General features: G+C 38.8%; 4 protein-coding genes across 7 annotated transcripts; 1 reads left to right on the forward strand and 3 right to left on the reverse strand.

Moving 5' to 3' along the window:
• Positions 1–11,071: 11,071 nt before the first annotated feature.
• Positions 11,072–32,295, reverse strand: LOC114874751 (beta-1,4-glucuronyltransferase 1). Of its 2 annotated transcripts, none has more exons than XM_029184334.2 (4): positions 32,068–32,295; positions 21,795–22,765; positions 21,536–21,716; positions 11,072–14,449 (listed from the first exon to the last, which is right to left on the reverse strand). In XM_029184334.2, the coding sequence occupies exons 1-4, from the start codon at positions 32,176–32,178 to the stop codon at positions 14,243–14,245; spliced, it is 1,470 nt and encodes a 489-aa protein (XP_029040167.1). In that variant the 5' UTR covers positions 32,179–32,295; the 3' UTR covers positions 11,072–14,242. The 2 variants fall into 2 exon arrangements, with proteins under 2 accessions (XP_029040167.1, XP_029040168.1); XM_029184335.2 differs by lacking the exon at positions 32,068–32,295 and adding an exon at positions 23,723–23,818.
• Positions 32,296–34,232: 1,937 nt separating this feature from the next.
• Positions 34,233–41,498, reverse strand: LOC114874732. Its single transcript, XM_029184300.2, has 7 exons — positions 41,318–41,498; positions 40,942–41,105; positions 40,558–40,780; positions 39,223–39,620; positions 36,774–36,863; positions 34,588–34,653; positions 34,233–34,526 (listed from the first exon to the last, which is right to left on the reverse strand). Exons 1-7 carry the CDS (start codon positions 41,496–41,498, stop codon positions 34,233–34,235), a joined length of 1,416 nt encoding a protein of 471 aa, XP_029040133.2.
• A 1,051-nt stretch (positions 41,499–42,549) lies between these two features.
• Positions 42,550–43,897, reverse strand: LOC114874734 (peroxiredoxin-5, mitochondrial). Its single transcript, XM_029184303.2, has 4 exons — positions 43,476–43,897; positions 43,178–43,312; positions 42,942–43,073; positions 42,550–42,857 (listed from the first exon to the last, which is right to left on the reverse strand). Exons 1-4 carry the CDS (start codon positions 43,590–43,592, stop codon positions 42,666–42,668), a joined length of 576 nt encoding a protein of 191 aa, XP_029040136.1. The 5' UTR covers positions 43,593–43,897; the 3' UTR covers positions 42,550–42,665.
• Positions 43,898–51,019: 7,122 nt separating this feature from the next.
• LOC114874749 lies at positions 51,020–54,605 on the forward strand. 3 transcript variants are annotated; one of them, XM_029184331.2, is made up of 5 exons: positions 51,020–51,164; positions 52,015–52,042; positions 52,120–52,661; positions 52,733–53,038; positions 54,119–54,605. In XM_029184331.2, the coding sequence occupies exons 3-5, from the start codon at positions 52,146–52,148 to the stop codon at positions 54,518–54,520; spliced, it is 1,224 nt and encodes a 407-aa protein (XP_029040164.2). In that variant the 5' UTR covers positions 51,020–51,164; positions 52,015–52,042; positions 52,120–52,145; the 3' UTR covers positions 54,521–54,605. The 3 variants fall into 3 exon arrangements, with proteins under 3 accessions (XP_029040164.2, XP_029040165.2, XP_029040163.2); XM_029184332.2 differs by having other exon boundaries at positions 52,138–52,661; XM_029184330.2 differs by lacking the exon at positions 52,015–52,042 and having other exon boundaries at positions 52,138–52,661.
• Positions 54,606–72,089: the final 17,484 nt, after the last annotated feature.

Raw genomic sequence — 72,089 nt, forward strand, 5'->3', positions numbered from 1 at the left:
GAATGAAATTCATTTCAAATATTATTTTTCCACATAATAAAAATTATCTTATTCCATATAAAATAGATTTTGCACATGCTTATACAAGCGGCTTGATATTGAAAAGCGTTAGATTTTTTGCATTTAGCAAGGTATTGAAATAGGAACGATAATTTAAGAAAAATTTTCAAAGCACCGTTCCCCATGTAATTTCATTTCCGGTCGCGAAACCAGAATCATCAAATCCCTCAAAGAAACGTCAACATTAATGCGACGGGTCCAGTGGATGCAATATGTATTCTGATCCATAAATCATAAGCGGGGTATTAAAACTGCGAAACGAACGCGTGTATAGGTCCACGAATTTCTTGTATGTATGTACCGAATCCATGGAGAAAAGGTTGAATCCTAATGTAGAATGAAAAGCAGCCAGGGGCTGGCTCTGTGTTTTCAATTCACTGACCTTGCGCATAATGTTTCAGATATCGATTCTTAATATCCATATCGCCTGCAGCTTTATCTGGAAAGCGGGAAAAGCGATATCAACGATACACGAGAAATCGTCCACTGCGAACGATAAAATGTTTGTCTCTGCTGAAACGATTGACTAAAAGTTTAGTCTGTCCGATAATTCTTACACGTTTCTTTGACTATTAATTGAAATGGATTTAAACAACTGAACGTCAGTCTAACAAACAAACGGGCTAATTAGAATGTGTACCGAAGTTTCTCGTTTCTCATCAGCGAGTTAAATAATTTGAAGACCAATGATAAATTTCATAGAAATTTCATCGAACCGAATTTCAATGCAAAGTTAAATCAAAATCAAAGATTTACGATGCGTCGATTGAAGCGTACGATCGCAGAGATTCCGGCAAAGCTCTCCGCCGGTATGATGTGCAAATAATCCCGACAGGCCGTAGCGTTTCGTCTTCTGCTGTCTGCTTCCTCGTATTCCGCTTCGACGAGCCTCGCAAGACCAAGCCGTTTTGTGGCTCCTGTCGCGCGTGACAAGCCCACAAACGGCATTCCATTTCGTCCTGTCACGCTGTTCCTTTTGCTCGATTCTGTCGAAAATATGACAGAAGAGCCCCGCCATAAGAATATAAAGTATCCGGGATACGGAAAATTATACTCGTCCTATCACACCCCATTCTGTGATATATCAACGACATAGACGATTTTATTCTTTCATTATTACACAGATAAACGCGTTTACTGCAGCTGTCGCTGTTTAAGCAAGAGCTATTTGTCACGCGAGCTGGTAACACGTGGGTGTCGAAAAAACGGCGACTTAAAGGTAGGAAAAATGAGAAACGAACTGTCGGAAATGTCGTTAGTTATTGGGAAAAGTTTGAAAATAAGAGAACCGCTCATGAATGTATCGTTTTCGCGGCAAAGTTTTCGCGTGTCCGTTCGTACCTCGATACAGAAATTACAACGCGGCAATAAATCAAGAAGGATAAAGAAGGAGAAGAAAAGATGGAATATGTATGTAGAAGCGGAGAGAAAGAAGCGAGAAACGTGTCGCGCGGAGGTGGAAGGAGTTGCGTCGAGGGAAATAGCGAATTTACGGTCTTCGTGTTCGCAGAAGCGGACGAAAAGTTCCGGGAAAACAATGACGAAATAAAATGGTGGAACGTATGTAGCATGGGGTTGCAAGCAGCTGCCTTAGGCGTTCGTCCTTCCTTACCCTACGTGAACGTTTTCCAACGAGTCGCTTTTATGCACCGTACGCGAGCCCGGAATGTTAGCGGTGCGCCGGCATCGTATAGAAATTCTGAGTAAAATTCTACGACAGTACGCGACCGTGTAGAATGGCTGAAAAGATCTGAAGCCAACGTTGCAGGTAATTCGTAACTGAAAATACCCCATCAAATTCGGTTGCCGTCAGAAGGAAACCGCCAACTACCGTTTCCGTCTTACGTTAACCTGTCAGAAGATGAATACCTTCTGAATGTCTTTTTTATTTCACTTATTAACCCCATCGTGCCGCTGGAACTTTGCAAATTTTTCGTCTAAACTAAAAGTCTTTAATAATAATTACACAAGAATTTTATGTTTCCAATCAATTTGATAGATTTAGCAGTGATGGTCTGCGGCAAAATTTCTCGGCCTGATATTCGAGTCATAATATGAGAGTAGCTTTATCGTTTCGACTGTTAGCTTGTTTACAGCGTGAATGATTAAAGCGAGTACCGGACAATACGCTTGCCAGTGTGGCGCGTTAAAACAACAGCCTTCGTTACATCAAACCCTCGGGCAGAATTCTCTTTTGTTGTGATTCTGTCTCACGTATTCTCCATCCTGCACGCTGCACGTGATGCAGGAATTTTGTTTTTTCTGAAATTCAGCCTGACAACGAGCAACGAACAAAACTCTCCCTCTAATTTGACAGTGAAAAGCGGAATAGGGAAATAGAATGAAAGATAAAATCCGTGTTGATAGCGCACTCGGTATTTTATCTAACGACCCGTTGATGATCCTTCACGGTTTTCAGTACAACATCGTGCCCCGAATTCTGACGCGATGGAGAGATGATTTGGAAGAACCTTTGGTGACAAAGAAGCGATAAGGAGTCGAAGCTTGATAGATTCGGTTTCTATTACCAGAGTGGAACGAGGGCCATTGGAACGACGGATAACACACGTAACTATGGAATTTCTGGTAGGTCGCATAACGGAATTCCTGCAGTTCGCCGCAAGCGGTTGGTCGTAACGACGAGGTAAACTTTTAATACGGAATTCCTTACGCGACGACGCGACGGACGCCGATACGCGCGGAATTCCTGCTCGACGCAAATAGACACGGGATTAACTTGGACCAACCGGGACCATTTGCCGGGAATTAAAACGCAATGAGCATCGTCTTAGGTCGGATTAAGCGAGCTTTAAACACGATTAAAGGAATTCCAATTGGGGTATACCATAAGAATCGGCTTATGGTTAACACCCTGATTGCGATCTGCTTCAATTTATACCGGAATAAATAAGACAAGGTCGAATGAAAGACCAAAGAAAGGGAATGCATTTCTTCAGACGATCGCGATCGTACTTTCAGCGACTAAAGAGTTAATGTCTTAAGTTAAATAGTTAGTGCCTAGGTGTAGTCAACGTAACGGTCGTTGCTTAAATATACTCGCGTAGAGCTGAATAATTTTCGCGTTTAAAGTTTACGCAGTACGAAATTTAGACTTTTATGGCTGCTTTGGTTTATGACTTGACCGGTACTTCTTGGCGTATTCCTTGCAATACCATTTAGATACTGATTCGTATAAAGGGAAATATGATATATCTTACATCGTGCATAACATCACGGTGCATATTTATTGCCACCGCATTGGCTGAATTTAAAATAGAGATATTGCCCTCCCCCCCAGGAAACAAGCTTTGCCAAAATTCGCGTTTAATCCGGGTAAAATAAACAGGAGCCTTGTCCTTTGGTTTGCGTATTGCAAAATATTTATTGTGGAACGATAACAGCTTGATAATATAAGGTGAAAGATGGATAATTTTTCTATTTATATTTAAAAGAAAAAATAAAGCTAATAGCATCAGCGTGTCGAAGGGACAAATGAAAGCACTAAATGGATTCAAACGGGAGGGTTATTGTTAAAACAAAAGTGGAGTGTAAGGTGTTATCAATAGTATCCCGACTGTTCCCGTTGGAGTTGCATCGTACACCGTATATACCGTAGTCTATTTCCGAGTACAAGGCCTCTGGGAGGCGACCACCAGGTTAACCCCAACCTCACGGAACCGGATGGCTAGCCGCGAGCGCGTCCTCGCTTCCGGTCAACCGGTCTCCTCTCGATAAGCTTCGAGTTCTGACCTCGTACAGTTCGCTTTTCTATTACCAGCTGCCAAATGAATTTCAACCGGCCGTGACCGAGCTGCTACGTCTGTAATTACACCACCTAACACCTACACAAACAATCGAATCGATGGCGAACGTGTTATACCTATTGCTTCGTGATCCTTACCTGATGATTTCCTTCAGTTTATTGCTTGACTCTTAATAAGAGGCAAAAGGAAAATGATATTATTTTTGTAGAGTTTGAGTGTCGCGCTGGCGAATACCTACTATATATCGCGTGTAATTATCTCTCTTCGGGTGGCGGGGTAATCAGAACCGTGGTAATTACCACGCTCTGTAATACCGTGAGTTTCGAGTCGTCGGTTGGGAACCGTAAAATGAGTTGCCTCGCGCGAAGACAAACAAGGTGGCAGTGAAAAGGCGAAGACACTAGGAGGAGAAAGAAAAGAAAAACTAAATTACAGAATGAAAATTCATAAAATTACGTCTCTCGACGTAACATTGGAAAATAAAAAGAATCCTGCTACTTTTCGGCAACGAATTCAAAAGCAATAATCCGCGATGACTGAGAAAATAGCCCTGTGTAAGCCTTTCGTTTAATTGTTTCCCGTGAACGAGGCAACATTTTCGCGGTATAGGTGGAAAACGGCAAACACCATGGACGCGGACGTTATCGGGTGCCGGTGAAAGGGTAATCCTAGCGATCGTGGCTGCATTTGGCACGACTCGTGCAAACATATTTACTCGCGACTCGTAATTTGCATTTTAATTACTCATTGCCAGGACAAATATTGCGGACTTCGTTATGTGGCCGGGTGTAGGTTTCATTCGGACCGCGTCATCTCCGCTTGCGGCCAACCCACGGAAACAACAATTTCAAACGTGATTGCTAGAACACGGTCCATCTATGATCCCTTAACATCAACCAAAATCGCTACACCAAAATCTCTTATTTTAAACTACAAAACTTATTAACGTGCAACAAAATTTAAGATTGCTATCCCAAATGAAACTCCAGATCTATCAGGAAGAATAAAATCTCGCTTATATCCTCCGGAGGTGGGATAAAAACTTAGGCAACTGGAATTTCGTTCCTCTTTTCGCGAAAGGCTATGATGGGAAGCGACCGAGATGGCGTCTCCCTGAGCGATCAGTCGTAAAATTCAAGACGGGACGACGTTCATGCCGGGGCTGCTTCGAAATTACGCGAATAAAATCGCACGTTCGTTTCTGAACTGCGTGAAACGTCCTCGACGTTCCTGAGACGATTGTCGGAATAAAACAATCCTCCTTTGTTTATGAGAATTCCGCTTCCCATTCACCGATCATCCTTCCTCTTTCAGTGTTTTCATCGAACTCTTACATTGGATGAAAAATTTAAGCTATCCGATTGCATCGGATTCCTTCAATTATTCCCGTCGTTCGTAAATCATCACGGAATGAAATCGATTCTATGGAAATTCCAGCGTCGTCTCCTTAAACCGGAATTAACCACGGATGGTGTCGTTCCTTGAGAATTTCCGGTATAATGCGCAAACGTATGCGTCATTCTGACAAATCGTAGGACACGGCCGATAAGGTCGAGCATGGATAGGTGTCCTGAACGGACAATGGTAACCATACGACCGATATTAATCGATCGGTCGAGCGTCGGGACGCTAAGGCAGCCGACGCATAATTCAGGCAGGCTGTGGACCACTTTAGAAATTAGCCGTATAATCCATCGAGTTACCCCTAATATCGGATGCCTCATCGGTTTCTGTAAGCTCACAAAGCGCGTGGGTGCATTCTCTTCAATAAAGCGATTGCATATAATTCCACGCACCGCTATTGATGCAGAAATTAGAATAAACAAAAGAAATTTGAAAATTTTCCTAAATCGCGATGTACTATAAATAATGCACAATCGCAGCACGTGTAATTTCACGCGTTACTGTTGCACCTATGTAACTCCATAATCGTATTTGTGCAAGCGTACAGTAGACGGTCCGCCCCGAAAGGGGCAGAGCAACGAGACGAGCGAGGATGAAAGAGAGACAAGCAACGTTATGGTTCGGAGAGCAGAGAGAACTGGCGGAGAAAGAACAACGAAGCTGAAAAAGGATTGGAGGAAAATTGCGAGAAAAGATGGAACGAGAGGGAAAAAAATAGAGGAAATAATAACGGAGGGCGAAGGAGACTGAAATGAAAAAGATAAAATGATTACCGTTGAAAAGGATATACAAAGAAAACAGGAAAATGTGGAAACAAGCTTCGAATTAATAAACGGATGAGACAGAGTGCGCCTTTAAGTACAAGAAGAATTGTTTAAAAAAGGGGAAGATAGAAATGTCCAAGGGAGAGACTGAAAAATCACTTGGAAATTAAAAATTGAGGAAGAACCTCTGTGGAGGGAAGAATAACAAAGAAAAATGGAAATAACGCAAGAAAGATAAACAGTAAGACGGTGAAGTTAAAAAAAGAAAAGAAAAGAGAAGCTAGTGGATACAGAATACTAAAATATTATAAAATACACCGGATGTGTCCAGGTAAAATTAATTTAAATTATTTGAAACGTTTGAAAAATCAGGGGTTACCCTCTGCAAGGTACGGCCTGTGCAAGTGGAAGGGTAGTTTAGAGAACAGGTAAGGGAAAGGGAAGATAGCTGAGAGTTAGACGATAGTGGCTCTCAATTTCTCTCACTTCCGTTTGCCGTGCGTGGCGATGGTTACCGAGGTAGCTGGAAACTTTGGTGTGCAGCGAAGTTCATGTAGTTCATGCTCGCGGCACCACTAATGGAATGGTATTTACAAACGCGAACAAACACTCCTATCAATTACAAAACGATTCTCCTGCTGCAGGTTGTCTTGCACAGGGTCCGGGAGCTTGATCCTACCTTCACAGCCAACATCCTTTCCACTCCCTTATCTTCCGGTTCCTTTACATCCGTCTCTCTGACTCCGGTCCATCCACCCATCCAACGACACCCTTCCCTTTTCTTCGCTTCAACGACGAACTTTTGATCACCCGCATTCTCGTGTAATCTCGAGAACGATCGTGCCGAGCCCCGGGCTTGGCAAATATTTGACACTCGAAAGCCGAGGAAGAAAAGGACGCGGTCTTTCGACGTCGAGCTAGACTGAACGAATGACGAGGAGACGCATCGGATAGAAACGGGTATATAGCGCGACAAAAAGGACGAGACGAACGTGATTCAGAGAAAAGGATGCGGACAGGCTGCAATTGCAAGGGGACAGGATCCGAGAGGGAAGAGGAAGTTACCGAGATACTGGTCGAGTATGATTTCTCAGAAATCTGATTGGAGAAAAAAGTATTAATTGAAAGGGGATGTTCATAATTAGCGTTAACTCTAGAAGAAACACAGAATAGTGATAAATAAAACTTACCATCCTCTACTTTTTATTTTTTTTTTCTAAGATTTTGATTGTTATAGAAGGTTAATTCGAAGAATCACAATGAAAGCTCAGGGTGAAGGTGAGAAGTTCAAGGATAAAGGGTCTGGTTTTATCGTCAGTTTTCAAGAATCTCTTGGACGACGTCGTAACATCAAATCGTCGCTGAGATTCGTCGTGCAGGATCGTTCGAAGCGTCGCGTCGCGGCTGACGGAGCGGAATGAGCCTCTGGCCGGCTTCGAATGACGAAACGGAGTATTGTGCCGGGACTTCATCTTTACTATTCTTCACCGTTCACGCTCCCTCCCGGGGCCGGGGTTTAACAATTGAAATCCTGAAACGACGGACGAGACGTTATGGAGGTATTATTCATAACGGCCATCCCAGCGTCTTCATACATTTCGACGGAAGCCTCGAAAACCCCGTAAAAGATGTCCGCTACCGAAGATGTAAGATCCTATTCTGTCTGACTTTGTCTCTGAAGAATTTCTTCTTCCCTGAAGATTTTCAGAATATCGAAAGCTTAGCAGACTCAAAAATAAATAATTCTTTTATAATGGACAAAATTATACCAGCTCGAGAATATATCATCGATAAATTCATAGCGATTCAAAATGAAAAAAAGGAGGCTTTAACGAAAAGTCTAAAAAGGAAGAATAGTTGCGGTGTTCGTATTTTTCAGGCTCTTTGGGAAACGTTGCCAGCATCGGATTTTAATTCTACCCTTTTCTCTTTGTTCGGCCGAACAGATACAAATTTACATCGCAGTGAAATTAAATTCGTTGACAGAATTGTTTGCACACGCAGATCATGTTTTCCTTCCATCGCGTCAACCTTTCGGCAAATTTCGCTCGTCTACCCGGGTGAAAAACGAATTCCATCGAGTCTAGCGGAAATTCCGACCCGAATGGGTTGAAACGACCGCTCGTCATAGGCGATCGATCGCTTTTGTTTCGTGGAACGCGCTCGATTTCGTACCTGTGGCCTTTTCGCACCTTTTCGATCTGTAATTTTTAGGATTTGCGTATTTACTTTCATTACATACATTATTTATCCGAAAAAGAAGGTAAAATTTTTCAAGATTACAAAGTTAATTAGTTGACATTTATCAGTTCGGTAAAATGATTTGCCTACGGTTCAGATTATAAAAGAATATTAAAAATAATGTCCACGCTCATTAATAATTTAAATAATCCACCCTGGAGTACCTAAACATCGTCGAACTTAATTAGAATCCATAGGTTGCAGAAATTCCGAATACCTGGCTACTCGTGACAGACCAACGAACATACCAGTTCAAAGACAACATTTAGCGCGATTAAATCGATCTAGCCCATCTGTCAGCGGGAAATACTTGCCCGGGTATCGATCGTGTCTGTCGCGGCTGCAATTTTCGTCGAAACAGAAGATCGACGTTCCATTGGAGAGCCGGTCTCGTTCTCAGCGACGAATCGATCGAACAAACGATCTGTCCCGGGGATAGAGAGCGAGTTTCTCTCTTTTGAACTGTTGGAAAAATTCTGAGAATCGCGACTGAAATATTCTTTCAGACCATCGGGCCGCTTGAATACCGTCTTCCGTACGAACAAAGCCTATTATTATGCGGTTCAAAAGAGCACTTCCCAGATTAATGTTAAAGGTATACCGTGATGAGACAGAAAGCCACGATTGCACGGTCAATCGTTGCACCCTTGGCAATGTTTCCCTCCTTCTCTTAAAAGAAGAAGATTTTTGTCAAGTACATATAAACCATGATAAGTGATTAATTAATCAGTTGAAATTATCAGCAAATGCTAATAACCTTTGAATGTGTTTTAAGTGTCAAGAGATCAGAGAGCATTATCTAATATCCTGAATTGAAGTCCCTCGTCGAGTTACCTCGTACAAATATCCCTCTCGTGAACGCACACTTTCCGGAAGTTCTAACGGCGCGCGATTTATCGAGGGAACGAGGCCCTATGGGTTATCCGTGTAATTCGTTCAGACGGCAGATCCGTCGCGAATTCGCGAAATTTCAACGAACGAAGGTGAATGTCATCAACGAAACGTTCTCTCTAATTGAAAACGAATGTATTTCAACGGTGACGGCGGAAAGGATGTATCGTGATTAGTTGAGATTATTCAAGATTAGAAGGAATTAGTGTGGTCGGTATGGTCTTACGATAGCTACTTTCCGCTTTTCTTCTCGTCGACAAACGAATTAAACTGCAGAAACGAATCGTGAAACGAAACGAAACGTTCCGTGAGTCGAGCTGAAAAGCAACAAAGCAAAATGAAATTCCACAAAGCGGCGAAAACCGTGGGAATAACGAGACGATGGAAACATGGCCATCCGTGTACCATGGATGATCTCTTTCGTCTCACTCGATTTAGAACCATTCAGTAGACACATCAACGTCGTTAATTGTTGCGGAAACGTACGAGCTGCTTTGGGGAGAAATATTAGCAAGCACTGAAGCGCTTTTTAATGATTTAATATGAAAGATTATGCAGAGCACTCAAATTAATTTTATTTTATAATCTGAATTGGCAGAGTTATATCCGGGATTTTTCGCAATTGTATTATTTAAAATGTCGCGCATCGATTTGTTTAAATTGATAGAGATTTGGTATAAAATACTGCCTCTTTTATTTCGCTGCTGATAGAGGAAATTAAAAAAAGAATACCGTGCTTTATGTCCGATTCAAACGCAGCGATATCAAACGATCAAAGTGGAAATTGATTACACTATCGCTAGTGGGACCACTATGTACCTCAATAGATTGGTAGGTGCATTTAATACGGAGTTTAGTTACAGCAAACTACCACATCCCGAACCCGTATCGTTCAATATTGGCACAGAATGAAATCGGATTACTCAGCATTATGACAATTTCCTCTATAATGACCTGATACTGTTACATGTTTCTCATAGTCTCATCGAAAGCGATCGAGGTCGTTCAAACATTTGCTTGGCTGTTAGGGACCGATGGCTTAATTTTTGAAACTTAATAAAGAAGATTATCGTACAGAAAAGATTGAGTATTGTTGTTTCAATATTTTGCTATTTTGAAGACAATAAAGTTTCAACTGTTCATCGCTAACAGAGGAAAATGCAATACCCTATCGATATCCGTAGACATTCTTCGCGTTTCGATAAGTGCAACCACTCCACGTGAAAGAGGGTGGAAAAAAAATGTAATAAAGCACATTCTTTGGAAAGTTTACATACCACCTTAGCTGAAAACACTTGCCTGGAAACCAATATATCGAGAGATTGCAAAGTTTTCGTCTTTCGAACTTACATCGTGCTCCGTGGTGAAGTTTTCTAATTACCATCGGAAAATAGCTTTTCTATTTTCTTCTTACACCTAAGAATCTAATTTTGAATTAATAAGGGCGAGAAGAAAGATCAATAACAATAAGTCTGTGCTTTTTTACAAATCGAACGCGTTACGTGGGTTCTACTTGAACCAACGTGAAAAACAATCCACCTGCAGAAGCATTTGTAAACTCGACGGTCGTTGCAGCCGGAAAAAAAAAAACATTTATTATAAACTTTTTAGGTTTCCGAAAAGTACCGTCGCTCGCGTGCAATATACTGTACAATCACGAGAAACGCGAATATAAAAGTTGGTAAAACGTGAATATAAAACTTACTAAAACGTGTTTGAAAAAGTTTTACGATTGTTACTAGCGGTGTCCTGGTTACTAGAAATTTTTATTTCCACACACGATTTTTATTACCGTTCTTTGTGCATTTATGAAATGCACTGTTTATTGCAGTTTCGTGCATTCGCATCGCTCCACCTCTTTTTCTGATGAATTGCAAAATATTTCAATGAAATTTCGAAATAAAATGAAAAAATTGTTATTATGGAAGAATAGGTAATCCGTGTTGATACTTTCCATTAATTTATTCGTGTCTCATTCAACAGTGGTCGTCTCGTGTTACAATCGTTTTGGTTATTTACACATAATCCGTTAAAACATTATAATATACAATAACTCTGTGCTGTAAAATGTCTCGACTATAATTGTTACCAGTGGCGAATCTTTAAGCAATCGTCATTGCTGTACGACCGAGACAGCGAGAGTGAATCTTAACTCCCGAATAGTGAATGGTGCCTGATCAAACGATCCAGGTACCATTGATTAAAAACATGACGCTATATGCAAAAATCTGTTTGTCTCGTTTGTTCGAGGAACGTCCGAATAAAGGATAATTCGATAACATCCACGTGTGTCGTATAATAAATACGGTGGCAGTATCGCTAGAGGAAACAGGGGTAAAAAGATTTTCGTTATGCTTTCTCGCTGTTCGTGTTGTAGAGAACTTTTGAACGAGGACGTCAACCTTGTTTGTGTTTCACTTTAATTTGGGGATATTCTTTTTGATCAGGGATGCACAACCGGCGACCCTTAGGCGCTAACAGCCGTAGCTACGTAGGAATAGTTAAAAAATGAAAGAGGAGAACCCGCGACTTCCATTAGCCTGACTCGGTTATCCGATTTCGATGTGATTTTATTTTTAATCGCCACGAATAGGGAGCAGGAAAACCGAAAATCGAATCCAATGGATGGAAAATAAAATACCGTCCCTCAAAGCATTCTAAAAATTTTCAGTTTCCTTTTTTTTACGAGTTAAATATTAAAAGTTTCGATGGTCTCAAAAATAACACGCAGAGTATTTATAAATTGTTATAAAATTTTAATAGGATAATCAAAGCTACGTAATACATTCAATGCTATTCACATAAATTACTAATGATTCATAGTGCAGCTTCCATCGAATGAATTAGTTTGCAATAATTAAAATCAACATCTATCTTCTAATAATGAAGTATTAATGTTACTTAGTGCCAATTGTTTAAGTATTAAAAATCTTCGAAACTCACGATTCCTGCAGAATTACTTTTATTAACACTTCGATGGCTGGTACCGCTAATTAATGACTCTGATTAGGAAACTATAATTTAAAAATAATTAGTACAAGGCCGTAGGTTCGATGAAGCTCGCGGCCATCAAAGTGTCGAAATTCAACGAAACACTATTAACCCCATTCAAAGTACACGAATTTAATTACCAATCAATATCTTCGAAACGTCGATCATTAATGACCATGGCTGTCAACCTGTTAAAACAACCAATCAATAAAAAAATTGATTCTCGTCAGGTTAATTGCATTCGTTACAAGGCAACCTCGTTTCTCTTTCTTCGTCAATACCATTTCCCAACGAGATATCCTCTTACCGTGCTCTTCGAGGACACACTCGATAAAAGAAAGAAAGGGAAAAACACGAGGCCGGATCGATCTGAAACTTAAACGTCGTTCCCTCTTAAATCACGGACAGTTAACGAGCTGCGTTCGCTTAAGTTCCCCAGCCTCGTTTTCCCTGCCCGCTGCACGTGCTACGAAACTCACAGGCAGACATTTATTCCGCGATCCCGCATGCCAGTCTCTGATGACTTTGGGGATTCGTGAGTGGAAGCAGCAAGCGGGTTAGTTTCGTACGAGCGAATCGATGAACCGGAAGTACCTTCGAGTACACCACCATCCACGCTGATCGCGGTCACTTGATTGCCGGAATCTGCAGGAAAACTTCCCGTCTCTTCTTATTTCCCTCCACCTTCGCTTTCACCATCCTCGATTGCTGTCATTTTTCACCGACATCTGAATTTTACTTCGATTTCATATCGAACGATTTCTGGGATAATGGGACAAAAGCTGTGGAAACGGACGAGAAACGCATTATAGGGACAGTTAGAGTGGACTGTGATTGTAGTGGAACGAGCGAACCGGAAGTGGACTAGGATCGTGTCTTTTGACCGATCGAGGGTTTTACCGAATTAAATATTCTATGGACCTTTGCATAGTTCGTCCTGCTTCCCTTCATTCGTTAGGAAATTTATTGGGTATGGTTTTATTGTTTGTTGTTGTACGTCGATTGGTACTTTCAATATGAGATCAGATAAATTTTATAAAATCATTAGGAAAAATTTGGAAGTTTCTAAATTTAATACTTGAGAAAAATAATAAAACCTTGGACCCTAAATTACGGTGCCATTTCAACCATCGTGAAACTGAATGTTTTTCTTGTCTAGAACGATACGTGTGTGAGATTGCGAGCTCCGGCAATCTGACGTTGGACTTATCGTTTCGGATATACTCTGTCTCAGAGTTTCTCATTTGAGACGTCGATTTCTGTTAAGCCTTAGAGATATGATATGTCACCGATTGACCGGGACGGATATTGCAGAGTTAACCAATGAAAGATTATTATCGGTCAGGAACGAGGAAGAAACTACAATTTCAGTACCTTCATCGAGTATTTGAAAATCTATCTAATATACAAAACTAAATATTATAAAAATAATAGATCAGAATTTCTCGAAAATAAAATTGATGGTTTTTCTTTTAATAATGGAACTCTGTTAATAAAGTGGAGTAGAATGAGGACATAGAAATTTCACAAGTGTCGAAGCACGGAATAAGGTGATCGTACAGGAGATTATCTGGTCGATAACAATGACAATCTGTTATATTCTGTCCATTCCATCGAGTAATTTGCTATCGAGTATACACTCAAAATTCCCCGGGAAAGCGGAAAGGACTCGGACAAGCCGATAAAGCTTGGGCTGAATAACGGCCATTAGCTGTAAGTTAAACAAAACCATCATTTCCGGGACGATCAACCTTAAGCGGGCGAAGCCCTTCATTTTTCATGTCCCCCCCAGAAAGGCTGAAGAGACCACCAAACTCGTCGAACAATGGATGGATGAATTTCTGATGGCTGAAATAATCGTGCACCATCGGATGATTGGTGGAAGCACCAGACCAGCTCTATATATTCTTTCGCCTCAAAAGTTAATTATTATTAGAGTGTTGTGAGCTTCGTTATACGACGAGGAATAGAAAATATATAGAAAACCATTTGGTTATCCGAACAATGTTAGAGAACGATTGATAGAAGAAAAAAGGAGACGACTGTTATCTGAATTTGTCTGACGAATGAAAAGGACGGTGGTGAGGATCTCGCGATCGATCAGCGAAATCTCCGACGAACTTTTCGTCACTTGGCATTCTTCATCATCTTCAAAGGATCTCGCATGTACCGAGCAAAGACTTCCTTCTTAAACGTCTCGAAGTGCTTCCGGTTGGCACTGTTCTGTCGTTCCCGCCAGGCTGGCCTGGTTTTTCTAGTCTGCAGACCCCAATGACCAGTGAAAACCGGGGAAAGTACCTTGAATTGGTAACCGGCCACGTACATCTCGTACACCTGCACAGAGAATCAGGAATCGTTATTGAAATTCAACGTATTACCAACATTCTTCTATTTATATTCGCAAGAATAGGAATCGTCGAAAAGATTGCGATCAAATTTACTATTGATGTGAAATAGATAATAGAATCAATATGTATCAATTTGCAAACCTATTTGATAAACATTTGTATTTATATAATAATTCAAATTTTTTCAACGATTTCTTCTGGAATAATAAGTTTGTCGCGTCACTGAAAAATGTAAATATCTTCGAAAAGCTATGATAAGCTAAATGTTTCGGCCTGGCAGATTCCGCGAATGGAACGTTTCGATAACAAGCAGAAATCCCCAGGTCCGATTCGATCCGAGGTAACTGCAACCAGCCGAGACGAGATTGTGAACGGCAAACGAGTGAACCAGATTCTTTACGATCCTGCCTCGGGATTCGATGCTTCCTTGTTCGAATTTAAAATCCGCAGAGATTTGCTTGGATCGTTTCACAACCACGAAACAGCGTAAACGCGCCGCCATTTAAGCGCACGTATACGCGCGGGAAACACGTGAATAACACAAGAAACGATCCACGGGTTGTACTGGTAATTTTCATCTGCCTCGATATCAAATAACGACACTTTAATGGTTACTTTTTTATAGCGTAATAAATGTTGATGGTGGTTTAATAGGTTATCGAATATCAAATGGCCAATTTCGAAACGCAGGGTGCCTGAAGTATCCTAAAATTGCACCTTTGTTACGTCAATTTGAAACTCAATGTTTATAAGCTTTCGATTAATATTCTTGATATAAATGCTGAGTACAAGCAAACAAAACTGAACCTAGAAATCCCTTTGTTTCGCTTCGTGAAATCGAAAAGGTGTTCCCTAGTACTTGTATTCTTCCGTTTCTCACGACAAGCCGCAGAAACGGTGCAACTTCGCGAAACTGTATTATAGTCTTTCTATGGTTTGCAAGTTTTTATTGCGTAAACAGTTTCAAAAGTTTGCGTAAACGTCCCATAGATATCCCTCGGATAGTGACATTTCCATAGGAAACACCGTGTTTCCGGCGTTAGAATGGCAAGGAGGAAGGGAGTAAGGGGGTAAGGCTGGCAATCTTAGCCCGGGTCTGCCAACCCAGACAAGTCAGACAGACTTAACAGACAGGATCCGGTCCTGCTGTTACTCACTCGGGATACATCTTCGCGAATAATCGTACGTAACAATGGCAAGTGGTACGTGACGTTCTGTACGCGATTACTCGGGCTGAGATAACGTTAGGGTTGCACTTTGTCTATTGGCTCGTCGTTTCGTGGAAATCCTCGCAATTACACAATTTCAGAAATTCTTGCAATTTTTATCATTTTTCAAACTAGCCCTCTTGAAAAGTTAAATTTTTTAAAATTTATTTAATCCTCTATTAGCTTACGAACGCTTTCGATGCTGCAAATTTGCAAATAATAAAATGGTGTTTTAAAAAAGTACAAGAGATAGAAAATAATTTGATTAAGAGAAGATAACGAAAGTCGTCAGATGGCAGACGACAGAAGATTGGTCGTGATTAATGCAAAGGAACACCGCGTTTGCAAAGCGGAAACACATGTATGATGGTTCTGACAACGTCAAAAGGAATTGATAGACGGCATCTAATCTTCAGTTCCCTGTTTCCTAGACACGTCAGTGAATAATTACGCGCATGTGGCAACAACTGGTTTTCAACACGAGTGTTCCGTTGATTACACCAACTTCAAACGTGACACCGAGCCGAAATATCGTGGCACAATCTAACGATTATGCCTCTGATCGAATGTGACGAAATGAAAATTAAAGAATTAGAAATTTGATATATTAACGACGAAAAACTGACAAATAGCATAGTAGATTTTCTTTGTAAATTATAATAATTTACCAAACATGGAGAAGAGAAAAAACGAGTTGAAAATTATACTAAAATTGTCCCCGTCGACGTGGACACTTGTCCCGTTGATTAATAAAACTGAATTGTCCCTTGCAATATATATTCTACCCGATTATCCGTCTTAATTAGCCAGTGAACGAAAATTAATTCCCTTCGCAACGTTTCCCGCGGGTCACATTCTTGCGGCTGTCGGTGTAAAACATTTCGGTTAAAACAAGCGAGTCACAGGGCACCTGTTTGCCTCGAGTTTCAAGGGAGCACAACTTACATTAAACAACGTAACCAAGTTGACGTATCTTCCTAATTAGCGCGTCTCGGCGTTTTGTCAACGAATTCTATTTGTACGACCTGACTGTTTCAAATGATTGTACTTTCGTTGACTAAATATATCAAATGAAGATAAAAAATTACATATCCCACTTTGAAAGTCATAAAACAAACAGAACAAATATTTAATGGTAAATTTCGAATCTTCTGAAATTTTATCGAATTTAAACATTCAATTTCACAGATCTTTCATCCGAAATATCTACGAACCATCAAAGAACTTTTTTCTTGCCCCCTTTTAAACAAACAAGTAATTCTAATGTAACGCGATCGGTAAAGCTTTGAGGGTTTGAAATTGCGGTTACTAAACTAGCGAAACTTTTCAAAAGCAAACGGAATCATCCGTGGAATTCAACGCATCCAGAACCGCCGTTATTCCGTGGCGGTCCGCTCAAACGATATCCAGACGTTGTATTAATGTAAATTTACGCAATTTCTGTAGACGGTAGCCGGCGATCGTTCTTTCGTTTAGCCGCACCGAGCATACCCGGCGCGGTTTTGCTTGTTCCCTCTTGTTTCCAACCCACCAACAGGAATACAGAGATGCTGAACCATTCCCGTTGTACTCTCTGCTCGCACTAATCATTAACCTTCGTGCACCCACACGCGTGGAATACGGAATATCCTGTTTATTTATAGGTGTTCGTGCAACCGCGCGTATGTGTACGCGAACATGGCCAACGTTATCAAGCGGAACACTCCGGAAATTATTTTCGCTTCTAAAAGGAAGGCTGGATAACGAAAAACAGGGAACACAGTGTTACACAGCTTTCCGATTAGAAATTAGAAATTTTCATAAATTGTTAATGTACCGATTTAAACAATCGAACGAATAATAAAACAAAGAGGCATCATGGATGAAATACAAGGAGAATAGAATTCGCCATCGTGTTTCACATAGAGTATTGTACCTTGGATACGTGTGTTCGAACTAATTTCACGGTTCGGTATTGACAGAAACCACCATCGCCACCATGGACCATTACGATCATGACAGGCCACACTACCGCCCAACACTTTATTCGATATACCTGTGTTCCTGAAATTTGGCTGATTAAATTTAACGATAAGGGGATGAAGGTATTACCCTCGTTTAAACGATCTCGTCTGATCGAAATATAACACAGTCTCGTAGGAAATAATAAGGAAACATTAATTTCACTAAACAATTCCTAGAGTCTACTTAGGTACATCTATTTCTTGCTTCGCTAATCGAAATTCGATTCCGAGAGTAATGTAATTTCTATTCGTTAAGAATAACCATAAACAACCGATGAAGAGGTACAAAAGCGATTTTCCAAGAGAAAATCGTTTCTACCTTGCTACTTTCTTGCTGACTAGCGATTGCCCGGTTTCGAAACGGTGCATCCCTCTCATCAAAATTCGCTGATGAATACCACACGGAGATCAGGCATTAGGGTCATACGTGACGATGCATCCAAAGGAGCCAGCGGGTTTGGTAAACATTGGCGTATAATTTTTCCAGATAACGCCGGTGCCAAGTGAAAGCAGCCGGGACCGAAAAGTAAATCTGATAATTGAGTTTTATGCGATCGCACGTCGGTACAAATCCTCGCGAATAAAGCGTTCCAGCGTAACGTGTCTTTCCTTATCTTACATCCCCCGACAACCAAGGTAAACCGACGAATAAAACGTCAGCTGCTGAAAGAGCGAAACCCTTCCATTTCGATTCGAAAGAATAAATGAGGATCTCCGTGACATTTAAAATGCAAGGATTCGCGTGTGTCTGCACTATTATAAACGTTGGACGTTTTAATCGTCGTCCATTAAATCAGTAGTAGTAGTACCTTAATGAATAATAGAGATGTATTATAATAAAGTAACTGAAATAGAATGCATTGAATTCTTTCATCAAGATAATGGACCGTGATTATGATACATTTAACGATAATAATTTATAGATAATAAATATGAATTGAACAATAGATATTTTATAATAAGATTAATCGTAATGGTATCATTTACAAGGATCCATTATCGAAATTGAGGAATTCCTTGCTAATTATATTGTACATGTATCAACGATTTTATTAAAAAGCTTTATTAGACATCGGTTTCACGAGCACCCCCTTTAGATCTCTATTTCTTTTACGCTTAATGCATCCGCCATTATCGGGTAAATGCATTTGGAAAAGCTTCTCGCTGGAGGGAAGTTCACCGTGGACGGTAACGTCTTTATCGGAATCGAGTTAATTACAACATATCGATAACAGCTGCTATTAAACGAGTCATTTTACCCGGTTAATAAGCGACGGAAACAAAGCAAAAGAAATATCGTTAAAGAATGAAATAGGTACGCTTCGTTTCTTGCTAAGAACAAACGAACGAACAGGATAACGTATGATCCTGCTTATTTTATTTCGTTTACTTCCACTTCGTCTTGTTTCGTCTGATTTGCTAATAAAAATAGCAGGCTGTTAAGGGTTGAATTTCATTCTCTATTCATCGCGAGACGATAGACTTGGAAATAACATCGTGCTTCGTTTCCTTTCAATGTATTCGATTCTATTGAAAAGCGGCCCGATCGACGAGCCTCGAAGGTAATCGTTCAATCGACGAGGCCAGGTGAGCCTATTCGTTTTCTTTATGTTTTATTCCTGGCCTAGCATCTCCAAGTTCGCGTGTCTCCCCGCCATCGCGTCCAATCAATTTCGTAGCCGATCGTAAAATCAATCTTCGAAATGAACGTCGAAAGGTCAATATTGAAACGAGCCGCTCTGAAATTCATTGAGACGCTACTCGACTTGTTGATAGCGTAATATTTTCAAGTGTGTCGTGCGAGACGATCTTCGCTCGGGAAAGGAACGTTACCTGTTGATATAACCGTTCTCTGCTAAGAAAGATAGATGTAAATCATGGATAAACAAGGCGACGTTGAAAATTTTATATAATTATGTTCTGTGAAATAGTAAAATTCATGATACACGCGTAATTATATCGCGGATAACAAAGTGCACGATAATCCGTTAAGAAACTCGTTGTCTCGGCGATCGCATTCACGAGGGTGCCTAATTGTCGAAACGAGCGGAGAGAAAACACGCGGGAACGGATCAGCGAACACGAAAAAGCTGGGGAAACCGTTTCGAATGTGTCTGGGCTCGTTTGCGAGGCGCCGGAAACGTGTTGCTCTGGCCGGAGGCGGCGAAACAACGCGCTTGCGAAACGGGCTGGAGCGCCGCGACGCGACGCGACGCGCGACGGGTGGTAGGTTGCATCCGCGGGAATGGAAAATAGAAGGAGAGGCAAGGGTGGAAAGACAAAACGGGATAAACCAAGGTGCACGAAGGTCGAGGGGAAACCGGTTGCTTGACGAAAGAATGGCGCGACAGGATTGTATTGGATCAAGGGGTTGGAGAGAACAGGGCGAGTACAACAAGAGGGTAGGAGAAGCGAACGATATCCATTCTCATTCCTCCGTGGGGAGTGGATGTTGTACGAACGAACCGCAGGGAAGACGCGAATACCAATGTACAAGGGCCACGTAGCCCTCCGGACGGGGAACGTGTTACGCTTGCAACCTAACACCAGTTCGCATTCACCCCTCTATATACACGTATGTTTCCTAACGGTGTGTTATCCACGGTACGTGGCCATGTAGATTTACACCCGTTTTATTGCCGAAGCCGTGGCATACTTCGTTCTACGAATACGGCTAAGGTAGCTATGCGGCGCTCGGATTTTCGCCGCATGATGGAATTTCGTTATTTCCGACAGAGAAACCCCGCACGGGGTTGTTTCGCGAACGTCAACGTCATTGGAAAAAAACCTGGACGCGTTATCCGCGCGTGTAACGCCTCTACGCGTGTCACTTTTCTTTTATCTCGCGTTTCCTCGCTGAATGTGTCTCTGACGGAACGTTGACAGTGATCGGTGTTCCAAATCCAAGAATAGCAACTTGTAATATGTTCAACTCCGATTCTCTGATTTAGATTGCAAGAATTTTTCTTATTTTTATAGAAAATGTTATTGTAACAATGCTGGAATACAATAGAGTGTCAGATGTATAAAAAAACTTACTGTTTCTAGGTGTGTCTGACATATACTAGTTTATACTACTGCGCGCTCAAACCCGTATCATATTCAACTCTGATTCTCTAATTTAAATTGCAAGAATTTTTCTTATTTTTATAGAAAATGTTATTGTAACTATGCTGGAATACAATAGAATGTCAGATGTATAAAAAAACTTACTGTTTCTAGGTATGTCTGACATATACTGGTTTATACTACTGCGTGGTCAGAGTTACGTGCCAAGGCGCTCTCTGTTCGCCACCTTCGATTAGATCCAATCGTATTAGAAAAGCTTTCAATTTGGTATAACAATGGCGAGTAGCAGGATGTTCACGTAAATTGTTAATGGGTGTAGAAAGTAGAGTTTGAAACACGAATTACCCAGTGCACTATTACTAGAACGTAACATCGATGTGCAAACGTTCGATTAGACGGCGCGGGGATGTGTCAAGTTTAAATTGAATAATGTTTGTTCTCCCGAAATGAGCCTCCATCGCGCGATAACGGCGGCAATGATAATATGTAATTCAATTAATGTCTCCAGGGTACGAGATTTGCTTCGACGAGTTTCGGACTACCAAACTACCCCATGTTCCTCTCGTGTCCCTGTTCAACACTTCCTGCTATTTCTCTGTTTCCCACGGACATAGACGAGTACGCCGTTCACCATGTTTCCCGTCTGCCATTCGAATATGTATATTTTTTTCATGTTTCGATATTGCATGCTCGATACATATCTAATGAGTTTTCACTGCCGTAATTTGAACTTCCAGAATTGTCATTTCTCAACTGACAACGCGTTATAAAATTGATATTTTCAACGCGTACCTGAGTATTTCTCGTGTATCCGTATCCCATGAACCTCTCGTCATGGGGTGGAACAATGTCCTTCGCCACGTAGAAAGGTTCGTAGAGGAATTCGAAGTTGGTCACGTCGTGGCTGATGTACACCTTGCCGCTCCTTACGTTTTCATCATTTTTATGATTCGGAACGGTGTCCAGTATCCACCTAAAGACACAGAATTATTTATTTTAGTATTTATTTAGTATCGAGTATTTTAAGCAATCTGTTGAAACGATTGCATACCTGGTGAAATTGGTGGCGAACTGATTGTGAATGAAGACCTTCTGATGGAATGGTCTGGCCAGCCCTTTTCTCGCCAACCTGACCAGCTCCGACTTATTCTGAGGAAATCTGACGCGCGAGTCCAGCTCGTACGTCGGTATCACGTAGGCGCACTTATCACAGCTATCAGTTCTCAGGAACTCGTCGAGAGCCCCGGTCAAATTGTAGCTCGGCACAATATCGACGTCTGTCAGGAACACGTACTCGGACTGACAGTTCTTCCTGGCTAGATTCCTCATGTGATTCTGAGGATAGACGTTGTGTATCCTCCAGTTGGTCTGCTCGTTCGAGATCCCGTTCATCAATTCGTTCAATGTTCCTTCCGGTTTGGCACAATCCACGTTATCGGGCAGTTCGTGTTCGAAAGGTTGTTTCTTCGGCGGTCTACTCTTTGGCACGGCCAAGGAAAAGCTCACCCTTTCTCGGATAGGTTCGTAACATCTTCTAAGATAAACCAGGTACTTTTGAAGAACTTCGAACTCTTCGTCACCGGCTGCGTACAAGGCCACCGACATCGGACCCGTCCATTGATGGGCGGCCTGTACCAACGAGTGCAACTTCTCCACTGAACTTTGAGTAGCCAGACAAACGCGATAAGCTTGCGATAATTCGACGAAACTCGAACCCACCAAAACGTGGTCGAACGTTCGAAACATTCTACGTGCATCCCATCGTCCCAGCTTTACGTTCATCTTCAAGCTGTTCGCGTCAGCTGGTAACGCCGGCTGGTAATCCTGTGTTACGCATTCTGACTGTTGCTCTTTGATTAGGGTGCCAAGATTCCATTCGGTTATGACGTTTGATTCCATATCTCTGGGCACATCGTTCGGTACACAGGTTTCTGACTGCAGCAACAGGAAAGTCAGCAGCATATTCGAGATGGCCAGAACGATCACGCTCTTCAGACTGAGGTTCCATGGTCGACATCCAAACTGAATAGAAGAAACAGTTCCATTAGTATCTGGTAAGTTTGTACAATGAAGAAATAGATACAACGATTTATTAATGATAATTTTAAAAGGACATCTAATTTTGATCCCGAGGGAAGAAAATTGAAACGGAAATGTTGAATCATTTATGTTATACGACTCTGAAAGGTCGAGCGTAATATGGCTGCGATTATAACTTTGAAAGTTGCTAACTGAGTTTCCAGGCAAAAATCATGCTACACCTGTTCCGCCGCAAAACATCGTGTAAACAAGTATTACGATAAGAAACAAAGTCCTTGGTAATGGTGTATTGAATCTGTCCGAAGCATAACCGGTGTTGCTTGTTTTATCACCTTAATTACCAGGTCGTCAGTTTGTTACTGTCAGTAGCATTGCAGAAATAAAACGGGGAAGTTAACATACTATTAAGGGATGTTATTTTATCCATTCTAATTATTAAACTTCTTTACTCTCGGTTATACTCCTCGATTTCTTAAGATAAGAGAATTTATAATTAACTGAATTGTATCACAGAAATTAATTTTTTAATTTAAACTATGTTCTTATGTCAGTGTATAATACCTTATGCAAAAGAAGTACTCATTCTCTGTTCATGGCAAAACTATTCTCTGCTCATGTATTACCTCGACAGTTGGTTCACAGCATTGATTTTGTAATACAGTGATTAAAAATGATTATCAATCCGATGAACGCGATGAAACACCGACAGTTAGATGCTCTTGGTGTAAGAAAGCATTTTATTTAAAACATTTTTTTCATGAATATCACTTCTGCGACAAATATGAATATTAAGTGAATCATTTTGTAAACTGCATGCATCTTATAAAAGACTCAGATTATAAATTTATACCATGTACAACCTAATATACACTTGAGATATAATTGCACCAATCATGTTACTAATACCGGAAATGAATTTACATTTATTATATTAATTACCATCTTCATCGCATATTAATACTGTGAGATTTGAGGGAAATCGATTCGCGATGGTAGGTAAAATATAATTTATTATAACAGCAGTTTTTCTCTCGATGCTCTCTTCTCAATGTCTCAACTCTGAATCACTCTTCTCGCAATGCACGCAGCGTCCCATATCGCTTTCTCATACACACTCACACACACATTCATAAAGATAACAAACTAATTGGGTCGCGGTGTCAATTGCCCCGCGCCCGCCTGGTCCGTCGTCCCACAATATTTCGTGAGATAACTCATTTTTTATAAGTCATACTATTTAACTTTTACATCAATAGCTTTTTCCATATCTCTTACCAAATTTAAGACGTAACTCGTCCCAATTACGTGACGCACTTTGTATCTTCAGAAAGCTATAGTAACTTTGTTTTTCGGAGCTAATAAAAAATACAGAGTATTAGTCAATATTCTGAGTGAATGCAAATAATTTAAATAAATAAATATCTCACACATAACTTATATAAACATTAAGGTCGCTACATCATACACTTCCGGTGACTCGATTCCTTCGATATCCGTTTCAGTGAATTTCCTTAAATGTAGGCTGCGCGATGAGAACGGGTACATACCTATGTATATCGCATCAAACGAGGATTCTTATGTATGCACGATGCATTCTGTCATCGAATATCTGTTGGATCGATGCAACAGATGTTACGGAAAACTCAAGGATATTCAATGAATAACGCGGCAGGAATATCTTTGAATGCAATTATAAGTATTTTAATCCGTTCCACCGAAATCTATTTCAACAAGAAATAAATCAAGAAATAAACATCTCGATCCTTTCAAGATAAAATGAAATATCCTCCATGATTTTTAACTTAAACATTGTTAATATTAAAAATACCACGTCTGAGATAGTGATACGGGACGAAATCCACGGGGACTTTTATAAAATTGCATTTCAGAGAACAGAAAGAGTAAAGGAGGAGGGTAATCCGCAGAGACTGCGAGGTTTAATGAAGTTCTACTATGTAAATAGTACCTTGCCTCTTGCACGATAGAATTTCATTAAACATTCAGTTCATAAAGATTTTACTTCAACCACGATGGAAAACCAAATCAATTGAGACAGTCATCTTGCAATAAAACCCAAGTATTTTACACAGAATGCATGCCATCGGATTAATTCTAGAAATACATTAATGCTGTTCCGAAATCGTACGATCTACAGATTTGTATTTTAAAATTAATTTAATTCTCTGTCTATGGTATATTCATTTGTACACGTGTTTTTCGTTCGATAAATATTATCATATCTCCCGAGATAGTATTTTCATTTCATTCCGCTGCTTTTTGCTCGCAAGGAATTGCGGTTCTTCGTCCACGCGATTCTTCATTTTAGAAATTCACGTTTATTTTAATTACTCATTCATGATATCATCAGATATCGTATGCATCTAATAATTTGAGAAAAAAAAAAAAAACTGTTTCCGATGAAAAAGAGATAGTTGTAGAGATGGATCGTGGCACTCGTAATAATAGCGCAATTACAGAGGTAAACGGAAGAAACAGATTGTCGGTGTTGTAGAGCAACCACCAAAGTGCACGGCTGAATTCCAGCTGGAATCCGGTGAAATTTCGCGTGGAAACAACGGCCAGAACGATAATGGATCGCACAACTTTGCAGGGTCCGTTAAAATCGAGCTCATATATAAACCAGCCAGTCAGAATGGGTCGAGTGTTTAATGAGCGAAATACTGGTTCGCACCTTTGGCAGGATAATCGCCACCTCCAATAATACTATCTTCACTGAAATCGTGCGAAACGTCGTGCTAGTTTTGTAACTACGATCGTCTATGCGTTATACAATTCTATTTAGGAACAATACGCGGATGTGCTCTATGATATATACCGGGGATCATTCCATTACTCTGTTCGAAGGAAACTTAGGGGTACTAGACATCGGGGTTAAAATTTTTCTTTTTTAATAAATTTTAACAGAGATTTTCAGCAACTGGAGGGGAAAATTAGAAGGAAAATAAGGAAAAGACAGGACGGGGACACGTGTGCGGAAAGTTTCTACAACGTCGTTCGGGTTACTTTAACACGGCAAGTTTCCTTCGCGTACTGCGTTCACGATCCTAAGGAGAAAAAAAGAAATGGCGAAGCCGGTCGCGTCCGTAGCAGCTGGGATTTTTACAAGCCGAAACTAACCTCCCGTACAACTGTGCACTGTACTGTAAAACGCGAGAAAATTCCGACCGCGGCTCGGTACTACCTGAACCTCGAGAGCTGTTTCCGTCGCATTTACGCAGACGTATTAACTTATTCTGACGCGACGCGGAAAAAAGAAAGGGGAATGAAGAAGAGAAAGAAGAAAGAAAGACGGACGTCTCCATATTTAGACTACGCTATTTATTTGCATACTGTTTGCGGAATATTCGTTTGCATATTATTACCCGTGACGAAACTCGACCAGGGAATAATGTACGCGCACCGTGTATGAACAAGTGCACCTCAGACGGACCTTCAATATTTTTTAAATAATCCCACCCTAATTAATATTAATATTTGCAAATTGAATATTCAGGATAATTGATCGATGATGTTTATTTTATCGTGGTTTTATCGAATTTCAATCATTTATTTTGTAAATATTAAATTAATGTTTTTGAACGATGTTATTCAATTTTTTCTAATTTTAAAATAATAATAAAAAAAATTGATGGAAATAGTAAATAAGAGATGTCTTGAAAAGATACTTTAACAATAAATATCTTTCTCCCAGATACGAAGGCGAAGCAATATAAAATTTGTTTTCACGTCAATAATGTACGCAAATATTTTATCTTGCTTTCTACGCTTTACACGAGAAAGGGATTTCCAAACATCGACGACTGCCATTAACACGGCAAACAAGTGAAGCGAAGACGCGTTTTTGGAGCTGAAAGGATAACATCATCCACCTTTAATCATCTTCATCTCGAAAACATGGGATCGCAACAAGGCTACGGGATAGGAAGAAACGGTAGAAAGAGCATGATTGATTATGCAAACACGTTGTTATTACTGATTCAGTGTATCCTGTGTGCGGCCCGTGTACTACGGCCTGGCAAATGTGTGCACGTTACACAGCTAACCCATTATCAAATTGTGTACTTGGGCTTTCGTTAGGTCACACACGAACCACAGTGCAGGCTTTACCGGTACTGAATGTACGATGCAGGACGAAAGCTTGAAAGCACGATTCACCATACCGGTTCCTCCCGTTTTCGTGCGGAACTCTATCCTTCCTGTAATCGCAATTCCAGCGTGTAACGAACAGTACAGGAAATGCATTAAACGATGTTAAAGCACGGTATCAAGCTTTAATAGATCAAAGGATTTTCGGTTGGGAATAGACAAAAGAGAACGATATCAGCATTGAATTGTAATGAAAATAAAATTTTTCCATTAACGGCTTTCATTTAAGAGTCCCTGTTTGTAGACGTTCTCAGTGTTGCTGAATAGTTGATATAAATGTAGAGCTTTGTTGCTCGTTTTCGATTTACTCGTTAAGACGGGACGAGGAAGGGATGCACTGGTAGGAAGTGTGTGGAGGTCGAGAGAGATAAAGTGGTTGAATCAGCAGGAGAAAGAGATAACGGTGGGAAGGAGTTAAAGAAACATCGTAGGCTGGAAAAGGAGGAAAACTGGTGGGAAGATGGTAGCAAGGGATAAAGGGTAAATTCCGCCTTTCAATTTTCCTACAGTCCCATTTTACTTCTAGTTCAGTGCCTGTATGCCGTTACCGTCGGTGCAACGTTCGCGGCAACGTAACTTAGCCCAGAATAAACTGAATACGATTCATTACGGCAACTCCAGCCGTTCGACCACCCATCAACCCATCCCTGTATCCCTTTCCTGTTTCATCGCCCTACAATCTTCGTCCCTCCGTCTCTCTGACGCGCAAACGAAGCGTCGAAGGCGGCGTCGTTGAAAAGCTGAGAATTGGAAATTCTTTGAAACTCACCCCTCCTTTTCCCGTTCATCCCTCTTTCTCTCGTTCCTCGGGGTTGAAACGACGCGGCCGATCTCTATGCCTTCAACCTCTCCCGACTCGAATACATCCGGTGAAAGGGATATTGGAAAGAGATGCGGTTTACGATAATAAACGAATTGCGCCCATACCTCAGCCCACTTTACTACCGGCTAGATAAGCGTACGTGCGTATTATCGAACCGACGAAAAATACCCGAGGCTCTAACGATATCGTCACGGAGATTTCGCGGATCTGCCGAGTCGAAAATGTTCCAAGATTCGGGCAACGATTTACCACCTTCGTTGCCACCGTGAAAATGATAACGCGTACGATAAGATGTATAGAAAGTTTAATTATTAACAATGATAGTGGCTATTCAGAATTTTAATTACCTAATCAAAAATGAACGTCACTGACTCGAAGACTTTCGTCTATGGACGAAACCTTCTTGGCCACTAAGCTAATTGCAAACGTTCAATTCCAGATGTAATAAAAAAAAAGAGAGAGAGGAAAATAGGAAAACGGAAAAAATAATTAGCCAACCTCGATGGAATCTCGAAAAGGAATTTCTTTTCATAGCTGGAAGTCAGGCATAACTGTCGTAGTCCGGAAAGCACGAAAGCCACTTTTGTCGAGTGGTGAACCGCTGCAATTAAACGACTGCCCTTCTTTCGTCTCATCCCCTCCCCGAAAAACTCTCTACATCCCTTGCTTCTTCTTCTTCTTCTTCTTCCTCTTCTTACGTCTTTACGCGATAATTAGCAAGTCTTCAATTTTCCCCACCGGTGCACGTATTTGCTTTGCATAACTACCGAGATAATTAAACAAGCTGTGATTCTCGGATCTGCCAGGAACAGACCGGCGCCGGAACCGGAAGAAACGGTGGAAAAAGAAAGCGGGCACTGGCTTGGCTGTTGTGAAAACACGCGATCTTACGAATCCCGTGTCTTCTGTCCCGGCCATTCCATTTCTGGAAGTGTAAATCGTGTCAAGAGAGCGGAGCGCGTGCTTCCTCGCCGAGTAATTAGCGAGCTTTGTCGTGCACGGAAACCGAGTAGCCGGATGACGTTCTAAAGAAGAATGCAGAAGAGATTGTTGTTCAACTCTGATGCCACTTATCGCGAAACACGCACTCCTTTTGAAATTATTAACCCTTTCTTTCGGATATTAATTCTTCGACTATAGAATAGTCGACTATAGATTAGTGATCCCCTTCGATAATAAATGAAAAAATGTGCAACGAAAACTGTCGGGCAGAGAAATCTTCCTGCGGTGAAATAATTTCTATTACAAACAGGAAATAACGAGCTTAAAAGTATACCCTGACCTACCGTAAAAACCTTCGCCGCGTATTTATACGCGCACCACATAAATTGGCGGTTGAACAGTCGAAAAAAATATATTTCCCGCCGGTCAGGCGAAAACAAATAGTCGTACGACTCGCTTAATGAAAAGCAAACGTAATTAACCGGTGCCCGATGCGCACGAAAGTAAGTAAAATGCTCCCTATTTAAGAACCTCCTCGACTTGACTGCTCGTTACTCTAAACTTTCCTCCTGTCCACCCTTTTGCCGCAATTTCATTCAGATATTTCAATCGATATTAATATTCATTTCAACGATGTACATTGAGAATTCTTGATACGTTCGAAAATTTGATTAACCGATAAAATAGAAAGAGAATAAAAATGCGAGCACGATTCGATGACGGAATAGCACTGGACGGATTGAAAAAAAAAAAATAAATAAATGAATGTTCCGTGACGAAAACGTGAAACGTCAAGAAAATAACGGAATGAGTGGATGGAACATCAGACGATGTCGACGTGTAATTCGACGTTTTCGATGTTGTACATCCAGCAACGTCGATCCCGTTGAAATCGTTCGGAAACGATGAAACAATATAGCTCGATCGCCGTTGACGGGCTCCCATCGAAAACACTTGGAAAATGTATTGAAAACACTCGAAAATGATTGAAATCAAACAAGTTACGGGGTGAACAAGAGAAATCTATCTAGCACGTCTACTACACACCGTGGTATCACGCGTACGTATACCTGATCGAACGAATGATTTCGGTTACCCCCGTCCACCAGTCAGAAATACTATCTATGAGACGAATAAATTGCGCCTATCCATGCTGATCGGGAACACTCGATCTCTCAATATTCCAACTGCAAACTGACCGATAATTTATTGATTGTAAATTGTTCGTGAACTCGCGATTCCCATTTCTATTCTTTATTTTTATTCTATGACGAAAACACTAGAATTCGAATATTATATTAATATCCATATGATAAAAATGAAAATTAGATAGGTGCGTTGAATAAGCAGACAACTTAAGTAGTATAATCAGTGTATAGTCAGACGAGTCGACGAGCGAATTGAAAACAACTCACGAGCGGACGAGTAGCGGATTGTGAACGTTCTAACTGAAAATTTTCTATCATTAGAATATCATATTTGCATATTTTCCAAGTTCCATTATTTTTTACACTCCCTGTAACTCTAAAACGAACACCGTGGTTCGCATTAAATAACGCGAAGCTTAAAAAGGTAATATCACCAAGGGGTATGATTTGCAAATCTAATGAAATCCGTTTTTTAAAACGATCTCATTTTTTAAAGCAACCTTTTACAAAATTATTAAAATAATCCTAGCTGCCGGTTGATTCGTTCAAACGTATTATTCTCTCGTTAAGCAAACGGTATTAAACGAAGAGCAAACATTCAAACGGGAGAATTTTCAGCAGCATTTTCCCCGGCCGGAACGGGTTTTCCCTTTTTACGTCTAGCCGGTGCACGGAACCGCGAAAAACACAGGTTTGCACTTTCACCGTGTTCCATGCATCGTGTAAGTGGCCATTGATAAACGGCAGGCAAGAACTCGGCTCGAGCAAGAAAGCAATTTCGTCGAGGCTCCGTTTCACACAGCCTCCGCAAATTTCCACTCTCCCACGGACCGTGAGCAATTTTCAATCTAACCCTCATTGTGCCTGTTCACGATGCCATTTGCGCTTCGTTTCTGCCTGTAATTATATCGACGATAGACGACCATTCCGTTTGCCTCGCTGACCACAATAATTGGCTACGCCAACGAGGATACACTTTGGCGTAGTTGCTGCAGAAATATACCGGGCTTGCCAATCTAATGGATTTGGAATGAAAAAAAGGACACGTGTTTCGTTCACGTTTCACTGATTTGAATAATAGCAAGACCGATTAGGAGTTGGTAAGAAATCCTAAAATTCCGAAAAGGTCATCTGTCGATGGGATAAATTTTTACCCCTATCAGAAAATGGAAAAATTATGATCAGAAGAAGTGAATTAGCAAAATATAAAAGTAATCCGCCCTAATCTGACGTTGTAGGGGTTGAAGATCTTAATAGCGATCGTTAGCTTGCTCGAAACAACTCGATTACAGAAGCCAGCCTGGTCTGGCGCGTTATGAAAAAGAGATGAATATGGAAATGGAAAGGCAATGGATAAACGAGAGGGAATAGGAAGAAAGGAAGAGGGAAAGACAAGATAATTCTCATTGTTCAACAGTGGACGCCCTCGAGGCGTCCGCAACTTCAAAGCCATTCGGCTCTCCGTAACTCTCATCGAACCAGAGTCCGGCAGTTAATGAACTACCCTTCGGCGTTACAATGTATGTAGGCAGAAGTGTACTAGTCGTCTATGAAGCCAGGCCAAGTGTCGGAGAGGATCCATTATCCATTTACATAAACGGCCACAACCAGCCGGCTAAGGGTTTACGCGTCTCGCTGAACCCTCAAGAATTTCTCCCAATTCCCGACAGATTAATACTAGATCGAACTGCAACACATTTTTCTCCGTCGATTGTTTAATTAAAATTTTCGTTTTAAATAAAAGGTAGGTCCTTATTAAATTCCTGATAGTATCGTAATAGAATCAGTGGCACAGCTATCAATCTGATGAATTTGCCTGATAAATAATCGTTTATACTACTAGCTCGCTATCATTATCAGTTCCACGATTAACCCTTTTCTCCAAGAGTTATCCAAGGAGTACGAGTCTACAGTACCGTATAGTCCAGGCAAAAACAAAGAGAAAACACGAGAGGCGCCACTGAAACAAGGTCACGCATAAAGGGTGCAACAATAGCCACGTGAGCACAGTGGCATCGTCCATTTCCTACAGCAGCGACATCTCGCACGCGACGTTCGTTGGGGTAGTTGCACAACAACAGTTCCGGGGAAGTACGTACGCGTCGCGATATCCATGAATCTTCGACAATATCGCGTTACAAGATCATCGATTAAGAAGATGCCGTGGACGATTCGGAATGCGACGAAACAGGAGGATCGCTCACCTGAACCATTGATGTGTGTTGGCACGCGAGACAGACCTGGCCGGCTGGCGGCAGTCTGATGGCGAAATCAGTCCGTGCCAACCTCTGCCGTTGAACTCGCGTCCCGTACATTCAGCATCCGGTACCGTTGCGACACAGCTGCACGCACGTATGCACGCACGTGTGCACTGTTTCACCACACTACCACGACCACGCCCACGTGCCCAGCGACTTTTCCTGGTTCGCTTAGTGTCAGAAGCCAGCTAGTGTCTCGAACCACCGTCAGGGGTGCTGCAGTCCCGCGACAACCACGGCGGCGCGAATGCAACCCCCGGAAATCGATTATTCCGACGCTCTCCTAGGGTTAATCTTAATCTGACCGCGATAAATCTATCCGAGATGCATCGCTAATTTGCGCCCACCACCTTCTAACGCAGTAATCCGCGAGAAAACTCGATCCTGCCGCGGCACGCGTTGCGAAACTATCAACTTCCGTATCGATTCCGTGTACACGGATTTCAACGCGCTCCACGATTAAACTACCACCGAGGGGGGGTTCTTTAAAAAGTTACCTTTGAAATTGAAAAATGTATATATCAAGAGTTGTTAGTTTTAATTAATTAGAAGTAGAAGCAAATGTCGAGGTGGAGACGGGTGTTTGGTTCCAAGTTAAGTTTCCACGATGAGTACCATCGTTGTAAGAATGCCTCCTTTAAACCACTCGCTTCGGTAATGGAGATTAAGCGTTGACGAAATGTTTATCGTAGAATCTGGATCAAGTGTCACCACGCTAGAGCGTCGACCAGGGTGGAGAAGACTGTTTAAAATTCGATTTCAACGGCTGATACTTTCACACGTGACTTTCGCGTCGATACGTAGCTGGGAATCCTATTTTCCTCGATCCTTCGAGTAAACCACCACCACGTTCAATTTAACTTCTATTCAACGTTTAAAACATTGGACAAATTCTATCGTATTTGTATTTCTTTCTGCTATCTCGAAGATAACACGTTAAAACACGAACTCGATAACAACGTACCGCGTCGCGGAAATTAAATAGCCGCATCAGCATCCAACTTTTCACTGTTGCTGCCCAGCGCGCACGGCTGGCCAAAAATTTTGCCAGATTATTGCGAAAGATAATTAACGGAGTTGTGCTCTTAACGAGGCGTTCCAAAAGAAGGACTCGGTTGTACGGTATAAAATTGCTTTTTTCTTCTTTTCTTCTCCTCCTTTTTTTTCTCTCTTTTTCACGGCAGGACTACGTGCACGCGCTTACTTATTCATGAGAACGCTCGCGGTATACAGGACGTTTCATAACTTGTGGAACCCACTATACTTGCAGATGTATACAATTCGTATATAAATGATATTTGATAAGTAGAATGATCCATAGAATTGCCATGGATCATCTAACCGTCCACCACAAAAATGTGACTCGCGTATTATGAATGAACCTGTACAAGAAAGCAAGAATAAGAAAAAGAGGTCCTTTCAATTCTTTTTCGGTGGTTAATCCGACGAATGATCGTGGATAAATATAGTCTCCGTGGATTATGTCCGTGTCGTGGATCCTTGATACGACTTAAGGGGACCACGTAAGCGGCATTCGGCTCGTCGTACGATACTCGAAACGTCAAAAAGCGTTGAATAATTTCTGAATTCACGGGGACAAGGTACGGGTGTACAGGTTCCCCGGTGTATCGTACGGTCTTGTTGCTGTATGAATGGAAAAGTGTAGGCAGTTATGCGTGACCAGCCGTATAACCGCCCCTGTGGCGACTGGTATATCGACACGGACCAAGCCAGCCCAACCGGCCAAGATAACATCCAATGAATAACTTACCTCGATGGAATTAAGTTTAAATATTTCATTCGCTGACTAATCCCCAAAGATCCGCCCTGTAGTTTATTCGCAAGTACCTTTTGTTGCGCTAGCAAGAAACAGAGTGAAAAACACAATGACTTTGCTGATAGAAGGATCGATGGAGGAAGCCGATTTATGCAAACGATTTAGTCATCCATATGCGCTGAACGTTCAATTAGTTCTGGCAAGAATACGATGCTGAAAATAATTAACGATACCTTGTTGGAGTAAAAAATGAAATAGCTTGCTTGACTGGTTCATATTTAAAAATCAACAGCAAACAGATGTTGTATTCACAGTTTCTTGGACGAGATTTAAATTATGCAGCAAGTTGTTTGCTGTGTTCTCGGGAGCATAGTGCTCGGTTTATTATACGATCCACCATCTCCTTCTCGTAAAGATGGCGTTGCCTTAGGGACTCCAAATATGAATCTTCGATGAAGTCGCGCGAGTTTAAGGACGAACAGAAGCTAGACGTTCGTACGAATTTCTTCGACCTCCGCGGTAAAGTTATCTTGCTGATCTTATAAGTCTTCCTACTATGTTCGCTTCTGGTTTTCGAAGTGCCTCCTTGATCCTCGAATATCATCGAAGACATCGAATTATCTGATGTCTGAAAAAAATCATTGAACAATTACAGAAATAGGTGCCGAAATAAAGAGCCCTTCAGTTACCTTTGCATCCATCTCCTGATCCTTCAAAGGAGGCAGGAAACATTTCTCAGCGATGTCGTCCTTCAACTGTGAACATATAAGTAAGATATCTCAAAGTGAACTGAATGCAAATACAACAAATGAAATTAATTTTACAATATCTAAATGTTAAATTAAGCTACGATTTCAAAATATTTCACTACTCTGACATATTCGTCAGAAGACGTTTTCTCTGTAGTAAACCGATGGTATTTGCGATGCAGTTCCACGGAAACTATCCCGAAGTCAACTAACACGATTGTCAGCTGAAAAATTCCACGTCACGCGACGGAGTCGAGCGGCAAAATTATTTAGGAATAGTTTCGCCGGCAGGTTAGCCGTCAGCATGGCTGACTCGTAGCGAAACGTTGCCAGCCATTTCCGAATTCCTTTGCAAATTGTTTTACTGTGACCAGCTGTATCGACGGTACGCAAACCTCGGGACAAAGAAAGTTTCAAAGGGTTGCAGCGGGAGGGAGAAATATATGCATAAAGGGCGTAACTGGTTGAAATTCAGGCCGCGATTATCGATACCGAGGGACCCCGGCGGACAGATGAGGAGGATACAAGCGGAGGCCACTCTAGCAAGGACGAAAGTAAGCAAAATCTAATTCCGGTAGCGGTAGGCGAGTCACGGGGACCCGGTTCCCCTTTCCACAAATGTAACGTAGGTTTATCCACGTGTAGAGAATTTCTGTACGTTCTCTCACCCCGGTATACCCAATTCCTATCCCTGTGCCTGTGGTAGATGCGGCCTGCACTCCTCGCTTTGTGCATATAATTGGATTTCCGTTCGGATACCGGTCTATACTTCGGCCAACGGCATCCGTGCTAGCCGTCGTCCTTTTCCTACCTTCCACGCAGTCCGTCTTATGATTAGATTTAATCCAACCTAACGAGCAACAACTAATTTTCCATAGATTATCCCTAAAAACAATGAACTGTGAAAGATGAGCACAAATGAAGACATCGATCATTCGATTTTTTAAACATACTATGGTTATTATTAAAAAAATTTCATCTTTAAATGTTGGAAGAGGTAGTAATAATGTATAGGTATCTTCGATGTACATTTCATCTGATGCGATATTATGTCTCTTTAATAAAAAATTAATAGGTGGATTTTAGAAGATGAGAATTCTGTCGTGATATTGGTTAATGAACGAAGGATAAAAATGCGTAACCAAAGAAGAATGAAACGAGTGACAAATTGGTAGAGAGGGAAAAAAAGAGGGACCATTATTAACGCGAAAGTGATACGTAGGTAATTAATTTCGCTTATAAATCTTCCGGTGGACCATTACGAGGCTTGACTTTCGCGCCGAACGAGCGAAACGAATCAGTTTTCGTCGGGACACCTCTTCGCATCCCCTAATTGGCAATTAAATATTGAATGTATCAAATGGTGGACGATGTCAATTAGTCATCCTGCCACGCCTCGACTATCCTTTTTTCCGGGATATTATTAGTTCCGAGGACCAATAACGCAAACCTGATTCACGACAATATAAATTCCGCGTTAACGCTTTTCCGCTATTGAAAAAAAAAAATTATTCTGCGTCACGAGTTAAGAGAAATTCATTTCGCATTTGACAAATTAAAACTTTCCATTCGCGTGCATTAAAATTTTCAAATTATCGATGAAAGCACTGGCATTTTAATAACGATTTTCATGAGTGCTTCAAATCATTTGGAAATCTTCTTAAATATGTAATATTGGATTTTTTTTTTTTTTTAATTGACACGGTATAATTTAGCTTAAAATTCTTATCTTTTTCATTTCTTTTTTCTTTTTTCATTTTTCTGTAGAACTTTGCTTTTGTAAAAGCAAAGCACCGTTATCTTCTCAACTTTTTACTTCAGACAATGGTACACGGGGAAGATTAAAGGAACGAAGAAGATTACAAAGAAGTTACGTTTCTTGTAAATGAGAAAGCTCAGTAGCTTCGAGTGAGATTATCGCAGCTAATGCGACTCACCTTATTACAGGTAACATCGAACAAATATAAAGTAGTGAAAACGATTATTTTAAAAGTACCTATGTGGTATTCGTTGCAATATTACAACACTATTAATATTAATATTACAAATATTTTTATTTATTATTTTTGAAACTGTAACTAAGCATAGTCTCCAAAGCTTGGCCTTCAATATTGGTAGACACTTACCTTGGTTTTCTGTGCTTGCAGCAACATGCGTTGACAATTACGAGCGCTGACTGAATTCCCGTATGATCTTCGCCGCATCAGCCACTCTCTCTGCAACAACAAACAACCCCCGAAGCAGGTACGGCTTCGATGAAACTTTCAAACTAAACAGACCTGAGGGTTCCACCGACATCCCGACGCTTTTATTTACTTTTTACGAAAGCCCCGCGACGCAACGCAACACCCTCTGCCTGCCCATGGTGGATCTGACAATTCTACCTTCCGTCTGTACCCCTCATTTCTCTACGAACGAGCATCCGGCAGCAGTTTGCCCGTTAAAAGTTGTAGTAAGATCGATCGATCGAGCTAACCAGCGAAAATCGTCGAGGTGCCGACTGGCCCGGCCGAATGCAACGTAAAGTAGATTATGCAAATGCTCGTCGAAAGAGGATGGTGCAAAAGGGAACTAGGTAGAAAAGTGTGGGGCAAATGGTAACCGACGGATAGAGAAGACGAACAAAAGTATCAGAGGAGGAAAGAGGAAATTCTATCAGACGGAAGGGGATAATTCGGTGCGTCGCTCGTATTGTTATGTTTGTTGCCTTTTAATTAACCCTTTCGTTCTATTATCGATATAGGATAACTCCATATAGGATAACGCCAGCGTTGAGTTTGTCGGAGTCGAATTTATCAGCACCGAGTCGTCAGCGTTCGAATCGCATCAGCTTCATCTAACTTACACTTTTCCCATTTTTATTCACTTTCCGTGTACATACCCCTGTTTTTCGTTTCTCTGTTTACCCGTCTCATCATTCTGTCGCGAAACCGCACCAGTTAATGCACGTCGTTGCATGGTTAATATCATGGCAAGTTAAACCGTGGGCAATATTAATACAACCTCTGGAGAGTCAGTGTAATTATGGGCATTATGGCGTACCTCTCTTGTCCCCTTGTTCCAGCCCGTTGACCTCGGTCGGCATTTCATTTAAATTGTTCCCGACGACGCGTCCGCCAGGAACAAATTTATTCACCGTGTATCGGTGCATTTATCTCCCTCCTACCTAAACTTAATGCAATTCTAGATAATGACGGAAGAATGAACGACAAATACATGTACCTACAGATAAATGCTGTACTTTCCTCTAAGAACTCCTGGCTTGTACGTTTCTTTTTGTGTACAACTTCCGTCGAGCCGAAATAAAAGAGACTATTCATGAGCGTACATTTCAACTATGGCGGTCAGTGTGCAGGAGATCCATTGAAATTTTAATTTCCAATCCGGTAAAATCGTTTTCCTGATAACGGCACGCGATCAGATCAATGGAATTCCGGTTCCTTGGAAACGAGCAGGAATGCGGATACGTGTCTATAGGAAAATATGCGCGAGTCCATGAGCAGCTGATCTCCGTCTTACTCTCTCCCCCTTGAATTTCAGTTCGCGGTACTATGGAGTCTGAAAAATTTACGGAACACCCTGCCGACTCTCGAGTATTTAGCTCAAAGGCTCCTGGAATCTACTGTGTCTCTGAGTACGACGACGACAACTATTTCCCCGGCGTACGCTCGGCGTCGCGCGGCTACCGGAGCCACGTCGGCACGCCGCTCAAAATGCCGTCTCGAAAGAACAGCATCGCGATCGACTTTTCGAAAATCTTCATCTTCGTGGAACGATATCTTTTAGTGGCTCGTTAAGAAAACGTATGCAATTATCAAATGTACCAATTAATTTGGGTGTCTTTAATATTACCATCCTTTTTATGGATTTGAAATAACAAAAAGTTTAATAAAATGAAGAATTATTGTATTATAGATAGTTTTAAGAAATTCTCTATTCGATAGTTTTCCACGTATGTATTTTTCGACGCACCAGTTCGACAGAATTCATGCGAAGAAACCGGAAGTCTGTAAATGACAAGGTAGCTGCGAGGAAACGGCCGCATGTTTATTAGATTGAAGTTACGAAGACGGGCGACAAGCTAACTCGCTTTAGGTCTTCCGTGAAATTGTAAACTGTGATGGGTCGACGGAAGCGAAGTTTCTTCTACTCCGCTTTCCCGGCGCCGCCAGGTTAACTTCCGGTGGGACAAGGAAACAAGATTGCGAGATGTCTCTGTTCGAACTTTCGGTAACTCAACTTTCAACCGACCAGCCGACGCTTTCCGCGAATCATCAAAAATGAAATTCCTGTCTTATGAATATAAAAATGCCCCACAAATATATTTCTGTATATATCACGTATCGAAATAATGTCACTTTGAACCTTTGACAAATTACCCAATTTACTTATCAAAAACAAAATACTCATCTTTGATCACAGCTAAGTAAACTCTAGCTTTACCCAGCCAGCACCATTCCCCCTCCTCTGTCCTTCAATCATGATCGCGTGACGAATAAATCCCAACGCAATTAAACGCGGTCAAAGGATGTACAAGAAGATAGTCGAGGTAGTCAAGAAAGGAAACGAACCTACCTTCGCTTGCATCTCGACTTTATCGGGCCCAAGAGATCGATCGAGCTTCGGAATCGACAAGGTCTTGTACTCCTCGATGGTGTACGGCCGATATCCCACGCTCTTCTTCGATTTATCGTCGGACGGCTGCTTAACTCTCTCGTCGAAGGAGAAGGAGGAGGAGAGGAGGTCCGTGTCCTGTAGGTCAGGCTGATGCACAGTTTCGGAGGATCGGATGGCCGAGGCCAAAGGATCGTTGGATGTCTCGATTAGACGCCGATAAAAGCTCAGCTCGCTTTGATCGTCCCTCGGGCTAGCCAACGAACGTGTCTCGTCGTCTGTGATCTCCTCTTGGTGGCTGTCCCCCCAAACCGACAAGGTAGAACCCTTGGGGGATCGAACGGTGTACCATGGTCCACCTGCGAGCAACGCGATACGAAAATGCATCTTTCTTGCCGATCTTCCACATCGCGAATCGCTTTAAATTAGATTGCTCGTACGCGAGACCCCTAGGACGATATCGCACCCGAAGGGATGACTGCTGCAGGCTGCGGGCAACACGTGCGACGCGACGGATCGAATTAATGTTTGAAGAGCGTGGATTACGTTAAACGGACTCGTGACTGATCGATAGACAAGGAAGGAAAAGCTTAACCGAATATGTGTAATATTTTATGACACACGTTTGGAACGAAGTTTATCCCAATGTCATCAGGATGAGGGTGATAGAGTTAAGGGGTGAACGAAGAAGGGACTGTTCGCAATTGGCTTAGTGCCATACAGTGGACACTAATTCCTGTAACTACTATTTCTTGGCTAAAAAAGAAATGAGGTGAAATTACTAAAGGATTGAAAAAGGAATTCGTGTGTACTTTGATTGCTTTTGGAAAAAATTAAATCACTTCGAGTTGATTGTTTAGAAATTCCCAAAGCCGGTATAAACTCCAAGATCCCTTTTAACTTCTTTGTGTAATTTTCAAATACCTTGCAGCCTGCCGCGTCTAACATTTTAAAAATGTCCTTCCGTCCGAAAACAATCCTCTCACGAACCGAGTCGAGGCTGTGGACACGTTTGAAATTGCAGAAAGACCCGACGCGTCCAAACAACAAGAAAGCAGTACGGCAGAGCAACTGCAAATAAATGAGAAGGGAAGAAACAAACAAGGAAGGGTCAACGTGTGTTCTAATCCTCCGCCTTGGATACACATATACATATATATCACCGACGCGGAAGGGACATCTAATCACGGCCAAAGTAAACGTTCCCGAAGAAAATTGCACTGTTCCGGTATCGTCCCGACGCAACCTTACGTCGATCACAGAAGAAGACAGAACGTTATCTCGTTTTAGACTAACTGAATCTGCGACAATGAAGCTCCAGATAGGAACACGACTCCATCGTCTGTCGAGTATTCGATGCGGATACATTGCCAAACTTTTTCTCTCGTTTCACAGGCATCGAACTTTCCTTGGAGCAACAATTTTGTTTCAACGTGAACGCCTTTGCGGAACCTTTGGTACACCGAGGCGCAACCACCCTCTTGGCAACCTCCTTCTTTTGCTTCGAATTGTCTATGTTCTGAGGAGTTGAAATAAATATAACATTAATTTTGTATAAATGAAGCGGTTACGGATCATTTAGTTATTATGAAAAGACTTTGACCCCCGTTGAACTTGAATTATAGTTGCGCTACTTGATGGTACGGTTAAAATGAATACCCAGCAGGCTTGTGATCTTACGTTTCTTTTAAGGCTATCCGTGACGTCTACTTTTCTGTTCTTTGAGGACGCCGGGCGTCGTCGTTTGTACGTGTCTCCGCTCGCAATTATCGCATTCCTGCTGCCGACTGTCCCCCTGTCTTTACTGGCACCAATGCCCGACGTGGTTTCATTACATCCGGTATCTGAAACATTTTCAGAAGAGCTAAAAAAGAGAAATTTAAGGAGGGACAGTTTCTTCGGTTGGATCGATACTCTCCTCGAGACCATTCATTTTTCAAGAAAAGATCAAATTTTCAGCATGTATATACTTTTTACAGGGTGTCCTGAGCGATTTTGCGTCGATTGTATGTTAAAATATAAAATGAACAGGAAGCATTGATAATTTTATTCTTGCCTTGTTTACGTGGTAAAAGGGAATTGGTAGGTTTCAAGCGGCACGCAACATCGTGTGATAAATCATTCGTAGCTTTAATTGGCTGTAGGTTGGGACTGACATTGTTCTTTAGCAAAGAATCTGGACTCCTCGGAGACACCTCGTTCGTATCCTCCAACGAATCCGTCGAGTAATCCGACATCCTGGCAGTAATTTCAATTCATCTCGAAGGAACGTGGAACACAATGTTGAAAGCTGCTACAATTAACTATATTATGTGACGGTACTTCCAAACAGTGATATGAATATTGTCATACCGAGCGTTGCAAGCCTTCGAGGCAACTTCAAATTGCGCTATAATTGTAACGAGTGATTCGTATTAAATTTAACTGCAAACAAATTCATTATAGCACTAAAAGTAACTAAAAACATTGTGAGAATTTTCAAACTTTGTAAAATGAAATTAATATACAATGAAGTCAAGTATAGTTCCCACGTAGGTGATCCTATAAATTAGCCGCCTTGCGCTGGAGCCGTCTGTCTACGGACGTCAAAAGAGCAGGAGGGTGTATGTACTTCTACTTTTCGATTGTAGTACCATCTATACAAAAATGACTCAAACTACTCGACGACATACCGATCGAGTTTTCGAAACGATGTGGCGAATTTACATTGCACTTTGTTAAGTTAGATTTCTGTTTTACCGATTAAATTCAAATTGTATTTATATTTTCTATATATAAAACAACTGTTTGATCTTTAATAAATTACAAACAGAATACGATTCATTACTTCATTCATCACTTTGGTGGTGAAGCCGTCATATCTAGGGTTGAGAGAAGGACTTTATCAACCTCTCCTTGCTGCTCCTCTTGTTGCTGTAATATGGCAAGGCTGAGCTCCTGACATTGACTGACAATGAGTAATGGGGTATAGTTTTTAATATCGAATCAATCTGTTATTACCATCAAAGTGCGTTAGATTGTTGCAGTACGAAGTATTTCTGATTTTCATACTAGAATAAAGCAGATGGCGTTCGTTCTCAAGGCACAAATTCAGGACCCTTTGAGAACAAAGGCATGTTCCCTATACTATGAGTCCTCGAAAACAAAGGCAGATACCGTTTTACGGTAAGGAAGATTTTAGATGACCAGTTCTGATGATTAAAAACAACAATTGTTTGTAGAAACTGTTTTATAAGAAAAATGTTTCGAAAACACATTGACACAATAAAAAAGCTGAGTTCAACATAGTAATCCATATAAACGACTCGTTTAATAATATTTTATTACAACAGCTTGTAATAGAATCAAGAATTTATACTCTTATAAATAATAACACGACTACATAACTTTTAGAAATGCACATTTTACATTTTAAGATTTTCTGCTAAGGAACAAGAAAGACCTGTATTATCTGGTTCTACATTTAATTCTTGAACTACTCCATTATTAAGTAGCATTGAGAAACGCTTACTTCTTTTTCCACCAAGTACTGCCAAATCTACAGACAATCCTAATGCATCTGTAAATTGAGCTGCAGGATCTGCTAACATGCGTACCTATATAAAAACAAAGATTAAAAGAATGTGTCCAGCTTTTCATATACAAAGTAATTATCAAACTACTTATATAAAATATATTACCTTCCCTTGTGCTCCGTGTTCTTTACCCCATGCTGCCATTACAAATGGATCATTTACAGATATGCAAACAATTTCTCCAATTCCTTTAGATTTCAATTCCTGAGCTTTTTGAATATAACCAGGAAGATGTGTCTAAAATGTTATTGTACTTATACAAAATTTAGACAGTATTAAAGTACATAATATATTTTTTATTTAAATTAAATCTAACAAGAAATGCTTTTAAAAATATATACTTTCGAACATCCTGGTGTGAATGCTCCTGGTACTCCGAAGACTACAATTTTTTTATCAGCTGCAAGTTTTGCAAGATTCACCTTGTTTGCGGGTGTATCTTCAAAAAGATCAATTGCCGGTAGTTTATCACCAACCTACGCAGAGATGTCAATAAATGTATAATTAATTTGTATATAAATTAAACGATGAACCATAAAAATATATGGTTAAAAATATGGTCTGTAAAAATCATAAAAGTTGTGAGAAATAAATTCTCTGTTTTGCTATTTATTAAATCTCAAACAAAGCCCAACTTACAGCGATAACCATGTTTTGAGCCGATACACGAAATCCTCTTACAAAACCAGTACACAACTTCTTGCTAAACGACGCTTGTTGACTGGCACAAACTATGCGATTTATTAATTGGTTCATTGATAAAAATGACTGTCGACTGTGTGAACCACGAAATGAACCGTTTTTACAAATAAACTTGTTCGATTATCGGACTGATAGAAATTAACTTTACGAAGGTTCAGGTTCAATACAGTTGCGCAATCTTTACGGCTCATTACATAAATAAAATCGCGCTTTTTCTGCATATTTTTATTCTCTAACAGTAAGCTAAGTTCATTTGCGCAGTGGGCATTGTTTAATGTCATTACTTTCAATTTTTTAATTTTTTGCATTGTCGTAAAAAGTTACAGACGTATTAGAATTTTTGCATATTAAGAAAACCGCGATGACGGGAAAGCATGCGACGCCATGCGATGGAAAAAGGCGCCGTCTGATGATAACGATGCGAACTAAAATTCGATGTAATTTTTGCGCTCTCTATCGGTGAACTCGAAAAGCTCATTTTGAGCACCAACCAGTAGACGGCGCTACATGGTTTTTAAATTATGGCGATCTTTTTAAAATATAAAAATTTCAATGAACTTTCAAGATTAATTTATTCAGAAATGAAGCCTTGTACAGAAAAATATCACTGAACATTTCTGATCCATTTTTCTTTCTATGTAGATTCACCCTTTCAAAACTGTTTATGCAGAATGTTCCGGAGAATCAATTTTCATATAAATTATGAAAAATAATAAACGCTTATTGACAGAACTTATTGCAAAACATTACAAAGGTATTCCTTGAACAATTTGAAAAAGGAGCAAGAAAATGAACGCAAACTCTAAAGCGAACAGCACACGTAAGAGGTAACAAAGTGAGTAACACGAGCCGAATTTCAGGGGCGAAAGGGGTTGAAGAATCAGGAGAAGATTTACCTTGAGATTGTGCGGAGGTTGGAATTGAATACGACATTACTAGGTGGAGCTATCCACGTCCGGGTCATTAAAAGCGGTTCTTCTGAACTCCATGAACACTAAAGTAAAATATCCGATTTCAAAATATTCCACGCGCTATTTGATCAATATTGGCCCCATCTGCGTTTTATTCGAGACGCGCGCTTTGTTCTTTTACACAAATAAGTTCTTCAACTTCCCGCTAGTTAGTTATTAACACTTTGAAATATTGTAGAATCTATGAATCTTAAGGAAAAAGATTTGTCTGCAACTGATTTTAAAAACTGTTTGAAATGCTGCATCCTTGGAGGCAAAAAAGCGGTACTTCTGGCAAAAAAGGACGGAGTCAAAAAGTCATCTTTTAAAGTAACGGATTTTTATCGGTTTATAGGGAGGTTGTCTGTTTTCGAGCAAACATTAAACCCTTAAAAATTTACGCGCTTCATTTTTTGTATGCCAGTCGAACAAATTTACCTAGCAGAAATGTTTCTATTTTACCTTCTTTGACTGACCGATTAAAAAAACGTTAGGGTTGTAAATTATTCTTTTACGCCTTTTTTAACGGGACTTATCTAACGGCAAAAAATAAGTGCCACTGCTGTTGTCACAGTAACGGAAAAAACTAGACCTTTTTCAGCTTATGACAATTTTATTGCGGATTTCCCGTAGAACCGGTAAAAAAACACTGAAACGTTCTTTACGTTATTCTTTTCTATTAAAATAACACTGAATTGTTTTATTTTTTATGATATTAAAATTCGGAACAGAAGAAAGTAACAAGTACGGAATAAATTTTTCTTCGATATTATTTATAAGTAAATGCAAAAAGTAATAAATTGGAACGTACTGTTACACGAGTGGATTACACTCACAGAAACGATAATATTATCATGGTTCCATGGTCCTTTCAGCGAGGTACACAATATGAATGCAGACACTCGTTAAATATGGCCTGAAGGCTCTAATTAAAATAATAAACCGAAAATCTCTGAGTTTCAGTAATTTATGGAAAATTCAGTTCCCAGAACATTCCCAACCGAGATGTACAATGAAAATGTCAACAATGTTTCAATTTATATATCTTCATAAATGTTTTCATACGACGTCTCTAGAAGTGTTTCAATACAAGAAGAACAGATACTTTATTTCTGAGTGTAATAATAATTAGAGGAAGTAAAAAAACATAGGGAGTATCAGTTAAATGGAGAAAAGTACAGTATCGAGAAAGGAGGCCCCGCCACTTATATATATAAATAAATCATAGATATTAATTTTTAATTATTGAATCTTAGAGAATAATGAGGTCTTTTCCTTTACAACGTCATTTTCCTTAGAGAAACCTAAATCTTTTCTTTAGGAAAAGAAACTTAAACTAGTTTCGAAACGAAACTGTACAGGTGATAATTGATAAATTGCAAAGAATGAAGGGAGTTTAGACGCGGAAGGGAAAAAGCGGCGAGCAGGTGGAAATAATAATAATAAAAAAAAAGGTAGAATAAGGTTGGAGAAGAGGGACAAAGAGAAAGAGAGGGAACGGGGAGTAAACCGCGAAGAGGGGTTGGCGTTTTCATCGAAAAGGGAGGTTAGTTCTAGCGTCTCGTTACAGTGGTTGGTTGCTGAAAGCGTGGATGACGCGGAGGTGGGTGAACATTCCCGGAGGGTGAAGCGGTCCTGCCGTGTTTTTCGCCGATTGAATCAATTAAAGAGGAAAAACTCCCGGGGTAAAATATTCGAGACGTGTCCTTTCAGTCTTGTACCGCGAATACGTGCGTGGTTGTACGTCCGTACCAATCGAGACGTCCCGTTGCATTCGCGTAATAGTCCGCCTTCGAAAATGCTGGACCTTATGGACTTTGAACAATTGCTTCTCTCTCTTTACATTTATAAGAGAATAAAAACAATATTGCTTCGAAATACTCCAGTGTATAAGAATTTTTCTTTGATCCATCCAGACTTATTAACGATCGACACCCTAAATTAAAAAAAAAAAATTATTTTCGACAGCATTACTTATTATTATACTAATACAAAGCTTGTAATTAAAAATTTGAAAATTATATTAGTCTACTGTAATATATTATTTCCGTGCAAATTATTTATCCAGGGAAATAGTGTATTTCGTTACGTAAAGTGTACACCTAGCAAGGTGATCGAGATAACAGATATGTAATTTAGTAAACGTATAGTCTAATGAGAAAAAGAAGAAAAGAGGAGAGGCTGTAAGACGGTGTCATGCAACACGGTTTAATCTCTTAATTACCGATGAATAAGTTCACATGTAGGCGTGCTAAAGTCGTTGCAAAGATTAGTGGTAACAGTACCCTGGTAAGCCCTCCATCCGGCTTGTTTGTTAAATAATATCATCGCTACTCGGATACAGAATTGCGAAAGTCTCTCTTGTTTCATCTGTATATACGCATACACATTCACTGACAAAACCATAACAGACACCTGGTACAATTTTAAACAAAATTTTGTTATCGTTTCTCTTTTCGTTTGCAACATTGTTATTTTTCAGAGCAAAAATGGGTACTTCCTATCAGTCACACATTAAATTAACAGATTCAATTAATAAATTATTAACGGTTCAATGTCCATAAACCGTGACAAGTCTTCTTTAATATATCAAATTATTTTAAGACGAGTGATAGTACATTACACGTTCGATTATTAATATTAATTATTTGATATATCTCATTGTTTTCTGATTTATTAGCTTCATAAATTGGTAGTAGGCACAAAGAGATGTCGCATCAGAATGGAAATGTTCGTAACTTATTATCTCATACGTAGTTGAGATTATTGTATTAAATTAAAATTATATTAACAATTCTAATATGGCATAGGAAATGTTTTGCTTCAAATTTTAATATTAATTAATTTTGAAATTTCGAAGAATGTCATATAATATTAAAACTAAGTTTACTGAATTTTCTTCGGTTGTTTTTTACCCTCTGTATTTGTTTTTCCTTTTTAATGATATATTCCTGATTTGCACATTTCGGATAATACGTGTGTATTTTTAATTATCGTCAATTATAGAACATATTTGTGTAGCCAAAGGACACCTCATTAATTCAATTGTAATATTACTTCTTTGTTTCATCCTCAGTTATCAGAAAATAATTAATTACAAGATGTGATATGTTTGGCAGAAAGTTTCAATTGTGTGAAACACTAATTTCATTCGACGGTGGTATCATTCAACATTGTTTCGATACTTAAAACGTACAATTTACTTCAAACAATAATTTACATTTAAAACAAAATATTTTCAACATCGACAAGTAAATTTAATAAAAGTAATATTTATCTTCCATGTGTATATTTATGTTCTTTGGAGAAATAATTCGTCGTAAGTACAAAGCAAAGCAAATTGGAAAACAATTACCTCTGACATACTGTGAACGGTTCGAAAAGGATCGATTCAGCAGATATTGAAATCACCGACAGATTCCTAATTGACAGTTTCGTATGATGCTGCAGTATGCCGACCGACACGTAGTTACTGTTCTTGTAAGTATTATAAAATATAAGCTTGATAAATTTAACCCTCAGTCGCCACAAATAGCAACAATGTAAGTATAATTTAATATTATTCATTTTTCAGTTTTAAATTAAAAATAAGATTGTAAAATCCATGAACATAACACGAATTTAATTTTTTTACCAGATAATAGCTTACGATCATCAGATTATTATTATTCTCTCTATATGCACATTATGGCTGATTTATGATTAGCACCAAGGTTAAATTAAATCCGTGCAATATAAGAGATTTAGGTTTATAGTATTTCTTCACGAATATTTCCACCTTTTATACGAGCCAATGATTGTTTGCAAACGAAATTAATGGAACAATGGTCGTCCGCAAACAAGAGACTCTCCAATTTTATTTTACGATCATAGAGACTTCGAAGATGACCACCATTACCTAGAAGAAATCCACGTTCAATAAATCTTGCATAGATCTTGTTTCTTCTGAGGTCAGGTTTTCCGGAAGATTGTAGGGTGAAAGTTCTCCGCTTTCCTATTTATTGTCGTGGTTCATCTCTCCCTTCCTCGAAGCACAGTTATTCACTTTAACAACTTTGAATGCTCCAGGGGTCACTGGTGGCTCCTATCACTGGTAGAAAATTATTGTCTTGAAATAATAACCAGCAAATTTTAAATTTGTACTTTTAATATGTCCTATTATTAAATCTAACAAATCGGAAGAGCTTGAAATGAAAAATTTACTAATTAATTATTTTTATTCTCAACAATTATTTCTGTAATAGAAAAACATTGTTTTGAGTATTATTAGTACAAAGCAGGATGTACCCTAATTTGTACCCTAATAGTAAAATGAAGAAATCGGTGATTAATTTGTTATCAAACAATTCATTAATATTACTACATTATCAACGAAGTGTATTTATAAACTTTACTATGTTATGACGTAGAGAAAACAAAAGGGGGTTGCTGCTGTGTACTGTGGAAGGGGTGATGATTTTCTATGGTATCACTGGTGGTCCATGCATATGTAAAGATTCTTCGAAAGGGTTTCTTCTGCTACAGAGATACACTGGGGCTTCCCATTCGCGTGTTCCTGCATTTGTTTTATGTAACCGAGTTTATGTCATTCTGCCCTAACATCGTTCGCGATCATCTGGCAGTGTTTTATATAAATTTTTAACTTGATTACACACAAGGAGCTTGCACATGAGGGGTCTCTTATTGCGGTACCCGATTCAATAATACGTGGATATTTTTCAAACTTCCAGATCAAAACTATACTCCATATAAATTTTACAATTTTGCAATTATTTAAACTTTTACATTACTGATCGTGCGATCAGTTATATGACACATTCTATGATGAAAGGGTTAAAAAATGTCGAGATTTAAGGAGAGGAAAAGGAAGGAAGTAACAGTAGGAAAACTAAGGGGAGAGGAGCAGTGCAATAAAGGGCAGCAGCATGAATCCAAGTTTTGGAGGCAAAACGCGTGGCAAGGTATACGCCATACTCCTAAACGATGCCCTGGAATGGACCGGTACGTGTTTGGATCGCTTTTAAGAGGGTACCGTAAATTTTGTGGCTCAGCAGGCTCGTAAACTCGGACCAAACTGAACAAACGGTCGTCGCGAGGTAGGGGTGCCCCTAACCCATAGGGGGTACCTTCAACTCGCGCGCACGGCACGCTACGCCACGCCATGTCGCACCATGGCACATCACGCCAAGGGACACTGTGCTTGTACCACCTCTTGGGCTACCTCCTATCACCTAGTACACTTGGCTGCAATGTACGCTCCTAGATTTTTGGGGAACCATGGAAGAACATAATCTAACCTAAAATGGAACCTCCCATTCTATGTAAGGCCACCATGCTCGGTACTGTACATTTATTCTAATTTAACGAAGACTTTTGTAGGTAAAGAGGAAGGGGTCTAAGTATTGCAACAGAAATTATAATAAATAATAAATAATGTCAGCGTAATTTCCAATAAGTACAGACACATATTAAAAATATTTCACAAGCATTTTGAGCATGTTTTGCACTAACTTAACATTTTGCATTTTCTGATATGTTATAATTGCATAAATTCAGCAATAAATTCCGAAGTGTGATGATAACATATCGAGCAATTTCGATAACATTCACGTATCTCTTCCTTATGTATTTCTGCAATATGGACACTTAAGTGTTGTGCAAATAATTTGTGAAATATTAGAAGATATAAAAAAGGGAAAAGTAACTTTTAAGTCGTTAACTCTTTTTTCATTTAATGAAGATAGAAATGAGTTCAATGTTGGAAAGTATTAACCGTAAAAAAAAACTGACCAGAATAAAGGAGAAACCACGGTCCAGGTCGAATCACAGAAAGCTCACAAATCATTTGGGGATGGCAAATTTTTCGAGTACCACGCCGATCTCGGACCCATCGTATAACTTTTATAGGGGGCCACAAAACGGCTACCGTACCTCTCGTTTTCCCATCGCTTTTTCTCTCTTCACCTTCGTCTCCGACGTTTCCAACAAATTTTTCCCGGGGTAAAAACTTTTATGAGACATGCGGTAAGCCAACAGTCGTTTCCTCGGTTACCGCAGTTCACCAGGCAAGAAGCTTTTCGAAATATCGTTGAAATGTTCCAAGATGCCCACAAGTATAATAAATCATCCCTTTTCTTTTTCTTCTATTTTGTTTTTACAATTATAGTTGGCCGGGCTTTGTTTAAGCGACCGCCACGGTTATAATTTTGAACTGGATCCCAAATTCTGGTTTCACTTTTCTCTTTTTTTAGAATCAGCAAAAGAAAAAGAAGAAGAGATAATTATATGAAAAGTTTTTGCATTTAAGAGGTCATTTTTGAATTAAAACGTTTCTATTTCCTATAAGTTTAGTCTACTTAAAGGGGTAAATTAATTTATAGTCGAATTTTTGGCATATCGATTTGACGAATGTGCGGCTCGGGTAATGAATATCCATTTATGAATAACGGGTTATTGAGTAATGTGATACAGCCCTGAGAAATTACTTCCTTGTTATCAAGAATGAAGTGCAGTAGGAATGAATAACAACTCAATGACACAGTTGTGGTGTATAGTGAGTAGGCAGCAGCCAATCGAGCCTATTCGCGTGACGAGAAAGTAGCATTCCTCCGAGGGACAAAAGTCTATGCATACGTAGAAAATCTTCTGTAATTCGAACGTGTTTTGTGAAATCTAGGTATGTTGAAAATTGTTTTAGGTGCGTGTACAGTAGATATTGTGAGTAAAAGTTAGTAATTTACGTTGCGGTTCCGTTGTTTTACATTTTACATTATTTTATAGTTTCACCTCTATGTGAATAAAATAGTAAAAATAATATGTAACATTGTGTAACTATCGAAAGTTGTATTTGCAATAATTGTACTGATAAAAGGACAGTTTTCACGGGAAAAATTGAATATTAAGTAGGAGTAACTGTGGGTGTATCTAGAAACCGTGTGATATTAAATAAAAATAAATAATTTATAATAGAATGTGTATGTGATAAGGAGAGAGTATCAATAAAAGTGTACCCAGGCGAAGAGGTATCATTTTTTATGAGAATTATATTATTCATATAATTTATGTAATTTATATTTGAATATGAAGATTATATATATTTATGAAACATTATTATATTTTTTATAAAAGTAACAATCTTCTGTATATTATGACAGAAGACCAAGCTCATTACTCACAGAACATTGAACTTTATCTAATTAATTCACTTTCAGTAATTAAATTTTAACACTGATAAGTAAACAAAAAAAAAATTGAAGGAAAACAAATGAAATAAAGTTAACCTAAATTATATCAAATCTAACCTCAAATAACAAGCTTTATATGAAACAAAATACGTAAGTACTATTTCAAGAAAAACCTCTGAAGAGATAAACATTATATTTGTTATCTTATAAATTTAAAAAATGATTGTATGAGTTTATCATCAATAATGATTAGTACGAGGAGGTGAAAATTAATACCTGAACATTGTTAACTATGACAAAGATTATCCTGTAAAAAATTATTTCTTTTTAAATGGTATCCAGGAGGGAAGGTGAACTGGAAAAACAGCCGGTATTTTTCTCAGATAAACTCTTACACTTTGATTAATATATCATCCGAAAAACTAAATATAAACAATTGTTAATTAGCTGATAATTGGCCGACAGTTTACAGAATGGAAGTGAAGCATTTGAAAATCGACGAACGCTTGTTCGAAAAAGCGCTTCGGAGGAAATTATCAGACGAAACGGTACAGGTACTGGAAATTAAGAACAATCCTATCTCGGATAAAGGATTGAATTTTCTAAGTGATCTGTTTGAAGTTTCTGTACGATACACCGTGACATCGAAGAAGGAGAAAACGAAATCCGAACGTTCGACCGATGTTTTTATTAAAATTGAACCCCTAAACGACGTACCGAGAGACCTTGTTCGTCAGCAGGATCTGTTTTTTACCGAATTAAGAGTCCTACGTGATGTTCTACCAAAAATCAAACAATTGATGAGTTGCCAATTGGGACCACATTTGTGGTACGGCAGCGATAATCCTCCGGTTCTTATGATGGAAGATTTAAAAAACAGAGGATTCATTATGAAAAATCGACAAAAAGGGTTGTCCTTTGGACATTGTAATTTAGCTATTCAACAAATTGCGAAATTACATGCTGGGTCTGTTGCAGTTTTTGAAAAGGTAAATACAATACTTTCTAATTTTTTTTTAATTCAAATGGTTTTTAATATTATTTCGAATAAATTTTACAGGATCCAGAAACGATTGAATCTTTCAGAAACGGTGGCATAGTTTCATCTAAATGCCCGACAAGCTACTTACGACTGATGGAAGTAAGCCTTATACGAATAGGCAATGAGATACGAAATTGGGAAGACAAAAAATGTGCGAACGCAGCGGATAAATTAATTAAAGTGGCGGAAACTATTGGTACCCGTTGTGTTGACGCGTATAAATACGATCCCGATGAATTTTGTGTATTAAATCATGGAGATTGTTGGATCAACAATATGATGTTTAAGGAAAACGAAAAAGGCGAACCGACTGATCTTCTTTTGGTAATGAATATTTTCTAAAATTGCAAGTGACGTGTTGCATTAATGCAGTGTTCATTTTCATTGGGTTAAGGGTTAAGTGAATCGTTATCACTCATGATTCATTGGAGTGTTCCGTATGATTAATAGAATACTCCTTCATAAATCTCAAGGCCAAATGGTATCATCATATTGATAGCGTTTCAGATAACAGTTAAGTGAAACTTGTTTTACAAACATTTTACACGATAGGATAAGTCTTTTGATGTTTATTTGCTTTTATTTTTTCAGTCACTTAATACTTGCTAATGCATAGAAAAATAGGTAAATTTCTAATGTACAATATTTTAAATTTCCAATAGAAAAATAGGAAAATATCAAATGAAAAAATATTCCCAGTAGCTTTATTTAACGTAAGATGTTAAATTATTCATTTTTAAATCGCATTAAATATAGATAAAAATAAGCAGAAGAATAAAGGCATGAAAAATGAAATCACTAATACGCGACAGCTACCGTCAAAATGTTAAATGCATTTCCGATATTACGCCTTGTAGATAAGTAACTCAAATGTAAACTATCACAGAACCGTATTAATCACGTTGTTACTGTTTTATCAAACAAACATATTAAACTGATTGAATGTCTTTACAAGACATTATTTACATAATAGTCAGCAAGGTCGTGCGCGAGATAATTAAAATTGTTTATTAATACTCGAATAAAGAGCTCATTATCGGGATAATTAATGGAAAAGAGAAATGGATGTCACCCGGAAACAAGGTTAGATAAAACATTTGCAGAGACGTAGAGTGGTATATAAGCCTCCATTGTATAGACTTAAAAAACCACCCCTGTTCAAAGTCAAAAATTTTTATAATCATAATATACTAACATTGCTTTGAATGAATACATTGTATGGATATTGTACAATTACAGATAAAATAACAATGGATGCAATCTTCAATTTGTTGGTAATAATTAAAAATATAATCTGAAAACATTACAACCTCAAAACTTGAAGTGGGCACTTTAGTATGTTACAGGAATAAAATAATTGGAAAAATAAATGAAAAATTAATTTTTTTTAAATTTTACTTTCAGGTCGACTATCAAATGGCTGTTTACACTTCTCCAGTCATCGATTTACTATATTTCCTGAACATTTGTCCCGAGTTCAGTGTTAAATACGATAACGATGACTACTTTTTGAAAATTTATTTAAATACTTTGAAAGAAACTATGAGAAGCATAGGTTGCAAAACAAAACCACCAACGATGCAGCAATTAAAAGACGCACTACACAAACGAAGAATATACGCAGTTTTCTCTGGAATCGTACTTTATTTACGAATGATGGCGAATAAGGAGGATACTGAAGACTTCACTGTGGTTCTTAAAAAGTTCTCAGGTGAAACTAAACTGGATGTTTTTAGAAACCCTGATGCGGTGAAACTGGCTCATAAAATGATCCCAGTTATGAACGAAAGAGGATATTTTGATTGAAATAATCAGTTAATTATTGAAGTAGAAATGATCCTGTTATTCAGCATAAAGTTAAGATCAAATGAAATAAAATATTTGAAATATATTTAATTATTTGTTATCGCGATACTACACTTATTATTTCGTTTTAATTCTTCATAGTATTATATTATATAAATTCTTTCTTACATTATACCAGGACTTTCTCTTTATAATATTGAAACATTTGAAATGTACAAATAATTATAAATAAAATATGTTTTGGTATAGTTACATTATGGTAACTTACGAAAGTCTAAATATTCAAACATTTTGCAAAATGAAAAATGGTAAATAGGAGGATAAATTTCTAAGGACAATGTAAGTACTATCATCAGTAACCTGAAATATAAAAATAAATATTTTTTAAATATTTAAAAAAAGAAAAATGGTAGGTAGAAAATTTCTAAGGATGATGGCAGTGAGGAAATCGTAAGCATTGGTCCACCATCAGTAAACCTAAATGTCCTGTCGATGAACTTTCGAAAAGATCCTTGGAGGACGAATGTGCATCCTTGGCGGGCAGTCGGTAGCAATTGATTTATTGTAGGGCAGTAAAGCACTAGGGTAAAAGGTCTCTGAAAGCATCGTCTCGGTAACCTACATCGTGAACAGAGAAATTGTTGTGGCAAGCCTCGATGGGGTGGCTTTTGCCTGTAGGAGAATCTCTGCTACCATCCAAAGTGAAACGTTACGGACCAGAAGTCGTTGCCTCGAGACAGCTTTATCTTTCCAATGCGAAATATCTGACCTCTCATTTTCTCTTCTTCTATCACCAATTCCTCTCTTTGTTCCTTCGCATCTCATTGGCCAACGGCTTGCTCTTCCTTTTCTCGTCACCGCTGACCTGAAAGGTGTACAAAACTAACTTTGGGGACTTGTAAATCATAGAAGAAAGGTGATTTTTCGAAAATTCGGTAGCAGATTTTCGGTTCTCCGCACGAGCCTTGAGAAAGTCAGCGAGTATCCGCAGGGTGAAACTGAAGGAATAATATAAAGAATAGACATCCGTGAAGTATTCGGGTTACTCGGTCGTCAATGACTGAGAATTTCGGTAGCAGACCGCGATTAGTTACGAATCGTACCGGAAAAGATTTTAAAGGTCAAAATTAGATTTTCTTCAGCAATTCTCTATTTTCTGCCTCATTTCTGTTTCAAAGGATATTTCAGTATGCATCAATTTGACATTATTCTTATTCACAATCTAATACAGTTTATTATTTCATTTATTTTCAACAATTCTTTGTCCTTATAGACATTCAAATTAATATAAATTGTTAATAATATTGGTTACAAAAAATGTCAATAAGAGAAGAATACATAGGAATCGTTAATTTTTTAAATATTTTAACAATTTCTAAATATTTTTTTTATATTACAATATTCAATTCTCACCTTTTCTAAGCACCACCTTTATACATATATAATTTTAAGATGAAAAATATGCCGCAAGGATGAAAGAAGGTAGGTGATCAAAGGATCCAAAAAACTGTTACAAATTCTTAAGAGGATTAGGAACTAATTCTACAATTTTTTACAAGTTCCATAGAATGGTATATTTGTCAATGTCCTTGCCTGAATATCTTCTGTTTCTTACCTGTCTTTCAGGAGAACCTGGTGTGCCACCCATGGGAACAATTGATTGAAGCCTCACAAGGTGCGATTGATAAATTTCGAACTTTAGAATCATTTTAGAAGTATTTTTTTTTTATAATCTGAAGGGTTCAGTGATGCTGAAAGAAACCACAGAGGAAAAGGTTTGAAAAGTTTCTTTTCCTATACAGACAGAATTGATCCCTTGATACTTTCGTATCGCTTAATCCTTCTATTATTATATAGCCACAAGGTTTCTTTTTATTTTTATATACATATATATTATAGCGCTAGTACTGTCAAATATTACATGTTTCTAAAATGTACAATATAAAAATTACTGAAATTATTGCTATTTTAGCGGCTCAGCACGTAGAGGATAATTATTTGTAAAATTAACAAAGCAGTCATTATTTTTTTTTTTAATTAAAATTTCCATCTTGAATCCAATGCATTTTGAACAAAATTAAAGCAAGGCTCGACAAGAGGAGAATGCACGATGATGGTGTTATATAAATGAATGACGAAGAGGAGAACCACTATCAATATTATCCCTCGGTTGCGGGACTCATACGGGTGTATTTACACCATGCAATTTTAGCATTCGACGTGTAAATACAAACTTGTCATTGGACAACAATATACCCGTGGGATTCAGAGGTTGATCTCCGAGTCAACGACCACACGAATTCGGAATATTTTCGATAGTATTTCGTGACGACGTGGGCTAAATTATTGCTAAATGGTATACCGGCGGATGTTAAGATGCGGGTATCGTTCAACTGATCGTGGGATCTTTCATCGACCACCCCTTTCCAAATACTAGAATCTGAAACAGAATTAATCAAAGGTTTCTTACTTGTTTCTAATACATTTCAATATCTTAATTTCAGGTGATCTCATCGTCAATACAATTGAATAAGGAGGAATCTATCAGACTCCAGTAACTTTTATTTTAAAAAAAAGTATAATTTAATCAATTTTTAAATGAAATACATTTCTGAACATTTCTGTGATGTTCAATGAATCTTATGTAACAAAATAACCATACTACTGATAGATTAAATAAATTACTGGTAAAAATCATTCGAGGAATTGAACAGCTGAAAAATAGAATAATTTCGATTGACAAAGATGCCCTGAACATTTGGTTGAAACGAAGAAAAATTTATGGGGCAATTGCAGATAACCATAAGAATCAACCGAGAATCCTTAGTAGAGTTAAACGAACGCTCGGTATTACCGAACCGTAATTCTACGATGTTTTGGGAATCTGCGGCTGCAATAGCATTGAACGTACACCGTTCGTACCGGATATTCCTTTTGGTCTGGCTGTTGGTAAAAGCAGTAAATCACGAAATACAGATTTATGCGTCAATTTCGTGCGGCTGGAAGTTATGGCTGGTCATTTGGAGCTTTCTCTTTCTCGGTTACTCTTTCACCTTTTGCCTCCATATTTCTGTGGAACCACCGAGACTTGACCCATCTTTCACAAAATTTTATCACCTTTTCAAATATTTCCATTTTTGAAAATATTAAAATTCTCCATCCCGTTAGAAACGAAATAAATGATAGAGATGTAATTGCGAGCAATAGCATCACGTCTATGTTGTACTATTTCATTGTTCAGAAACGGCTGACATTATTTGTGATCAGGCGTGATTTCTGTGTGAAAGCCAGAAGCCAAATGCGATTATGATAGCCGGGGACACGTCCAGGGGTGACTATAGTATAATGAAAGGAGAGCGCTGTTACTGAACTTACGTTGTACGACACGTGGCGAATCGTTCCCTGATATTGTATCACTGTCCGCCACGTGACTATTACTTCATGAATCTATATCGTATCATGCTCAGTTGGTGATACATACGCGACAACCATAGTTGAATCCAATTTACTTTATAAAATTTCCTTTCTAAAATTCATAAAATTTCTATGTAAAATAATTCTTAGAAAAATTTTAATATTTTCAATTTCTATATTTCTAAATTTTCAGTACTTGTGTCCATTGAAAATATTTATTTAAAATATAAAAATTGGAAGTAACAATTTTTTTCAGAAGTGTTACAATCAAGAGAATAGTCCCTATTTATTTTTCATTTCAAATTACTGGCAACAATAGTAATAGCATTTGGTCCTTAAACAAGGTAGAAAAGTGGATCAACATGTTCGAATGATGAAAAGACGAGAGCCCCTGATGTCGTGTGTACGTGTTTGTTAGGGGTGTCAATTTGTCCAGTGGAAGTCCAGTTTGTCCCTGCTTGTTTCGAGAAGAGCTTTATTTGTAGCACACAAGGACCACGAACGACAGCGACGGCTTGAGGGTGAAGCCCATACAGAGGAGGAGTGTGAAAAAGTGGACGCCTCGCGTTATAACGACATCCTGATGCCAGCTTCTTGTTTCAGAGAGGAGAAAAAAGGCCGGTAACGAGGCACGACAAACGCCTGTTTGTCGTAGATACAGCTGTTTCGCAAAAGCTCTGATCGAGAAAACCAGTCCGCATTCAATGTACAGACCCTCCAAGTACATACTTAAATTATTCAAAGAAAAATTATTTCCCAAATTGATGCTCGGAACTATTTCTATTATTCAATGTTATTACCCTCGAAATTCAATGGTGCTTTGAAATTTTAAATTTGAAATTCCACCTTCGAAATTTTATTATTCCTTCAACCCCTTTTGGGATTACGAAGGTCGCATAGTTTCTGTTATACTTTTATTCTCACGTCAAGTTCTTAAATAATGAAAAGAAAATTAATTTGGTATAATGGTACTTACACAATATCTATGAAAATCCAGAGAAGGGTTAAATATATATAAAGATGTTCAGGCATCAGTGATTGCCTGTTACCGATGATTAATCTCATTGTTACTGACAATAGCCGTCGATGACAAATGGTGCTTATACTTGGATAAAGTTGTATCTGAAGTTGGTGTGGAAACCGCAGGGACAAATCATTCGATGAAAGAGGATACAGAGTTGTAGGAGAGAAAACGAAGGGGTGGTGGTACAGGGAAGGGGAAACGCGTACGTTTAACGCACGTGCGTTTATAACGCGTGCAAACGGGGCACGAAACCCCAACAAGGGTGAGAACATGCCGCACAGACAAAATGTGACATCCGGACCGGTCAATTCCCAAGGTTTCCTAGAACATCCTATAGCCCCCCATTCAGTCCCTCCTTGTATGTACAAGCAAATTGATTTCTCTATTGTAATTGAACCATTTTTAACAAATTTCTCAATTTTATTATCTAGGTATATTTATTTTATATAATATCTCTGGATCTTCCTTATTACCAATTCCATAACATATAATAATTTCATTTTCTAGAAACAAAAATGAAATTTTTCAAATAATTAAAAATGGTACCTCAACCCCGTTTTCTTAGAAAATGATTTGTTTCAAGAAATGGTTATATCATTTGTGTCTTTCTATTTGACCAAAATTTCTTATAAATTTGTACCACGTTCAGGATGGAAAATGAAAAAAGGAAAGAAGGAAAGAAAGAAAGAGATAGGGAACGTTTTCTATGGTGTTGTTTTCGCGAAAATGGGAACAGGCAGAGAGTTTCACCGCGATTGCTGTAACAGCAGCGTCGTGACGAGAAACGCGCGTATCGGTAATGTAACCAATCACCGAGGTGAGTCTGTCTGGTTATAAAGCTCGGTACCGTCGGTGTTAGGTCGTGTACCCTTGCAGCTCGTACGGCTACACCCGCTACGAGTTGGTTTAGTTTCGGCTTCCCATAACGAGGAGTTTAATGACATCGTCGATGTCCACATTGGACACGTGAATATCACGGCAAGTTTCTATCTCCCTTTTCTATTTTGATGTACCCGCGTCTACCCCTGTACAAAATTCATCCCTCTCAACTGGTATTATTCTCGTTAAAATTTCTTTCATCTTTGAAAATTGTACGGTAAATTAAATAGAGTTTTTCTCTTACGAATTTTACATTTTTTTATGAATGTAAATTTTCCGAACGATGACCTGAGAAAATTTATTGTTGCAAATCAGTCAGTGTTTCTATGGTATTAATTTGGAAAAAAAGGGCACGTGCCTAGCGCAAGAACGTTCCGATCTCCCGTAGTTAAAACAGTAAAAAGATGGGTGACAGACACGCGGCCTTACATCGGTTAAAGTAGATAGACAGACCAAGTACCATGGACAGAAGATACGAGACTAATGGTGCGTGCTTGTACAAGTCATTAGCGTACCCCCTTATTTTTGTATTAAAGTCACCCCCACTCGGCTTACGCAGGCTCCTTTATTATAGTTCAACAAAAGATGATAATCCCGTTAATTGTTCTGGAAGAAAAATACAGGGTGCTAAATTTGCTACGAAAAACTTCTTCTTGAACAAAGGGGAAAAAAAAGGAATTGAATTTTTAAAACTTTGATTAAAAATATCAAATATACACCTGCGAAATCTCGTTTCTTAGAAATAGAAATCATAAAAAGGCACAATGTGTTAATCTCCCAACATTTACGACTTGTTTTCTATGACTTTCTTGGCCATTTACGAGCTATTTTAAGCGTTCCGCCAGCTTCGATAAATCACTGTCGATCCAGTTATTTCCAACTTAGCAGGAAATCGATCGTAAAATTTGATCCTACATTCGAAAACGACGGTCATGCTCGTCGAAGCTTTGGGAACAGAATGCCCGTCACGAAATTCAATTTTATACTTTTCTCGGACTTGGTAGTTAGTATACTGGTGTCCGTATACTTGCATATCTAGCAGAGAGTGTGCAGTGAACTTACACCCTCGCCGCATAATGCAAGCATCGGCCTCGTTAAGGGAATTTGCGGCGGTGTATTGTCGACACTAACAAGCGCTAAATAGAGTACCGTGTGAAATCGTGTAGACACTTTGTAGACACGCGGATAGGTAGCAGTCGTTGCCAGACAAACGACAAATTTAATGGAAAACTTTGCAAACATGAAATGCCACCTACCATATTTTGCATAATATCAAAAGAAATATTTGCACTCTGATCATTTATTGTTAATAATTTAATTCTTCTTTTCACAGAATATATCTCGATTGATGTAAATGTTTAATGGATCGTATAATTTCAAATGCATGCTGTATATATGTATACACACATTCGTTATTCATTGGATAAGAAAGAATTACTCCCTAATAATATACGATCTCTATGGTCTCTAATTGCGCGTTACACTCGTTACACTCGTAATCTACTCGTGTAGTAACCTTTATTTGTCGGCGAAAAAAAAAAGAAGCGAAAAAGAAGAAAAAGCCGCGGGGTGTCTCAAGCGTGTATCACCCCGCAGTGCTACAGTATAAAAAGGGAATGAAAGGAGGGCTGACAAAGGGAGGGTGGTTGTTAAGTTGTCCGACAGATGCCTCGCCACGTGAATCCATCGTCTAAATACCCAACTTCCTCTCCCCGTCATCATACATTTGTATTTTCACTTCTCGAAATTTAATTTCACCTCAACGTGGCTAACCTTTGCCAATGGACCATGTGATACGTACAATTTCACGAATGAAGTACTTTTCTCACCCTTCAGCATGTATTAATTATTACAAACGAAAATAAAATATATATTGTATTTGACTATATTTACCATGAAAAAATGGAACTACAAAAATATCAACCCCCATTTTTATTAGGATTATAAATAAAATTATGTTGCCTATCTAATAATTTGCGGAAAGCAATTAAAATAAATGCAGGGCTAATAAATCAAATTAGATTATCGGTAAGAGTGTAAGAAGAATGCAATTGTGAAATTGGAATTGTATAAGTAATAGAAATTAAAGTAACTGTTCGGGTTTCGTAGGATTGGTCAAACGAGTATGAATAGGTTTTTAAAGTGTACCGAAATGCGCATCACCTGGTGCCGTTTATTAAGACGTCGTTTTCCCCCAATGGTGTTAAAAACTACCCGGTGATTCTTTGTATTTTCCATTCTAGATTCCGGGCACGCTTCGCAAACGATCTGAGAAGAAAGGAGCAACGAGAGGAAAGTGGGAGGTTTGTAAGAATGGATGCGCGCACGCCCTATTATACATAGGTAACGCAAATCTGTTCGGTCTTTGAACGATATAATATAACAAACGGACTTTAACACTGACCGCATTCAACTTTTTCACCTGCCTGTGTCCGACAACAACCCCCATCGAGGAGCAACTCGTCGCTAACAAGCCTTTCAAGTAGACCTTCTTCTACACGAAAAATATTACTTTCGGCAAACTGACCGTACGTGAATTTCTGAACCTGTAAAACGTTTCAATCAATCAATTTTTTATAATACACACATTTAATTGATAAAATGGTAACAGATGGAATCGCTTGTGGAGATTGGTTTCATATGACAATTAAGTAAGAAGAAACATGCAAATGAATAAACTGTAGCGTGTCACCCAATACCTTTAAAATAACTCGAATGGACTTGTGTAAACTAATTAGCTGTCGTAGTAAGTTATAAAAGCAAGGGTTATTTATCCTGTCTTATTTTTGTATTCGTCTTATAGTTACTCTTCTTTTATTGCATTCTGTATAGGAAAAAGATTCTGATATTAATATACACAAAGAAATAAAAATAATTGTCTAAACATTATTTTTCCAAAATATCTAAAATGCCTAAGTGCTTAATTTTAGCCAAAGTATTCTTACACGTATTTTGTAAGTCGAGCTCACAATTGGTCCTACATCCGCTATTGTAGGGTTAAAGCTAATTAACAATGGAGTTGCAGTATGGAGTCCAATAATAGTAGTAGGGAAACTAGCTAGAAGAGTTAGGAAAATGCTAAAAGGGAGAATAGTGGTAGTATGCGTTCCTTTTGGAAGGATTAACCTCCATGATATATAATCGTCTCCTAGGAAAGCTATTTGTAAAAACTTCTGTCGAAGCAGGCGTTTCGTTTTTCGTGCAAGGTGGAATGTGTCGTCCCAGTTACCACTCGGTCGTAGATCCAAGGGATTTGTCGAGTTACCGATGAAATGTGAAGCACATTTCAGAAGCTCTTGTTATATATTGGTTCCGGTTCAGCTTACTTTCAACGATTAGTTAGTTTCGTTCATCATGGATCCTTTAACTTGACATACAAAGACATCGTAATCATTTTTCTACTCGCTGATACAAATTCAAATTGTTTTTGAAAATGTTACAACTTACTATCTTAATTTACACAAATGATTTTTTAAAAGGAAATATCCCAGATAGATACTTATGTTCTGAGAGTTCATGTGTGTCCTATCAAGTTAACCCTCGGACGGCGGACCATGGAGACAGCCCCCAATTCTAATTTAATTTTGTATTTCTTTTGAGATTTATTCTTTGAAGTCATTGTATCATGCTTAAACGCTGACGTTTGTCACATGGATGGGATATATTAAAACATATTCAAGGCATATGTTTCGTGTAACGTTTTCTGTTTGTAAACCAGAGGATTGCGTTAAAATAAACATACTCGAAGTGAGTTACCGATGACTAATTGTAGGTTTACAGGGAATCACACCTACAGCTAAAATTAACAACCAAAGTACATTGTAATAGATATTATTAAAATCAATGGCGAATACCAAAAAGTAACTTTAAGAAATAAATAAAATAATTTTAGCTAAGGGTAACTTTTTGAAATTCATGAAAATTTGTTCAACGCTAACAAAGACACGATTTAAAAAATTTGTAAAAGTTGAATTAGAACAGATTGTAAGTGTGTCAATTGAATTCAGAGTTACACTCTTCCAAGAGGGTGACTTTGAAGACTTTTTTGCTACGAAATGATGGATCATGGGATCATCTTTAAAAGGGAATTCACAGAAGGAAGGAAGGGCTTTATAAACCCAATTTGCATGCGACTCCAACATGAATACCATATGATTGCTTTTGAATCGAAAAGTTTCTTTCGCTTGGGAAAAATTTCTTACAAGTGACAGCATTTTCAAATATTGTGTACCTGATGGATCTTTTCTAGCTGTGTCTGTTTCTTTCGGAGAATCTTTTAAAAACTGAAAGAGGCTTTTCGATATTTTTTGTATTTTTTAGGGTTGATTTAAAAAATTTAGTAGTTTGGCCTAAATGCATAAAACATCCGATGTATTCGTCAGTTCCTAATTGTAAGATTTGATTTAGAAATATAAAATTTGTACATGTTCCCAGGACGGTCAACTATAGACGAAGAGCATTGATCAGCAGGAAAGATCGTGATGCCAGAAGGGAGTTGATCATTTGACCAAAACGGACACGGTAAATGTTGGAAACGTCGTTGCAGAAAAGAGCGCGTGTCCTGGGAACAATGACCAAGAGATCCTGACGATTTTGCACAGCATGATGCTTCTTCAACACGGTGTTCAACGTTCCATTGGCGGAAATTTGTTCCGGAAAGACCGATCGATGATCAGCTGAAGTAGCACTTCCGTAACCAATACTATTATTAACACTTGAACATCAATCTTTCACAGAAAAGATCCTCAGCTGATATTTCACTAATTTTCACTCTGCGCTTAAATTAATGTTATTAAGGAAGTTCGAATATTCAAGCAAAGGGAAGTTCCGAGCAAAGAAGCCAGTATTGATACGATTGAAATCCATTCATGTTCTAATTATGTTTTCGAAGGGGTCATCGTCGACTGGAATGGTTGGTCTCGCCTACTGGAACTAATCAACGGCGGATCTTCAAAGATTCAGAGACGCTTACCGCCTCCAAGTAGTTTGTTTATCGTCTGCATGGCGGTAGAGGGGCCTGTTCGATCATTTCCTTTTTTCTCGGCAAGAATTCATTCGATCCAATAGCGTTGGTCCGAGCTGTTTCCTAGAAGCTCCTCTGATCAGTCTACCAACTGACAAGCCCCAGCCCTCCTTTTCCGGGGCAGCTTTGTCGTGTTTTTTCATTCAAACTTCCAAGTATTTTCGTTTTAGTTTAAATTTTACTTTTCTTGGACCTCTTAAAATAATTACCAATGTTCAATGCAAAGGTATACAAATTTTGTCTATGAAGTAATTTAATTCCTAAGCTTTTCCACAGTCAATAGAAAATTATTGACTGTACAGTGGTACAGTACCGAGTATGGTAGTCTTACCGAAGAAAAATGGCGATGTGGCGAAGGTGGCGCCACCACTGTGTAATTTACGCGCGAAAATTTTATTATTAATATTCTTTAATTATACGCAAGACCCAGGCATTGTCCGTGATAATTTTCAAGTAGAGGATCTTCTTAGGGAAGTCTGCTTTGTTTAACAAGCTTTAAAACAAAATTTTACAAGTCCCTTACCTATCAAATACTAAATTCTATTGAGAGTTTGAGGTTATTTTGGACTGCTCGTTACGAGGGACCATCGTATGTATCACGAACAGGATCGTATTACCCGACAGGTTAAGAAATTCGAAGGACCCGATGATTTTCGACTCCGATATTCCACAGGCTGCGATAAAAAGATGCAAGCACGGTTATTATTGCATCGGCTCTCCCGCAGCGGGCTTCTCGGTACTGAGTAAACATCGACTAGACGTCTAGTTAGTTTACACTTTGTTTTTGGAGATGTTAGCAAAACACGCGATCGCTTTGAAACACCGACACCAACCGTGGCCCATCAATGTAAACCTTCTCTTCTCTCTTTCGCCGAGATCTTTTTTTTTTCTCCGCCTGCTCCTCATTCGAATACGAACGATCCTCCTCTCTGAGATTCCCCAGACAAATAAGCTTTTGTTGTCAATACAATTTCTTCTATTTTTTTTCTTTTTTTTTCGTTATTTTGCAACAAAAACGACTCCTTGCAACGCTGTGATTATATTGCTTTTCATATAACCATGGTGTAACTATTTGCAAACATAAAATTTACAAATAATTTGGCTATTAACGAAGGGAGAAACAGAGGCACTTAGTGTTATCGGTAAACGTTTAACCAAAGAATCCCTTGGAATGACTTTAACCATACCATTTGCTCTTCGAGCAAATAAACCAGTGACTATGGTTTATTTACACGTTGTTGCTTTAAGCTACCGTAGTCAGTAACATGATAGTCGTCGATTGTTGGTCGAGCCATATTTCGTAGAACCACAGAGTCGACGAATGTAAATCTTATTTAACGAGATTAGGAGCCGACTTATCGGTGAAGACGGTTAGGTGATTCGTGCTCCCATCATTTTATTACCGAGGAACATAAACATGGTAGATTGATGAGCCACTGTCATCAATCAGCTATTGAAACTTTTAATAATAATAAAATTTGAAATATCTCACTAATTATCAATTGCTATATCTAAAAATATTTTTCATTAAAATTGCATATTTATTTGAAACCCTTCCACTTTTGATGGCATCTAATTTTTTCTTAATTAAATTTTTATCTACCGTTTGCAAGTTATGGCTCGGTCCATTTGAACGGAACACCCGTACATGCGACGAGGACGAATTTAACGACTTCATCTTCCGTTGTCATTGTTGTTGCTGCTCACTGTGCTATTTGTTCCCTATTGAGGCCGAGCGAACCGTTCTAGATGAAAAAGACTCGCGACCACGTTTCCTTTTCGTAAGATCCTCAGCGGGACGCGTGTTCCTCCATCGGACGTGTTCGTAGAGTGGGTCAATTGTGGCGGCTTGTCCGGTAACTTCAGAAGCCGAGAATCGTACAAAACCTCACCGGAGATTTCCTCTTTATCCAATCATCCTGGTATTCACGCCTCCGAGTGTATGTTCCTCTGACAACGTGCCCTCTTTTCAACTTTTCGAATCCATCGGTGTGACCGCCTTACATTAATGAATAGTTTAGAAAGGGAATGGGTGATGACTTCCGAAAAGTGTCTACCTGATTCCCGGTTGAAGGGTAGTAGGGTAAATTATGGTTTATCCATGATAGTTCTGAAATTTGTGTATTAAATGGTAATTTTGGTTTTATCGAATCTTAGATTTGTTATTTCACTAAGAATCATAAATTGATAAGGGGTGCTTTTTGGAAATTGTAATTATACTAATTATACGAAATTTTGTTCAGTATTAATGAAAAATAAAATTAATTATATAAAATTTCAAATTTGTTATCTAATCATTTATCACAAACGGGTAGTGAATAATTCTTATTTCCCCCCCAAAAAAACGTTCCTTCGAAAAAGAAACTCACTGTTGCTAAAACCTGTGTCTAAGGCTAAGGAAATGATCGGATTACAAAGATCCATTGTACTTGGAATATGAAGAAAAGCAGAACTGTATCTTCTGAGATATCATCTACCGTTTGTACATAGGATATCGAATTACAGGACAGTCTGGACATTTCGGTACTTGTAAAAACACTGAAGTATCAGTACCATCTAAAAATTCGCAGATTACATATCGTTTGCTTTCAAAAATCAGTAGATAAGCATCTTTATTACCATTCTAGCTAAAATAGTATCTAAAATTTTTAAAAAATATTCAACTATTTATAAAGAATTTTCTTGTAGAAGTTGGACCATTATTTGAAGACAAAAAATAATTAAAACATTCCTTTCATTTATTGGGTTTGAAATTTCAAACCTGTACTCGCATATTGATTGAAGAACCCTCCTGTCGAATTGAGGCAGATCCATTCCGGAATTAATGGCATGCTATAAATATTGATACCAGTTAGAAATGCAGTAATATATATAGACATAGAATCAGGAAAAATCTGTCATACTATACTTTTATCGATGTAACCAAATGCCAATTACCGATGCCTGTAAGAACAGAAAGGCGAAACCTTATAGCGAGCAGTATGATCCGGATTCATATTCGCATCGTAAGCGTAAAAAGTCGGCTCTAGTCGCAATATTTCTGTAATGTAGCGTATCATTCATATCTATAATACTTTTTTTTCACGATCATAATTTATACTGACATATGTTTTTCTTTAGGGCATCCATTTTTTCCCCCCTTCAATTCTCTTTCACTATTTCCAATTATTTTAAGATACAGTCGTAACTAAACAATTTTAGGATTATATTATTACTTATTTTACGGGTTTGATACTTTGAAACAGAAGGCAACGCAATTCGTTCGGTGTTGCACAACTTTATAGAGGGTTGCGAGGGCAAGTTGCAGTATATTCGTTCATTCTCAGGTAACTTCGTAAAACTGCTACTTCCATTGCGGTCGTTGGTCACATATTTATAGTGGATCCTCTGTGGTTTTTGTGCGGCTGCCAGCCAGTATGACCTCTGTAAAGATTCGAACCTCGGAACCGAAGTTTACGACGTTATACCTTGGTTTATGAGCAGGAAAAATTTATAAGCCCCATTCCAATCAGTGTTTTGCACGGCACCCTTGCGATGCCCGGAGAAAAATCTTGAATTATAATGGCTGTGGCCGCAGAAATTCTCAAGGTCTCTATTTCCGTAATAGACGGTCTATTTTCAACCACGAACGAAAACTCGGAGCTCTTAAGGATTTATGAAAATACTAAAGGGAAGAATGGTAATATGGCAACTTGGTTTTATTTTACATTCTTGTTTTTTTAATGTAGATAAATTGATAGGGTTATCAGTGATAGAAGTCAAAAATATCTCCTTTCTTCTTTAAGTTTGATTAAAAAATAGACCAGACGTGTGTTTAACATTGATCTGGATGGATATTCGTGAAAGACAGTGACCGTGTTCAAATACCAAGTTACCGGACGTTGAGTGAATTAAATCACTTAGTCGGACGACATTCTATGATCCATCTTTTGTGCGTGCAAATATTGGCTTTCTTTCGTCAAGACGATTGCTGCATTAGAATCAATCGTTTTATAACTTCAACGAGAGAGCCGTTTTAACTGCTTTGTCTGTCAATAGAATTCATTAAGGCTAAGTGTCTAGTGTGGATCACAGACATTAATATCGCATGAATGCAATCATTCATCGTTACGTTGCTCACAATTTACACTGTTATTTCGTATTGAAAAACTAGATTCTAACTTCAAACTATTTATGATTGGATCAATCCTGTTTTTGACGGAAGGGAAAATTCTGACTTCAACAGCGAAAGGGTTATAGATGTCAGTGAAAAGTTTCCAGGATCGGGTTAAAAACGAGAAGGAATAAAAGTTTTCTAATTCTGACAAAGGTATACGCCGCCCCCCTGTTTAGAAGACAGGACAACCGGACAACAGACCACCCCTGTTGCATTCACTCTACTCCACACCCTCGTAGTATTATTTTTATAAACCACTTGGACCGTGGCAGCATTCAGAACTGACTAATCCTGATTAAAGGTAGAAAGAGGGATGCTAATCCAAAAATTCACAAATTCGTGAATACAACTTGGACGGTTTAGAAAACGAACGGAAGAGGACCTCTTCGTTGCCTTTCACAGTTCCTACCCTTTGAATAAGAAAATATTTTCAAACTATATGTTATTTATAATGTATATGTATATAAAGGGGTATTTTTTCCTTTTTTCAACTATTGTTTGACTATTTTTTATAATAAAATATTGAAAGAAATAGGGGTTATTGTTTCTAACGAAGTACAGGTAACATAAGGTATCCTACAAAAATCAATGAAACGAGTCACTAGCTACATTTCCATAGATTAACGAAGTAACTCTGACGGGTGAACGCCGCTTAACTTTATAAGTTCAGAAAATCACATTAAAGAGGTACCTTGATCTCGCTGGAACGTCAGATTTCATTTGACTTTTTCAAGAAACTTTCCTCAACCACAACAGGGTCGAACTCTTTTTTCAAGACTTCAACCAGGATGATCTTTTGAAACGGTCAAAGATTAGCTGGTTTATCTCGTTTCCCGTCTTTTATTCTTCGCCTCTGGCTTAAGCTCACCGTTTTTAACACCTTGCCTCCTCGAGAAGATCCGCTTGACTTGCTGACTGCGAAATCATGGAAGCACCACTTCGCGTGCACCTGTGTGGATATCAGAAAATTTCAGATACGAATGATTGTTTTAAGACACGTGGCCAAATCGCTAGTGGCTCGTGCACGAAAGATAAAGAAAGAGGAATCCAGACAGGAGATTGCTTTGTTGAGCAAATAGAGTCGTTTGTTGATCCGTTGCCGGTACCTGTGCGTTGCATCGGTCCCCGGCTGCTCGTGAAAAGGGGATGAAATAATGGGAACGCAGACGTCGTGCGCTCCGGAAAATCGATTTTCCTACGTCGTGAAAAAGGACAGCCGAGGACAAGTCGAAAAACGGAAGACGCGGAACGCACAGCTGGAAGTGGACGTCATGGAGCTGCGACGGCTTCGTTTCGAATCTTTGGCGCACTCTTCCAATAATGACGTAATGAGTGGCCAGGCTACATGATTCGACACGGATGCGAGTTTCACAGCGAACCACCGCTTGTTCGAGCACGGTCTTTCAGCAAATCCCTCAAATCTCCTATTTCGAAGTACAGTGCCAGGCATGGTAGACTTACCTGAAACAAAAATTTATTTAATAATTAGTACAATAGGTAATTGTAATAAAAATTTATTACTGGATAGTGGTATTTTAGAAAAACATCTTTAGGAGAGGATGATTTTCAAAATACTATAATACTTTGATAAATATTTTAAGAAATTTTCCAACAATTCTTATTGTAGACAAAATAGCAAATTCCTATTTTGGAAAATTCGAGTTTTCCCGTGGGAAGAAAAAAATAGACGACCCATCCGGTTTCCAGAACTGTAACGAATACGAATTTCTTCTACGATAATGAAGTAATGAACGTTCTGGGACTACGATTTGATACGGTTCGGAGACCTGTGCCGAATTTCTTAGCTAGTAACGGCTTTGAACCACCTCATCGCATTACAAAAAGGAACTTCTGAAATTCTGTGGACAAATAAAAAAATATTAATCTATTAACGGAATAAATAAATATTTTGGAAACAGATCATTTCAATGCAGAGAAACAATAGTCCATAATAAAATGTTGGATCATGAAGTACCTGTTTTCAAAATTATTAAAATATACCTAGTAATAAATTTATAAATTATCGATATTTATAAAAAATTTGGCAAACTTTTCGATTATTAGAGTTAGTGAGAGCTGTGAGAGGTTTAAATATATGGATAGGAAAGTCCAAAAGCAGCGTGAAAGTGGGAGCAGCAAGGATACAGGTAAATCGATGGGTCGCCACGGGGTGACGACGTTTTCACGATGGGGGGTCGAGCAGTTCGTATAAAGATGTACCGGCGACCCGAAAAACGTTCTTTGCTTCTTCCGATGCCTCCTTTCGGAAACCCGCGTCCTTTTTGCCTTTTGCGTCCCTTTTTCACGTTTGTCACGTGCCTTTTCCCTCCGTGTCATCTTTCGCAGCCGCATCCCCCTCTTCCTCGCAATCCCTCCTGAAATTTATGCAAATAGATTAATGCATTTTAAGATTTTTAACAACCCCTGCGAAGCCTAAAATTAGATTTCTTAATGAATAAAAAAAAGAAAAAATAGAATAAAATTTTTCACGATAACAAAAACAGAAAAATTGCAGAGAATTTGTATAAATTCTTAAGAAAAAATTAAAAATTTCAAGTTCTTAAGATTTCTCATTTGCTGACTTTTGAAAAAGGCATGCGCCTCCGTGTGTTCTGGTTTCTTTCGACCACCAAGAGTTTTTCCCACCGGAATAAGATGAAATCTACAAGGCATCGTTTTCGAGTAGACACCGGTGCCTTTTTAGGATTAACGAGCTTTACCCCGAAAAACGTGCGTTCTGTTGCGTCCTTAAGAACGGCACACACATAAAACGAGCCGACTACTATGCTTGGACGCGTCTCTGAACTCACAGGTGGCCATTATCTCGTCCAGACGATTCGATTGAGCCACCTAAACGATTGGTCTCCATTGTCACGATCATTCGCTATTGTCGTCGAATAGAATCTACAATTAGTCATTCATTTCATTCTCGTAGCATCGTTAAACGCAGAAATAAATAAATTTTATTCTAACAATAAAAAAAGAAAAAATGTTAGCAAAGATTAACCTTTGACAAATTAATTAAAAAAACAAAATATAAAATCCTTGACAAATTCCAAAAAAGAGGTTCTAT

Source organism: Osmia bicornis, chromosome 4 (genome assembly GCF_907164935.1).
Source record: "Osmia bicornis bicornis chromosome 4, iOsmBic2.1, whole genome shotgun sequence".
Classification (NCBI taxonomy): Eukaryota; Metazoa; Arthropoda; class Insecta; order Hymenoptera; family Megachilidae; genus Osmia; species Osmia bicornis.

Excerpts from the sequence above, each read along its gene's own strand:
- LOC114874734 (XM_029184303.2), bottom strand. The coding sequence starts at position 43,592 with ATGAACCAATTAATAAATCGCATAGTTTGTGCCAGTCAACAAGCGTCG. Across the intron at positions 43,313-43,475 it reads CTCAAAACATGGTTATCGCT|GTTGGTGATAAACTACCGGC; the intron begins GTAAGTTGGGCT and ends ATCTCTGCGTAG. Across the intron at positions 43,074-43,177 it reads TCACACCAGGATGTTCGAAA|ACACATCTTCCTGGTTATAT; the intron begins GTATATATTTTT and ends ATAACATTTTAG.
- LOC114874749 (XM_029184331.2), top strand. The coding sequence starts at position 52,146 with ATGGAAGTGAAGCATTTGAAAATCGACGAACGCTTGTTCGAAAAAGCG. Across the intron at positions 52,662-52,732 it reads CTGTTGCAGTTTTTGAAAAG|GATCCAGAAACGATTGAATC; the intron begins GTAAATACAATA and ends TAAATTTTACAG. Across the intron at positions 53,039-54,118 it reads AACCGACTGATCTTCTTTTG|GTCGACTATCAAATGGCTGT; the intron begins GTAATGAATATT and ends TTTTACTTTCAG.
- LOC114874732 (XM_029184300.2), bottom strand. The coding sequence starts at position 41,498 with ATGTCGGATTACTCGACGGATTCGTTGGAGGATACGAACGAGGTGTCT. Across the intron at positions 40,781-40,941 it reads CGGATAGCCTTAAAAGAAAC|AACATAGACAATTCGAAGCA; the intron begins GTAAGATCACAA and ends TCAACTCCTCAG. Across the intron at positions 34,527-34,587 it reads ATCAGGAGATGGATGCAAAG|ACATCAGATAATTCGATGTC; the intron begins GTAACTGAAGGG and ends GATTTTTTTCAG.
- LOC114874751 (XM_029184334.2), bottom strand. The coding sequence starts at position 32,178 with ATGTACGGGACGCGAGTTCAACGGCAGAGGTTGGCACGGACTGATTTC. Across the intron at positions 22,766-32,067 it reads AACACACATCAATGGTTCAG|TTTGGATGTCGACCATGGAA; the intron begins GTGAGCGATCCT and ends TCTTCTATTCAG. Across the intron at positions 21,717-21,794 it reads TTCGCCACCAATTTCACCAG|GTGGATACTGGACACCGTTC; the intron begins GTATGCAATCGT and ends CTGTGTCTTTAG.